Raw genomic sequence first — 72089 nt, 5'->3', positions numbered from 1 at the left:
ACTTCTGCATTCTCCAAAGTTGAAGGTCTCAGATGTTTAGATACTTCTGGTGTATCTGTCTTTGACCCAGTTGTGGATGTATTTTATATATTTCTACATCATGTGATTAGTCATTTTCTGCTGGCAAATCAAACACACCTAAGTTTGAGATCTATGTCTTCTTCTTTTGCCTCCTGACATACTGCTTCCATTTGTTCATTATCAGAAGGTCAGTGGGAGCAAATGGAAAACCAGACCATAAATGTGTCTACTTTTCTCATCAATATCCAAAGTGAAAGGCTATAACTTTGCAGATGCATCAACCCACCACTCTACATCAACATGGTACCAAGATCTTTACTTTAATCTGCAAAAATTCCAAGTTTTAGGTTGAGGGCGACAACTTCGATGAAGGGACTTCAGAATATGAGCTACCCTGTGGCATGACGCTCAGGACATGATCTATTTTCCCATGTTCACCACTAGTAGGAACACCACTGGTGGGCGAGGAGACCCCTGAGAGCTCAATTTTCATAAAGATGTAAAAGTAATAGTAAAAAGGCTTGTCTGGGTAGGTAACTTGTAGGATGGGACAGGAGGGCAACTGTGTGTTCATCTGGCATTGATATATCTTATTGCAGTTTCTTATCAATTCTTATAGTTTTTTCGTTCTTTTTTTCTGTATATATTTGTATGTAATTATACTATCTGAAAATATTAATAATCTTGTATTTTCCTTTCTAAAAATTATACTTCTTCTTTTGGTTTTGTATCTTATGGCTTTAAGGATTAGTGTCCTTAGAACAATTAGATAGCGGTGGTAATAAAAGGATTTGTTTTTCATCTGACTTTAATTGGATACTATTAAGAATTAAGTCAGCTATTGATTTGAGATGAATATTGTTACAGAAAAACACGTTAAATTTCACGAGTTCTAAAAAAATTTTTTTAATAAGAGGATATACTTTTTCTAGATTTTTTCTCATTTTATTGAAATTACCCAATTGCTTTTCCTTTACTGACCTATTAATAGGAAGTAATTTACTAATTGTTTTCTTAATATTCAACTTTGTATAATGCATGTGATTTTAAATACAAAATGGAAAAACCAGACCACCCTCTGAGAAATGTTTAATCACTAAACACGTTGTACACATTTCCATCCTATAAGAGATTCATATTTAATCATGATCCCAATCAGCATGTGTCTCTTCCTACTAAAGGAAACAAATTATAACTTTTCACTGCTGTAGTAAACAGCAAACAGATTGCTGTTTACACAGAAAGAGGAAAAACAGACATAGGACAGAGCAAGAAAATTAGAAAGAAGCCATTCCCTCCTTAATACTAAGTAAATAGCAGCAGGCATTTTACAAAACACATTGAAGGGAACAGACTGCTGTAGAAATCAATGGATAAAGACTTGTTAACTGAAAGCAAACTTTGAGCAATTTTATTAGCAAGCAATTAGAATAATCTGTAAATGGTAGTAAGGATGCCACAACAAAGAAACCACATGGATTGCTGACCCTTCCTTTTGTGCTCATAGTCTTCTTGGTTTGTCTCCATTAATCAGTAATATATTTATTATTGAAAAGGAAAAATGGGACAATAGGACTTACGAAATTCTGTTATGAGAAGTAACTCAATGGCATTAAACAAAAAGTGCCCTTATACTGTGTAGTCAGAGAAAATTTGTCTCCAGCTGAGACTCCAGCAAGTAAATGACTATTGTTGCCAAGAGGAGGTCTATTTAACTCTCTCTGTGTTAAAAGCATAACAGAGAAATTCACAAACAGAAAGAACTCTGATCATAGCCAAAATGCAGCAGACAGACACACTGAGCATGAATGATTGGAGAGTCCTGCACTCTATAGAATATACTGAAGGCCAATTTCATAAGAAGTAAATGATACAGATTTGGGAAGGGGTATGTTTTAGCAAAAATATGGTGGGATATAACACCAGAAAATCCTTGGTTTGAATCTTGGTCAAGATATACTGCATGACCATTAGCAATTTTTTGAGACGATTTTTGTTTTATCTGTAAAACGGACATATTAATAATCACCTTGAGAAGATATCAGAACTGCATGAAATAGATGTGTGTGGCACAGCGTCCACATATGGTAAGGGTTCACTGGGAGATGGTTTGTGACTTTATTATTACTGAAGGAAACCTTGGGTAATATGACAGGGAATTATAATAATATTTAAATAGAAATAGGGACCCTGACATAAAGAAGGGAAATTTTCATGACAGAACACTGTGGGGCAAGAACGATGTAGGACATAGCAAAAAATAAATAAAACTTGAGAAAAGAGGACCCCAGTATGCATACAGGTAGGGTGTGTCTATCTCCTAAGCTCTGTTAACTTAGTCAAAATTGGTTCCTTAGGGAGAATGGAAATGTATATGAGAATCTACTTTTTTAGGTAATATGGTTTTATGTTCAAGTTAAGGTATGATGCATTATTTCATGTTGAACTATGAATCCACCACTCTCAATAAATCCTCTTTTGATCTTTATGAAATTCCATGGAAAGTAGTCACGTAAGAGATAACCTCAAAGAGACTCCAGAAATACTGGAGATCAGCATGGGTGTGATGGATAGTTTTCTGTGTCCATTTAACTGGACCACAGAATGCCCAGATTAAACATGATTGGGGGATATGTCTGTGAGGATATTTCCAAATGAGACTGGCATTTGAATAGGTGGTCAAGGAGATTGCTTTCCTCACTGTGGTGAGCATCATGGAATCCTTTGAGGGTCTGAATAGAACAAAAGGTGGAGGAAAGAGGAATTTGCGTTTTTTTCTTCTATCTCACTGCGTGAAATAGGACATCTCATCTCATGTCTTTTCCTCCTGCCCTTGGACATCAGCACCCTGGGTTCTCAGGCCTTCTTAGTCAGACTGAATGATACCACCAGCTTTGGTGAGTCTCCAGCTTGCAGACAGCAGAGTGTGAGACTTCTCAGCCTCCAGAATTGTATGAGATAGTTCCTCATAATAAATCTCTCTCTCTTTCCTCTCTCTCTCTCTCTCTCTCTCTCTCGTGTGTGTGTGTGTGTGTGTGTGTGTATACAATACTGATTTTGTTTCTCTGACTAAAACAATGGGCAAACTAAGTAAGTCATATCTCTTACAAAATTATGTTTTAACGGTATTTATTTTTGCCTGGACAGCACTAAGCATGGCACACAAAACTGCCCTAGGGGCATTACAGGGCTTAGACACTTGGTAGAGGTCCCACTCCATATCATTTGAAGCATATTAAATTTTAATAGCCAGATGGCTCATTAAAAGATTATTTTTACCATAACATTTTAAAAATCTTTGTACTTTTGGTTTTTGAAACTTGGCCATGAGCCAAATATTTTATTATTGGCTCTGATTTCTCCGTAGTCTTAGCTTCATAATGCACTCTCAGAAATTCTTGCAAAGGAAAATAATCCAAATTAGAAATTTTTTTTCAATGATCATGAAATGGTAATGGACATGAAATTTAACAATTCATGAAGTTGAAACAGTGTTAAAATTTGTAGAGGACACTGATTACTTTTACTTTTTAGGCTTATTTTCTTTTTTTTTTTTTTTTTTTTTTTTTTGAGGCAGAGTCTCGCTCTGTCGCCCAGGCTCCAGTGCAGTGGCGGGATCTCGGCTCACTGCAAGCTCCACCTCCCGGGTTTATGCCATTCTCCTGCCTCAGCCTCCCGAGTAGCTGGGACTACAGGCGCCGCCACCACGCCCGGCTAATTTTTTGTATTTTTAGTAGAGACGGGGTTTCACTGTGTTAGCCAGGATGGTCTCGATCTCCTGACCTCGTGATCCGCCCGTCTCGGCCTCCCAAAGTGCTGGGATTACAGGCTTGAGCCACCGTGCCCGGCCTTAGGCTTATTTTCTTTTTATAATTTGGAACCAATGGTATTTTCTTTCAGTTCTTAAATTACCAATGGCCTTTGAAGAGCTCAAGCCCCAAGCACTAGGCCTATGGTGTAACATGAATTTACAAGCCTTAATGGCATATAGTAGATGGTCAATCAGTGTTTGTGGATTAGATAGGTAATTTGAGAGTATGCATATGCCAGTGGGTATGAGCCAAAGCATTAGCATAGTTTATGGTGCAGCTTTATTTTAATGGTGATGCCACTAAGCCATTTGACACATAGCAGTGGCTGACTTTATCAGTCTCATTGTTGGAAAATTGGAAAAGAAGCATTTCTAGAATTGGAGGATTAAGCTGGTATCCAAAAAGGTACCATCCCATAGTCTAAGTCAACCTATAGTCTAAGGACTATGATCCTCAGCAAGTGCAACCAATCTGAAAGCAGGGAAGCAGAAGTTAGACACCCTCAGGACTTCAGAGAGAGAAGTTAGGACACACAGATGTTGGCAATATTAGAGTCAGGCCTTGTTGCTGAGTCTCATTAAGGGAGGAGATGCTGAAAAGTGGACTTAAAAACTGCAGATTCCTCTGACTCTCACTTCCCTAGGAAAGCTATTTTAACAAACCATGTTCCCCAAACTGTGTGTGAATGTCTATAGTGAGTAGATAATCCCGAGTGCAGGAGGACTTCTTATTCCTTGGATGTTGTAGGAAAAAAAAATAAAGTAAACAATAACTTTAAGTAGTTGAGATGGACAGAGAACAGAACAGTTGGGTGGGATTCTAAGTTGAGGTTTCTTAACTTTGCTTAGTGACCCCCCACCTGCCAACCCCCGTGGCAATCATGTTAGTCCTTAAAGAGCCTTTGCCTGTCCACTCCTGGACCTATAAGTCTCGGTCAGGTTACTATCTGCCTAGGAAACACTGATGAGTCCAAGGCTGCACTCTCATTTCTAGGCAAGCTGGGAATACAGTTCAAGAGCTTTAAAGCTTCAGTCTGGATGGATATCAATTCCCAAAAATGTCTGAGATTTTCACATCACACTATTCTTTCAGGATTGTTCCTTCACTTCTGTTGAGGGTGATTTGGGTCAGAGGCTAGATTTGGGTCAGAGGCTTTGGTAGGTGGTCATTTACGACTGAAAATTGGATTTGCCTTAATGATTCCCCAAAACACTTTAACCACAGTTGGATATCTAACTGTGAATTATGCTTGTATTTCATCAGGTATTAAACTTTTTTATTAAAATGTGTTGGATATAGAATTGTCAGTCATTTGCTGGTTTAAAGTTAAAAGTTGTACAAAGTACATCTTTCTTAGCAATATTGCCTCCAGGAATTTGATAATGACATTCATGTCTGGATATTCTCTTTTACCAAGAGCTTTTGTGAGTTAGAAAAATGGCAAGTATTATGTTAGAGCTGTTCTACTTTTGAAAAAATGACCATGTGCGGGCACAAATCTGACTGACACAAAGTCTCAAAGCCTTAGTGAGGAGGGTTGGAAGCTCACATGTAATGTCTATTATGTGCTAACTTTGAATACAAATATCTCTTTTAATAAGCATTGCTTTCCCAATGGTGTTTATCAGATTCATAACTCTGCCTTTTTTCAAAGCAAAATCTTGTAACATGAATTATATGAGAAGGCCCTGGATGACTTCAGAGCACTTTCTTACCTGCTCAGTCACTCTCAGTGGCACCCTATCTCCCACTGGGTCAAGTTTGAATAATTCTGAGGACTTTCAAAGTCTTTGCTAATTTCTGTACATAACCAGCCAATTTCTCCTTCCTCCCCACAAATTTCCTCTGAACAATGTGGGTCATTCTTCTTACTAACCTGAAATATAATATGCTTATTGCCACCTCCAAGCCTCTTTTGTTCCTTTCTGTTCCCTATGCAAATGTCACCAATTTTTCAAGAATCCTTTTGCAGTTCACGTTTTAGCAGAGTTCTATGACCAGAAGTGCTACAAAAATGTTGTTAAAACATAATCTTACCTACAGCACAGTCATTCAGAAGTATGGACTTAAAATAATGATAATATAAAGAAATCAGTAGACAGGTATGGCAAAAGAAGCTCTGATGTTTTATCTCCTTAAAATAAAGTGAAGTATGTAGCTGATGTTGGATTGCAACTTCAAACTCTAAGTCCCTTGGAACATGAGAAGTGGCATTTTCCATGGCACCTTAGGTCAACAATATGGTTTTCAATCCTCCCTTGAACTACTTGATCATAGGATTGAAATTTTCAATTTTTAATAATTATCAAGTTCTAAAACACAGTCCACAGTATTTGGTAGTGATGTCACCTCCACAATAAAGTACCAGAATCGAAGGATAAACAAAATACCCCAACTTCCTTTAATTTTCATGAAAGGAGATAGCTCTTCTAAAATGCTTTATAATTCAAAATGAAACTCATAGAGACTTACCATAATACTTTAGTTGACATTTTCTGTATAAGCAGGACAAGTAACCATAACTATCAGTCATACAACTCTCTAGCCTTGAGTAATGTTAATTGTTCAGCAGAGGTTTTCGTGCTATGGTTTTATGAAAACAGAGCAGTTGTCAGGATATTTTTCTGAAAACTTTCTTATATTTAGGGTTTTTGTGAGTAAAATTTTTAAAAAGTATTATTTTGAGATTAAAGGTAATGAGGACCAGATGAAATACCACACTCTTGAGGTAAATAGAAAAATACAGTACAATTACACATGTAAAATGGTCAGGTCAGGTTAAAATCATTGCATTTAATCTAAGATTGTTGATCTGATAAGAATTTCCTTTTATATAAATACATCGGTCAGGGTCCTCCAGAGAGACAGGACTGAGAGCATATAGAGAGAAATGTGAAGGAATTTATCAGGAGAATTGGTTCACTGGATTATAGAAGCTGAGAAGTCCCATGATAGACTGACTGTAAGCTGGAGAACCAATGAAGTTGGTAGAGGGCTCAGTCCAAGTCCAAAGACCTAAGAGCGAGAAACAAAGGGTAAGAGGTAGCGGGGAATAAAGAAACTGCTGATGCAGTCCTGGAGTCCAAAACCTGAAGAACCTGGAGTTCTGATGTTCAAGTGCAGGGGAAGAAGGGCACCCAGCTCTGAAAGAGAGACAGCAAGAATTTGCCCTTCCACCACCTTTTTATTCAATCCGCATCCCCAGCCAATTGGAAGGTACTTGCCCACATTGAGGGCAGATCTTCCCCCACTCAGTCCACTGACTCACATGCAAGTCTCCTCCAGAAACACCCTCACAGACACATCTGAGGCAGCCCACTCATTCTAATCAAATGCCAAACCACTTGGGCTTCCCTTTTAGCAAAAGAAAGATGGGGCTCAAAGCCCATCCTTTATTTATTGAGAATAAATAATGTATTACCAGCTATCTGGATATCCCCTAATTCAGTCAAGTTGATACACAAAATCAACCATCACAATAAGCTAAAGCTACTTTTTGGTCAATAAAATCCAATAAGTATGCATTGCATATTTATTATGTCAGGCCCTGTGCTAGAATTTAGTGGCCAAAATCAAACAGGGTTCCTGTTCTTATGGAGATTTTAGGTTTGTAAACGAGACAGACAGTCATTATTCAAAAGATCATACTAAGGACTGAATAACCACAAATTGAGGTAAGTGCTCTAAAGGAAAGGAAGAATGCTGTATGAGAAATATTCCTAAGAAGCTCAGTTCTGAGATTCCAGGTTTACTTCTAGGCACCAGGAAGGCAATAATGAAAAATAGACATGCTTCCACCCTCAAGGCACTGGAATTACAGTTAGGGGGCAGACACTGTGTAAGTAAACAAATAAATCATTCCAAATCATAGCAGTTCCCATGGAGAAAACATAATGCATGGTGATGAAGAACAACATGGAGAGAGGCCGATTTAGATAAAGAGACAAGAAGAACTTTTCTTAGGAGAAACATAGCTGAGATGTTAGAGATGAGAAGGATCCAGCCATTTGATATGATGTTAACGGCCAATAAAGCATGTAGAATGGTCCTGAAACAAACAAAAAGGAGTTCTGTTTGATTAAAGGTCACAGGGTAAGCCACAGTAGCTGGGACAGAGAAGGGAAGAGAAGAGAGACATGAAATAAGATTATAAAAATAGACCATGGTCAAATCATCAGAACTTCGTAAGAAATGTTAAGTTTGGATTGTATCCTAAGTGCAGTGGGAGGGCAAAAAAGGGTACCGAAATGATTTAAAGTTTAATATGTTCCCTTTGGCAACTAAATAGATTGTTAAAGAAGGAAGGTTGGTTGGACACTAGTACTATTCTCCAAGCGAGAAGAGATAGTACCAGAGTGCTGGCAGGGAAGATAGACAGAAGTAGAGATTTGAGGTATATTTCAAAGGGTAGACACAAAGAATCTGTTGATGAACTAGCTGTAGGAACGGAGAAGGATTAGCAAAATTAAACTAATTATGGTTTTCACGTTCCTGGCTTAGCAATTGAGTGGACACTGTTAACATTTATCGAGATGGGGAAGTTTGGAAACAACAAGTTTGAACTGAGATGGGGTGGGTTGAGGTGGCGATCTGAAATTCATTTGCAGTAATGTGGACTTTGAAATGCCTGGGAGACAGTTTATTTGAAATGTCAGGTGGGCAGTTAAATATGGATATGAAGAGACATTTAAAATGGGCATCACTGAGGGGTCCTCAGCCTGTAGGTGTTACATGAAGTGATGGTAATAAGCATTATTACCAAAAGAAAGAATGCAAAGAGATTAAAGAGTGTGTAAGACCAAGCTCTTGGGAAAAACCTAAAACTAGCAAAGGAGACTGAGAGGAAGTGACCAGTGAAATCTGGAACACTGGACATCATAAAATTTCAAACAGAGAGTGTTTCAGAAAATGTGTTTCTTTGCTTTTTTTTTTTTTTTTTTTTTTTTTTGCATTCTAGGCTTCTGTTCATCTATTGACAAATACATAGGAATTTATTTTAAAGGATAAATGACATATCAAAATAACAACATGTCACAGCAATAATAATTCATAATGGATACAGTGTATAATATCTCCCTTCCTCTCAATAATAAGTATATTTTATTAGCGATCGTATTATGAACTTAAAGATATTGGAGCTCATGGGAGCAACTGAAATTTAGTAATTCATTTATTCAATAAATATTGTGAACCCGTGCTATAAGAGGCATTTTCTAGACACCACAGATATAGATGTGAACAAAGGAGATCATGTCCCTGAACTCACGGCACTTACTTTCCAATGGATATTGTACTGCAGTGTTCATAATGTGCCGTACAGGGCTGACACTTACTCAGAGGTGCAGGATTTTGACTGTAGACATTCATTTAAAAAAAGCTTAATTGCTCAGTGTTTTTTTTAAACAGTTCAGTAGTATTAAGTATATTTACATTGTGCAAGCAACTCACTTATTTGAATTCTTACAAATGTGATATATCTAAGCATACTACTAATTTAACGAGTTTGGGGACATATCACATTAAGTAGACTAAGCATACACGGTCACTACACATCTATATAAATGACATATTGAGGGGTCTGTATCTTAAACCTTTAAAAAATCTACCTGTGATCTGAGATGCTTTAATAATATCAATGCTTGCCAAGAAGTTAAAAAGCATGAATATTTGTACTGTTTGTATCTAATAAAGTTTTTTGTTCACTTGGGCATACTCTTAATATTCTATAAATGTAGTCATTACAGTATATAAGTGTCCTGATATTACATACATATTCTCTATTTTGTTTTAACAAATAAAGTAAGGTTTAGTACTGCTTTGACAAAACGCAAGGTCACCAAGTTTGCCCTTTTTCAAATAATACAGAAAAAAGAAATCGCAATGTATTTAACAGCACATACTTTATCTCCTTTTTCTTATCCTTTTTTGCTCTAGGAATTTACTTCTGTCTAAAGTAATCTATAGATGCCACAAAAAAATGTGGCATCTTTATCTGTGAAGGAGTCAGATAACATTAGTGCCCGGTTGATTTATCAATGTGTCTGGCAGTTAAAAGATTTGTGTGTGGGTCGTTCTGATAGAACATATGTAACATTGATTTTTGTTACTAGATTCATGCTAAACAGACTTGACTGTATAATCTTTGTAAGAGCCACTGACCCTCTGAAAACTGCTTTGCATTTGTGCTTGTGTTCTGTATAAAATCCTTAGTTTGGATTCCTTTACCCTTCAAAGTGACCATGATTGTACTTTGCTTATTTTTTCCCCCCTTTTTTGCCTTTTGGAATTTACATCAACTGAAGAACACATTCTTTTTAAAAACTGACCTTCATTGTTGCCAATGGCTGAATCATTCCTAAAGCAACTTCGGTTCCCTGGCATTTCATAAGGTTAAAGAGGAACTTAACGATAACCTTCATGTACAGCAGGTAGAGTCTGCAGTCATTGCTATATGAGTGCAGATGAATAGCTATATTATTTCCACTAAAGAGAAGAGAAAAAAACAAAACTTGACTGAAGCAAGTTTGAGCCAGACTAATGGTTCTCCATGATGTGATGCCCCCTCTATAGGAGGGATTTTGGAAAGGCATGGGGTATTTTGGATTATCATAAGAGAGGGCACCACTTGCTTTGCACAAGGGAGGACTACATGTTCTGCAGTGTGCGGAGGAGGCCTACCGACCAAGAATTGTCCCAAATGACTTTTAAATGTCCTTCTGGTCACTTATGTGAATGGAAAAATATTTATAATACAAGCTTAGAAACTAACCACATTTTACAATAAGCATAGTTTTCCCTAAGATAATTTTTATGGGAATGCCAGTCTTTGGCAAATGTTGGGAAGATTTTACTTTGCTTTATCGGGATTTTAGCAAAGATTTGTTTGCAATTTCGTAAAATCATGTCCCTGACAGTAGTGTCACTTGGTGGGGATTGAGTCACCCTGTACAACCAGTTCAATACACCTACATCAATCTGGATTTGGAACAGTCACATTTCTGGAATTCTATGTATAGGTGCAAGCATCTTATTACTTCCTTTTATTTTCTTGTGTAGTAATGATTGAGTATTTACATATTGAAATGCACATTACTTCATTTAAATTTACTTCATTGATTTTTATTTTATAATGAAATCAGATATTATATTGATTATTAACAGCTTTATTGAGGTATCATTGATACACAAAGAGCTGTACATATTAAGGAGTACAATTTGATGGGTTTGGATATATGAAAAACACCTGTGATACCATCACAACTCTTATATTGATCTTTATACTACAAGTAAGATAGAGTATCTAAAATTTCATCTTAGAGTGAAAAAGAGAGTACTACAAAATATTTGTTATAAAAAGGGTCATTGGCTAAACCCTAGGAAGAACAGTAGTCTTCTGACTTCTTACACTTATGAGAGAAAGGAAATTGTAATAGCTCCTCTCTAGAGGATTTAGATGATGTTAATTTGGACCTCAAGTACAGTGACTTCCTCAGTCAACCATTTTGAAAGCATTGACTAATTATATTGGAATTATATAGACCAGTAATTCACCCTTCAGCATCACTGTCTATTAAAATGCAAAAGTGTGTTTCATCATGGTCCTTAGCCTGAAAGCCCCTACCCAGGTCCCTTAGAAAAGATCATAGCCAGGATCTTCTTTGTGATAGAGTGAGTAAACATATCAGATGCAAAATTCAGGCTCATTTATTCAGTCCCATATTATTCCCTGAATTGTACCTATTCCCTGTGCAGCCCAATGACCCTGTTGCCTCAGACAAGCCAAAAATAAAGCCTTTCTTCATAGATAAATATTATGCCTCCCCAACCCCCACGGAAAACTTGTATCATTGATCTGTGAAGCTTGTAATCTGTTGGCACTTCCACTGCGGTCCAAGCTGGTATTCATGCCCAGGAAAATTCAGCTAGGCCGTGTACTCTTAGCTCTTCCTATACCCTGTCCCCTCCGTCCAGAGGCTTTCAAGACCATAGAAAAATGTGCCCTCTGGTGGCTGAGGATCATCTCATTATTTTTTGACCTAGGCTCAGCTTGTCACTATACACATTGAACTTTTGATAATTTGAAATGTGCATAATAAAAAGTAATTATCTTTATATAAGGCTGTGGTAGCATTCTGGCCAGAGACAAGAAAGTTTTTTTTAAAAATCACCCTAATGCATCAAAGCACTCTAGTGTGTTAGTTTTTTCATAGACTCTTGAGGCAGAATTTTTTGGTTCAAATACAAGCTGTGCCATTTACCAGCTCTGTGACCTTGCTCTATTTATTTAACTTGTCTGTTTTAATTATTCTGTAAAATGGTGATAATAATACTACCTACCAAATAGGATTGTAGTGAGGATTAGATGAGTTAATTAATGCAAAGGGCATAGAACAATACCTTGCACATAGTACACACTCAATAAATACTAGTTATTGTTCCTAGAGTTGTGCTTCTGTGTCCAGGGCTATTCACTTATACTTGAAAATACATATACTTTCCCAGGTGTTCAAGTCAGAAAGTAATCCAAATGCTCATCCTCAGTTTCCTCTCATGCTTCATAGAAAGTAAGTTCTTTCTCCAAATCACAAGTATGTGAAAATTAAATACTTTCTCATGATCTCATATACTTAAAAATGTGTAGTATGCCTTCTTCATTGTAAAATTTGAACCAAGAGGGGATTTGGGCATGGCAAGCAGGAATAGGTCTATTTAGGGGTTTAGTAATTCTGATACAAGTAAAGTCCTGACTTCATCTGCAAACCAAGTAACACTGCATAGAATCTTGTAACCTTGCAGCATTTTTCTTCTTACAATTTTGAATATTTGTTTCTTCTTTTTTAGAGGATAACATTTCAACCTCCTATTCACACTAGTATTCTGATGTGTCTAATACCTCTTCATTACTGTTCACAGCACCAGTGATTACCACCTTGTCCAAACATCAATTAATGTCTGATTATGATTATGATGTTCATGTAGCCAAAACAGAGGAGCCTCTGATTACTCTGTCTCTGTGTCAGATTTCCAGGGTATATCTAAATGAAATATTCAGATCATTCATTTTGATTGAATTACTTAATAATCAGTAAAACTGACTCCTTGAACCAGCCTGAATTTACTAGCACTTTTTGTGTGATTGAAGAGACACAGCCAGAAGGTCATAAAGATGCTACATTTCCCTCCTCTGTATGAATTAAACATAACAGGATCACCCTCTCCCCTTCTATATTTATGTTTAAAATATCTGACATGAACATGTGGAAAATTTAGCCAGATTTAATTATTCCTATCAATAGTTCACATTTGTTTATATTTATTTATTTATTTATTTAATTTTTTTTTACTGCAATCACTGTGTGGTCTTTATTCCTGAATAACATTATAGGCTGGATTCCAGTCAATTGGTTAGAACAGAGGATTTAATGACGAGTAAAGATAAGGACTGCAGGGCCTGAAATCCTGCCCTCAGCAATTTTTCTCTTGTCTCTTAGGATCTATTATAATACAATACCATTTCACAAAGTGTCTTATAATTTGTTAGATAACACTAGAAGTACACATTTAAATGTTCTAAGAGCTAAAAATAAATCTTTCATCCATATAGATATAATTAGAATGCTACATTTTTATGTCTACCCAAGTCCCTAGGATGCAATTGCCACATTTCCCAATAGAAAAGAAAACAAATACTATAAAATCTGGCAGGGTGTCCCCAAAGGACATTCTGCTGCCTCCTTTGAAAGCATAAAATGTTAGAGAAGCTTCTAGCCTTCCATAGCTCAAAGAATTCCTTGCTCACAGACTAACACTATTGCTGCAGCACATCTCATGATTTTCTCTAAAAGGTTCAAAAGTAATGGAGAGGGCTCAGTAAGTTAGCATTATTTTATGATCAATTTTAATTAATCATTTCAGTAAGCCAATCTGCACTACATACATCATGTGGAAGAATTCATCACAGTGTCGCTTGCTTATAATAAAAAATAACCCTCATTTTCTTAAAAGCTTCTTAAGATGGAGGAGGGAAGCTGTAAAAAGAGGCTACATGGAGAAAAAAGGAAAAGGGATAGAACGAAAATAGATGGTAAGACAGAAAACATTGTAATATTTAAATGCTGACAGTGTATCTATCTTTGTTCACTTATCGTGCTTGACAGTGCAAATGAACAACAGAGTGGGGAAAGGCATGGTATGTTAAATTATTATGGATATGTCAGATAAGCAGTTTGTCTGATGTTTCCATCTCTGCTGGAAGGCTGGCTTAAAACTGTGTGACCTATTCTTTAGAGTCAAAGATAAACTCTACCAATTGTGTAATTCCTCCTAGTCTGATAGAGATAAATATGTTCGTATTTTTTCCAACTAATCCTCCTTGTTGGATGATAAAATAAGGCTGCATCCACATGACATACAAAAATTGAAGATATCCAGACAAGTATCCGGCCATCTGCCCATTGGGTCATGTTGTTATCAGGGTTTCTTTTAGATTAAACAGGTGTGTTGTAAGTTAATGCAAAAATGAATCCAAAAACCTGGATCCTCTAAGGTAGTGGTGCCAATCCTTTGCTGCAAAAAAAAAAAAAAAAAAAAAAAAAAGAAAAGAAAAAAAAATTGCAAGGGAAAGTTTTGCAAAGTGCCAATATTCAGATACGATTGTATACATATTAAATCATTCTCTCTGGGTATGACTCTGGGCATCATTTTTAAAAAGTTTCCATAGGGATTCTAAAAGTGCAAGCAGTTTTGATAACCATTTTCTTTAAGCTTTAAAGAATACTCTTGGCTGGGCATAGTGGCTCACGGCTGTCATCCCATCACTTTGGGAGGCCAAGGTGGGCGAATCACAAGATCATGAAATCGAGACTATCCTGGCCAGCATGGTGAAACCCCATCTCTACTAAAAATACAAAAATTAGCTGCGTGTGGTGGCACGTACCTGTAGTCCCAGCTACTTGGGAGGCTGAGGCAGGAGAATGACTTGAACCCGGGAGGCATAGGCTGCAGTGAGCAAAGATCATGCTACTGCACTCCAGCCTGATGACAGAGCAAGACTTCATCTAAAAAAAAATACTCTTAACATGCTCAGGTACTCTTAATCTTAATACTCATTATGGTCAGAGTATTAATCCTAAGATTAAGGTTAATTTTAAGATTAATACTCGATATGGTCAAACTTCAAACAAATCTCATATTTTGTAAACTTTACAGGACATTTTCAGTGTCTCAGAGATTGAGTCAAAAATATATGTATTAAAACAGACCAATAATGGGTTAGGAGATTCAACCAATAACCAAAAACCTCCCACCAACAAGAAAGAAAACCTAGGACTTGCTGACTTCTCTGGTGAATTCTAACAAACGTTTAACAAAAAATTAATGCTGATCCTTCTCAAACTCTTCCAAAAAAATTGAAAAGGAAGGAACACTTCCAAATTTCATTTTTAAGGCCAACATTACTCTGATAACAGAGCCAGACAAGGATATGACAAGGAAATAAAATTACAGGCCAATATTCTAGATAAACAAAGATGCAAAAATGCTCAACAAAATGCTAGCAAACTGAATTCAACAGCATATTTAAACAATCATATTGTATGATCAAGTGAGATTTGTTCCAAAGATGCAAAAATGGCTCAACATATGTAAATCAATAAATGTAACATACTACATGAAAATAATTAAGGATGAAAATCATACAATCATTTCAATAGATGTAAAAATTTTTGACAAAATTCAACTTCCTTTCAACAAATTAGTTATAGAAGGAATATACTTCAACATAATGTAGGATATATATGAAAGTCCATAGCTAACATCATACTTAATGGTGAAAAGCAACAAGTTTTTCCTGTAAGATCAGAAATATGACAAGGATGCCCAATCCCATCACTTCTATTCAATATAATACAGGAAATATTGACCAGAGCAATTAAGCAAGAAAGATAAACAAAAGACATCCAAAGAGAAAAGAAGAAGTAAAATTGTTGCTGTTTGCAGATGACATGATCTTATGTATAAAATATGCTAAGACTTCTTCAAAAAACTGTTAGAACTACTATACCAATTAAGCAAAGCTTCAGGAAAAAAATATCAACATGTAAAGATCGTTGCATTTCTGTACATTAACAACAAACTATCCAAAAAACAAAACTAAGAAAATAATCTCATTTACAATAGCAACCAAAAGCAAACTGCTGTAGAATAAGTTCAACAAAGGAGGTAAATGATCTGTTCAACAAAACTTATGAAACATTGATAATAGAAATTGAAGAAGACAAAAATAAACGAAAAGATGTCCCATGTTCATGGATTAGAAGAATTGATTATGTTAAAATGTTCATACTACCCAAAGCAATGCAATGCATATCACAATTCCAATGACATTTTTCACAGAAATACAAAATGCAATCCTAAAACCAGAAGGAAGCACAAAGGACCTTGAATAACCAAGGAAATATTGAGAAAGAATAAAACTGGAGGCATCCACACTACTTGATTTCAAAATATATGACAAAGCTACAATAATCAAAACAGTAGAATGCTAACATACAAACAGATGTATAAACCAATGGAACATAAACTAAAGCACATATACACAAATTTCACACATATATGGTCAACTAATCTTCAATAAAGATAGCAAGAACACACAATGGGGGGAAAACAGCCTATTCAATAAAATGTATTGGGACAACTAAATATTCACATGCAAAAGAATGGAATTACCTCACACCATATACAAAAATCAACTCAAAATGAATTAAATATTTAAATGTAATACTTGAAACTGTAAACTACTAGAAAAAAACATAGGAAAAAAAAGCTTCTTGAAATTGGTCTGAGCAATGATTTTTTGGATATGACCTTATGTATTATTCTGTTCTTGTACTGCTGTAAAGAACTACCTCACACTGGGTAATTTTTAAAGAAAACAGGTTTAATTGACTCACAGTTTCACAAGGTATACAGGAAGCATGGCTGGGGAGGTGTCAAGAAACTTACAATCATGGCAGCAGGCAAAGGGGAAGCAGCCATGTATTACATGGCTGGAGAAGGAGGAAGAAGGTGAAGGTGAAGGGAGAGGTGCTACACACTTTTAGACAACTAGATCTTGTGAGAACTCACTCACTATGAGGGAAATACATCCCCATGATCCAATCACCTCCCATCAGGTCCCTCCAACAACGGGGATTACAATTTGCCATAAGATTTGGGTGGGAACACAAATCCAAACCATATCACCCTATGGCCTCAAATCACAGGTAACAAAAGGAAAACATAGACTGATAAGATTGCATCAAACTGAGTCTTCTGCACAACAGGGGAAACAACCAAAGAGTGAAAAACAAACTATGGAATGGGGTAAAATATTTGCAAACCATACATCAGATGAGAAGTTAACATAAATATATATGTAAGAAACTCAAACAACTCAATAGCAAGAAAACTAATAACCCAATTTAAAAGAGGCCAAGAAACCTGCATAGACATTTCTCAAAAGACGATATGAAGATGAACAACAAGTACATAAAAAATGCTCAACATCACTAATCATCAGGGAATTAAAACCATGATATATCATCTTATACCTGGTAGAATGACTTCAAAAAGACAAAAAGTAACAAATATTGATGAGGATTTGGAGAAAAGGAAATCTTTATACAATGTCTGTAGAAATGTAAATTTGTATAGCTATTATGGAAAATGTATGGAGGTTCTTCAAAAATTTAAAAATAGAAAGAACAACATGATCCAGCAATTTCACTTCTGGGAATACAGATATACATGTTTTAGTCCATTCTAGCATTGCTGTAAAGCAATTACCTGAGACTAGGTAATTTATAAAGAAAAGAGATTTAATCGACTCACAGTTCCACAGGGTGTACAGAAAGCATGACTGAAGGAGGCCCCAGGAAACGTACAATCATGGTAGCAGGAGAAGAGGAAGGAGGCACAACTTACATGGCTGGAGGAGGAGGAAGAGAGAAGGGGAGGTGCTACACACTTTTAAACAACCAGATCTTGTGAGAACTCACTATCATGAGAACAGCAAGGGGGAAGTTTGCCTCCATGATCCAGTCACCTTCTACCAGTCCCCTTCTCTAGCACTGAGGATTACAATTTAACATGAGATTTGGGCGGGGTCACTAAATCAAACTATGTCAATATTCAAAGGAAATGAAACCAGTATCTCAAAAGATATCTGTATTCCCACTTGTATTGCAACATTATCCACAGTAGCCAAAATAAATAAAGAAAGAAAACATGGTATATATGTACAATGAAATACTACTCAGTCATTAAAAAAAAAAGAATAAAATCCTGTCATTTCCAGCAATCTTGATGAACTGAGAGGACATTATACTAAGTAATATAAGCCAGGCAAAGAAAGACAAATACTGCATTATCTCACTTCTATGTGGAATCTAAATAAGTTGAATTCCTAAAAGTAGGGAATAGAACAGTGGCTTCCAGGGAATGAAGAGAGGGAAATACGTGGAAATGTTGGTCAAGGAGTACAAAGTTTCAGTAATATACAATGAATAAGTTCTGGAGATCTAATGTGTACCATGGTGAATATAGTTAGTGACACAATACTGTGTTATAGACTTGAAATTTGCTAAGAGAATAGATCATAAATGTTTTTCCACACACACACAAAATAAAAACATTAACTATGTGAGGTAATGGGTATGTTAATTAGCTTGATTGTGGTCATCATTTCACAATGTATACATATATCAAAACATTATGTTGTGTACCTTGATTATATACAAGTGGGGTTTTTTTTAGTTTTTATTTGTTATTTTTGTGATGAGGTCTCACTAAGTTGCCCAAGCTTGGTTCCAGCTAATAGGTTCAAGGGATCTGCCTCCCTCAGCCTCTTGAGTAACTGGGACTACAGGAAAGTGCCACTGTGCCCAGTTTTCATTTGTCAATTATATTTCAACAATGGTGGGGGGGGGCGGGGAAGTATGTTAAAAAGTGAGGCATTAAACCAAATAGCAAAAGTAAAAGAATTATAAAAGAAACAACTGTGAAGACAGGACATTGAGTTCAATTCAGCAAATGATTACTTGAGCACCTACTAAATTGCAGCAGATTCTATTTCAGTTGAATGATAAATGGAGGTAAATAAGGTAAATAAATGATCTCACTAGATAGGATTATTTTACCAAGAATAGTGACCAACATTTACATACACCTCCTCAACGTAGGATGAAATGAGCACACTATATGTCATAGGGAATGTAGGCAAGTGTTAAGGAAAATATTTGGGATGTAAGAATCTTCAGTCCTTAAATAGAAACTACTGAAAATTGTGACTCTCCTGGACTGGAATGTTTAAAATCAAGTACAAATGCATCTGTCTGAAACCACAGTGTGTTACAGCTTTACCATGCTATGATTTTGATGTGGTTTCTGCTCCCAAGTTTCTTGAATTTCCCCAAGTCTTCCAATTATCTAGTGCTGCCCCCCTGCATTGTTAAGAAAGAGGAAAAGATTTACTTGGTAAATCTGAATCAGGGCTCTGGGCTATTCTTCCCTCTGCACTTCATGCTATTACCCTCAAGACATTTAGCCCTGAGCTAGAGCTAGAAACTTTGTTGTTATTGTTCTTCATATTTACCTAGAAGCAGAAATATAATGAAATGATATTTTTAAATTTTCTTGAAGAACATAACCTATAGTTCACCTACAGATTAAAGTAGATTTCATATGGTACATTGGTAAAACTTTAATTGCAATTGGAGCAGTTTTTTCAGTCTCTAATCTTTAAGGAGTTCAAAGGACCTTGTAGATAAATTATCCCTTATCCCCACAGAAAAGAGGGTGCTTCTTTCTCATCATGTGCTGCTTTCTCATTATTCACTCATTCAAAAACTGTATATTGTGCTACGAATGTGTGCTAGAAACTTGATTCTTCTTAACCATTGCTGCTATAGTCACTTCTGGATTAAAAGTCCAATAAAATATAAATGAAATACAGTCTTATAGAGGGTGCTAGTGTTTCTCTATTTGCATCTCTCCCTCAACTCCAATTTATTTTTACTCATCTCTAAGCCTGTGAATGTTGAGCCCTTCAGAGTAAATTGATGATGAAAATACCATCATGAAAAAAGTATTCTAGTGAAGATAAACATACTTGAAACATGTAAATAAATAATGTTGGTTGAAAATAAGTCCAATGATTAAACTTAACCAGGGTGAAGGGATAGAGGGTCTGGAGGGGACATTTTATCTGAGGCAAGCAAAGAAGGCCTGTATTAGTGCATTCTCACACTGCTATAAATAACTACCTGAGACTAAGTAATTTAAAAGGAAAAGAGGTTTAATTGGCTCATGGTTCCATAGGCTCTACAGGAAGCATGGCTGGGGAGACCTCAGGAAAGTTACAATGATGGTAGAAGGCAAAAGGGAAACAGACACATCTTTCCTATAAGGCGGAGCAAGCTGGAGAGAGAGAAGGAAGTGCGACACACTTTTATTTTCATTAATTTTTTTTTTAGACAAGGCCTCACTCTGTTGCCCAGGCTGGCGTGCCGTGGTGCCACCTCAGCTCACTGCAACTTCCGCCTGCCAGGCTCAAGTGATCCTCCCACCTCAGTCACCCACAGTGCTAGGATTACAGGTGTGAGCCACCGTGCCCGGCCTACTACACACTTTTAAATGAGATCTCATGAGAACTTACTATCAGGAGAATATCAAGGGATACATCCACCCCCATCACCTCCCACCAGGGACCTCCTCCAACACTGGGGATAAAAATTGGACATGAGATTTGGGTACGGACACAAATAAATCCAAACCATATCAGAGCCTCTACGAGAATGTGACCTTGGGCATTACGCTGCAGAAGTGAGGAGGCAAACAAACACTATTCCTCCAGACATTTCAGAGAAATATTTAGAGGAAACAGCAAGAATGAAGACCTGAGGCAGGGGAGTACTCAGTGTACTGGATAAATAATGAGAAGGGAGAATGCTGCAGAGGTGCAAGCGAAGGGGTTAGGTGTGGTGGATGGTGCAGTAGGAATCTCTTCTTGAAATACTTCCACATGAAGAAATCAGCCTTCTTTCCTTCTATACTCTGTACCCTGACCCTTGCTGCTATAAGCAGGCATTTGAGAAAGATTGAGATTTCCTAATTTTAACCTATCAGAGTCTGAATAGAAGGAGCATTCATGTATTAGTCAGTGGCCTGGCAAGAAACAAGACACACTCCACTAGGATTCTTAGGAGGATTTGAGTAAGGAAGTATCTACAGAGGAGTGGGCAGCCAGCAGCTAGGCTAGCACAGCAGGAAACCACCACCTGAAGGGAAGGGGAGGAAATGATATTATTATACAAGAGTCTCAGGAACTTCAGCCATACAACAGGAGTCAGTTGTTCAACAGGACCTGTAGTTGTGGATTAGGCAGTCCCTACCAGACTGGAGATCCAGAGAGAAAGGAGCAGAGGATGCAATGCCCAGCCTCTCTCTCCCCTGACTCTCCTGTTTCCTGTGAGTTCCTCCTCTTGGCCCAATTCACCTGGAAGCCAGAAGACAAGGAGCCCCGGTAATTTACACTGCAGGGCTCAACATTTGCAGGCACAGAGACGAGCAGAAGTGAATTAGAGTTGAGGGAGAGACACAAATAGAGAAACACACCCTCTGTAAGACTTTATTTCATTTATATTTTATTGGGCTTTTAATCCAGAAGCAATTATAGCAGTAACGGTTAACAAGGATCAAATAAATATGTAAGCACGTTACAACTTGTAAAGAGTCAATATGATATTTTCAATTCATTAAAAATTCAAATGCCTATGAAACTTCAAAGCAATTTATATATTTTTAATCTGCTATTCCAAAGAGGGGGTTTGCATGTTTGTACAGATCATTTATTTTTTTTAATTATACATTTATCTATGTCTGTTATACTGTTTTGAGGGTTGGAAGAAATTGCTATTCTGTTCAAGAGAGTAGTCTCAAACATTACTTGCTGGTCTTTATTCCAGATCTCAAGTACTTTTTGGAGGGCCAAGATGCATGCAACTGTGCCTCATTGTTGTTCAACAAGAAGCCACACACCTGACTAAGTTCCTGTACCTGATAGAGATCTCTGTACATTTCCCACTGGCCTACAAGGTTACTGTGTTGTCTGAGATTGTGCTTGAAGCTTAGAGTCACAATTTCACTTCAAAACTCTTACTGGAAATTGCGGAAAATCAGAGATGATGTCAATTTACACATCTTCACAATACTCACTAGAGACAGTTTTGGTTGATAAGGATGTGAGGTGAATTGTACCATTATACCTCAGGCTGTGACTTTAATCAGACAGCATAGACCTTGCTTTAGCAAGAATGCATCCAGAAGGTTATCTGTCCTGCTTTTAAGAACATTCTTCTAATGTTTTTCTAATATTTTACAATCCTGTACATGGATGCTAATGTAGATGATTTGCTGAACTGTTTCCCAATCAAAGGAGGTTATTTTTGTGCACTGCTTAATAATTGTGCAAGATAAGAAAATAAGGTGAATCGTTTCTTCTTTTCCAGAGTTAAAGAACAGTTGAGATGAGAATGCTTACCTGCTTCCCAGTAACAAGGCCAATATGCTGGCACACATTCCTGGAGTTAAGAATAATTAATACATTTGTAGCTGCATTGCTTTAAGTAATTTGTCTCCCCATTCCAGTGCATGTACACTCAAAGGCAGAGGAAAAAATAGCTAAAGAAGAAAACTGGAATTGAATGATGACTTAGTCCTCATCAGCCTGCTTCAAATACCAAAAATGCCCAACATTAAAAAACCCACAGAACATCTGAAGCAGAAAGAACTTACTGATAAAAATGATCCAGTGGTCTTGAATACTCCAAAACAGAATTTTAGAGCTAGAAGGAAACAATGAGTGTCACTAATCTCCCTCATTTTGTTAGAGAGGACAATGAAGCATAATGCGTATTACAAAACTGACCCCAATTCAAGGAAAAGGGGCTTGACTTTTGCGTGCATAGGTCATTGTATGTAGGCCACCTGGAGGAGGAGGATAAGCATAACTTCCTGGGTGAGACAGCTTTCAGGGCAACTGTGAGCCATTTGCAGCCAACTCTGAAATTGAAGGCTGGTATACCAATCCAGTAATGGGATTCTGGGCAGGGCACCAACAGCATCTTCCACGGAGTCAAAATTTAAACTCATGTCGCCAGACTTCTACAAATCTTCTTTATAGTATGTTATGTTGTCCAAAGGATACTTTCCCCTCTCCCCCTTCTCATTATACCTTACCTCAACCTCTTTTCCTTTCTCCCCTCTCGTTTATTGTAATAGTCAGCCAGGAAAGACAAATTGAACTACATTTATTTCCTCTTGCCCCTTTGTTTCTTCAGCTGCTCGTAATTGTGAGAAGTGGTATTCCGTGTTCCTGACAACATCAGAGCACTGCTTTGGCATGCTGTACTATTTTGTGTCCTTGAAGAAGCATAGATTTTAGGATTATGTCAATAATAATAGATCTAAAATTAACATTTTCGGCCTAGGACCCGATCTCTTACCTATTTCTTAACAGAAGGCAATAAACAAAGTATTTAGACCAAACGAATCCACTTATAAACAGCATAGTGAAAATGTAAAGATAATAGAAATAAAAAGCTGGACCACAGGGGAAGATTCAAGTAATCACACACCTTAAATAACAGAAGTCTGTGAATTCATGCTGGCAGCCTTAAGTAGGTCAACTAATCGGTTGTTTACTGTGCTGTTGGATACAAAGCATGATAAACTAAGCAGGGAGGAAGCTATATGAGTTCCATCTCCATAACAACGAAGATGAGAACAATTACAAGAGACCCTTGCCAGCCACCTCCACAAAATCAGTTTTAACCTCAGAGCAATGAGGAGTGACATAGCAAACTATGTCTGATGTCTGAACAACACAGGGCATTGCGCCAGGTAAAAACTTTCCCTTTTCAGAGGACTGAAGACGTTGATGCACGGACACATTTGCTGAACCAGCTGAAACCTTGAAAGGATTGCGCAAACTAGTGCAAGAATAATGTAAAACAGGAGAATGAGGATTTTAAAAATAATTTAATTTCAGTATATACTATGTTAAAGATGAGACAACAAAATATTATAGTAAATATTAAGAGATTGGTGCGTTGTCAAGACTTACTATATTATCAAAGATACGTCTTATCTTACACATGGTACTGTATGTGATAACTTGATAACTTGATATTAAGGTCTAACTAATGTTTTGAAATTAATTTTTGTTCCTTTTATGTATTTTACTGAATATTAAAAAATCTAAAATGAATTAAACCCTTACCTCTGTTTTCTAAAGTCATGATTAATCTCCTTTAGTGCTTGCAACAGTTTCCTTCAACAAACTTTTCAAAGTAAGGCAGATAATTGTCTTATGTTTATTTTTTAAATGTACAAAAGAAACTTGCTTGAGTGATTTATTTATAGATACTTTTGCCAGTGAATTAGAAATTTTATCTTTTCACATAAAATTGCCCCTTGCATCCAACTAATCTGCTTTTTAGAAACTGACCCTGGACATTTGGACTTGATCTTTGATTTCACATTTCTGGACATTTTCCAGACAACTTGGTAATTCGCTGAGAAATTTTGAGTCTGGATTACTTTTTCCAATATAGAATATATTTAAAAAGATTGCTAGTAGCAAATCCAATGTATCAGTAATTACTTCTCAACCTCTAACAAATTATTGCCAACAAGATTCTAACTTCTGATAGTCACTTTCTCTCCTTCCTTCCAGCCCTAATTCTTTATTCCATGAATTTCTTTAGGAAGGAAAGTTTCATTGTATTGAGCAGCGGGGACTGGACATCGCCAACTGCAGCTAAATTCTACAGACTATCGAGAAAACAGTTTGCAAAGGAGTGAGAAAATGTCAGTCAAAAAAACTTACCTGGCTTGGGTGGACATAGGCAAAGTGGATTTGAAGATCCGTTTTTACAAGTCAAAATTTATACCAGGAAGCTCTAATGAAAATGGTGTCATCCAACAAATGTATATGTAAATTCATTCTAAACACTTAATGAATTCATTCCCAACATCTGGAACATTATTAATTTCCTTTCTTTCATTGCAACATAAATAATTAAATTAAGAAATTATAATTTAGGTCAGCCTTTTGTGAAGAAATTTGATTTAATGTAATCAGTCTTTAGAAGAGGACTGTTCCTAGTCACCTTTGTTGCCCTTTCAAGAACATCAAAGCACTATCTGGAGCGATGAAAAGCATGGCCTGTGATGCTGGGTTGGAAGCCCAGCCCATCCTGCCCCACCTGTCACTATCTATGTGTGAATTTGGTAAATTACTGAAACTCTAAGCATTGGTTTCTCTATCTTTAAAAAGGGGTCACAAGAATAGTAATAACTTCACTGGGCATTAGTGAGGATCTGAAGAATTCGTGTGTGCAATGCCCTCTACTTAGTGCCCGACACAGTAACTGGTCAATAAATGATTGTTTGCCATGTTTGAAAAGTAAGCAGTATAATATTTTTTACTATATAGTACTCTGTTACCAAAATGTAACTATGTAACTAGAGTTAAATATAAATGTTCCTATTGACAAAGAATTTTGATATTTCTAGGATATAAAGCTGATTCTACTTTGTTCTATAAAATCTTTCAATGATTTCGCATAATTTTGGCAAAAGTGTGCAAAACCCTCATCATGATACACAAATTATCTCATCATCTTCCCTGCCCTCACTCCATATTTTCCCAGCTTTGTTCACTAGCTCTCTAGGTTGGAATAGATAAATTAGACATATGACACTACTAACTGCCCCTTGTCCATGGCCATGTTCCTTTGTCTAAGCTGTTGGGAGCCCTCTCTTTGCCTTCCTTTACCTTCTGCCACACTTGTGCTCCTCTTTATTAACCCCAAGCATCTTTTCTTCTAGGTAGTTTGTGTGGATGCTTCCCATTCCCTAAGCAAAAGTAATCATTCTTTCCTTTTTACTCAATTCAGTTAGCATACAAGAAATGAAAACCGTGTTTATACATCTGCCCCCATTAAGCTATGCATTTACTGATGGCAAGCATGGACTTTGTCCTGTTTGTTATTTCCCCAGCATTGAACACTCTACTTGACCCATGTACCTGCTAACTAGTATTTGTTTTAATGAAAAATTCATAACCAAATATATTTATTGACTTTTTTTTTTTACCTGTTCTCACCACTTATATTGCTCCACCTTGATCCAAACCATCATTGCTTCCTAGCTGGTTTCCCTTCATCCATCTGCCTTCCCACAGGCTGTTACTGACATGGTTTGAATCTGTGTCCCCACCCAAATCTCATCTGGAATTGTACTCCCCATCTGTTGAGGGAGGAACCAGGTGGGAGGTGATTGAATCATGGGGTAATTTTCCCCACACTGTTCTCTTGATAGTGAGTGAGTTCTCGCGAGATCTGATGGTTTAAAAGTGTGGCACTTCTCTCTCTCTCTCTTTCTCTCCTGCTGCCACGTGAAGAAGGTCCTTGCTTCACCTTTGCCTTCTGCCATGATTGGAAGTTTCCTGAGGCCTCCCAGCCTTGCAGAACTGTGAGTCAATTAAACCTTTTTTTCTTCATAAATTACCCAGTCTCAGGTAGTTCTTTATAGCAGTGTGAAAATGGACTAATACAGTTACCAAAACACCAGGGATTTGGTCTAGGTCCTGTTGTTCATCACACAGAAAGCCAGTCACTGAGATAACAAGTATTGCCAGGGAAGAAGGCTTTATTCAGGTGCTGCAGGTAAGGAAATAGAAAATCAGTCCCAAATCCATCTCTCCAACTCACTAAAATTAGGGGTTTACGTAGCAGGAAAAAAAAAAAAACATAACCATGTGTGGGAAAACAAGATTTAGGGAGGGGTATGGAAGTAATCATGATGAATGAGGGGTCTGGAGTGTCATTGTCCAGATGCAGTGACCTGGTAAATTTCAGTTTCTTGTTACTATTTGGGAGCCCTGATGGTTGGTTTCCTGAAAAAGGAGCTCAGATGAGACAAATGTTAATTTTCTCAAACTTTAAAACTGGGAGGGTCGATTTCTATGTTAATTCAAAATAAGCCATGAACATCTGTTCCATGGGACATTTGGGCTGGTTTTAAGTCTAGTCCCAGCAAAGCAGCCAGACTAACATACTTTACCCTCCAATGGCTTCTCAATACTTTCAACGTAAAGCTCACAGTCATTACAGTGTCCTCAAGGCATGAGTGATCAGGAGCCCATTGCCTCATGAATCTCATTTCCTCCAGCTCTTGTCCTCTAATACATCACTCCATTTGCACTGACTTTATTTTCATTCTTTGAATACACCAAGCATGCACTTACCTCACAGCCTTTGCACTTACAGTTCTCACTGCCTGGCAATCTATTCACTCACACATCTGCACATCAACCTCTGCCACTTCATTTAGGTCTCTGCTTCAATACAAATTGATTATAGAACCCTCTCTGGTCACTCCATTTAAAATAACTCCACCACCAACAATTTGCTTCAGCTTTATTCTTCGTTAATTTTCTCTCTAGCATTCATCTCTATCTCCTTTATATGCAATCTATTTAATTTTGCATTTACTTATTACTTGTTTTTATGACTTGTATATATGCATTTAATAAATATGTTTTCTGAATTAATATTATAGTTAATGTTATGCTCATTATAGGATAACAGTCTCTTCTTTTTGGCTAATTAACAGTTTTAATTTACCTCCTGTCACCCCTATCCCTACAACTTTTCTCTTCCTTTGTTATCAGGGAAAACTTGACATGGAACAAAATTGATAAATATATGTAAGTTAAAGGGTCATACTTAGGAGGTTATGTTTACAGCATGAAGGCAGGGGTCCTAGGAAACATTATAAAGTAAGAAATCGGTTTTTGAGCCTCAGTTTTTTATTCTTACATACATCACCTTCCCCCTCATACGACATACCTTTTTCATTTCCTGTAATCAGTGCTTTGTAGTCTTTCTCTTCAGTTTGATATTCTTAATGAATCCCATTCTGATCACTGGTCCCTTCTTCTATATTAGACACTCATGGAAATACTTCTTGCTTTCTACCTACTGTGGAAAACTCTCAGAAAGCATCAAACATTCATGCATGCTAAATCTCAAGAGGATTTGAATTTTTTCAGAGATTAAAGTCTTAAAATAGAACATTAAAATACTGCCATAGATTACAAAACACCAACAGGAATGAACAGGAGCTAAATGTTTTCATGTTAGTCTTGTTCACCCTGAAATCGCAGTTCTAGGAGGTCATCTCCGCAGTGCTAGGTACTAAACAAAACCAACAACTAATTAACTTTCTCAAGAGCTGAGACCTAGCTTTTGTTAAATACCTAGAAGAGTGTCAGGCATACAGTATGCATTATGTAAATGCGTATTATTTCTTTTTTTTAGATTAAAGATTTTTATGGCTCTGTGGAATCTAATAAACTTTAGAAGAAAATTTTACAGAATATCTACAGTTAGGATTTTACTAAGCTAAATAGTTTCCTTGCTATTTTTCCCATGATTTTTGTGTCTTTTCCTAGTACAAATTTCCTATTGATTTTCTGCATATGTAGGTCATAATAAAATGACATCCTCTTCTAAGGCAATTTTTTGGGCCATTTTTTATAGAATTTTTGAAAGTACTTTCACATGGTAACCTCAAGTTTCTCTTGGCCCTCATGTAGGGGAGTTGAGTGATTTGTCCAAGGTGACAGAGCTGGTTAGTGATGAATCATACCCAAGACCCATGTGGGAGGGTTCCTGGTGCCATGTCAACCTCATATGGAAAGGTGATGTTACTCATCTACCGTTGGCAGGACTTATATTTTGATTTCCTTTTCCAGAAACAATGATGGATTTGCTTTGATCCACCCACAAATCCCTAGCTTCATTATGCCTGCAGAATAAGGTTTTAAAAAAATACTCAATTAATTATGTAAGATCAGTAATTACATAAGACCTAGAAGTGACCAAGTGTTTTGACCTTCTACAATGAAATGCTCTAACCAACTCATCTGAACAGAAATCTGGCATGCAGTACAGCGATCAACAGAGTACCAGGTAATTAGTTCCAGAAATACCTACCAATTAGAAGGGTCTGAACTTACAGGTCTAACAGATGTTTGTTTTGAGCTTTGGTTTTGCTAATTCTAGTTGTTGTTCCTAAAATTTTTTAAAGTTATAATGTATTTTTATTACACAAAAGTTTCTAGATGAGGGGCAAAGATTTTCTTAAAGCAATTAATAAATGATGAAATTGGCTTATAAATATTTTATAATGACTGAATTCGATTAAATCAAAATTGCATTTATGCATTGTGTGTTTTTAAAACAGTTTTCTTCAAACCCTAACTTAGTGAAGACTGCAGGAAAATAATTAAATGTGAAGGAAATAGGGGAACTGAGGCAGAAAGGCTAATTCAGTGCTAAAAGACTCCTGATTGAATCACTGAACAGGTGAGAGAGAAAATACATTTTCCTTTTGAAATCCCTTCTTTCCACAAGCCATTCATTAACATGGGACACTAATCACATTAGCCATTGTGGATTATGACTGCTATTGGCAGGTTGAATTAAATTCCTATTAAACCTTAATTTAGAGATTTGTATCATACGTTTTCAGATCTCTGGAGTTGCTCCTAGACGTGCTCTTCTGTAATTTGGGTAGGTAGGGATACAAATGGCCCACAAAATGTCTTTATTTTAGGCGGTAGATTGCAGATAAGATATGCTGTGTTCTCAAGAAATACTTTATAATCAAAATATAACTTTCTCATTATTTAAATAAAATTGTATTGAATTCTCAAAATACAAGAATTACTAGAATATTTGGAAGGGAGAATATTAATACTCAAAATAAATTGCTATATGCTTTTCTCTAACTACTCTACCCTGTTCTTTTACATTAAGAAATCAGGAGATGATAAACACTCTATGGATGCAATCATTTCTTGATCATTGACAAAATATAACTTCAAAGTAAATCAATCTGTTCTTTTCTTACTCCCATAGTGCTTAATTTACTTCTCAACTGATATATCATTCATTGGAATTTCTTTAGAAGACGATATTGTGATGCTAACTCAGTACTGAATACTGTGAAACATTGTATTGCAAGGTGTGTTCCACGGAGCAACAGCATCAGAGTCAGCTGGAGTAGCTATTAAGGTATAGGTTTCTGGGTCCCAGCCTAAGCCTTCTGCATCAAATTTTCCAAGGCTAGAACCCAGCAACCTGCATTTTTAATAGCTCCAGGCTGATTCATATGCTAGGGAATTACTAACTTGCTATTTTATCTCTCATTCAGTTCACTGCCTTAGAAATAGTAAAAAAGGAAAATACTAGAGTAAAAGAAACCCCTCAACTATTGGCAAAAGCATTAGATGAGCAATGTTCAGTGTAGCAACAGCCTAAACAATGTAATAATATTACAGGTATAAAGTAAGACAACATTTTCTATAGAATGTTGTTAAAAACATACACTTCCTGGTATAAAATACCTCGCTGAGAAGGGAAAAAATGAAAATGGAAAAAGTAGTAAAGAAATAAAAAAGCAATTGATTATCAATCACACACATACCAAAGATCACTTCCCCTACACATTTTTGTAAGTTTTGCTTTGTACAAATCATGAATGCACATGAATGTCCTTTAATCATTGTGTATTTTAAAAATTTGATTCCTGAAATTTTTAATTGAAAATTCTAGCTGTGAAAATAATTAATATTTAATTGGAAAAATTCCCCATGTTACATCTTGAGTTAAGATAATATGAACACTTGGGCTGAGTTAAATATAAATACTGTACATGAACAAAACAAACAAAGCAAAGTGAGGGAGAAAAAGAGAGAAGCAGATTGAAAGAAACATAGACAAAAGTAGATGAGTAAGCTTCCTTGAAAATCTGTAACTCACATTGACCTGGCATAGGTTTTTAGAGTAATATTTTTCAAAGATAAAACAATCCTTTTGAAATCTTTTCCACAATGGAATGACACAAAAGAAAACTATGTGTGTGCATATGGGAGTGGTGGTCACCAGAAAATATCTAAGAAAATGAAACACTTTACTGGTTCTAAGCTCCTGCTGTAATGAAATCGTGACATTTACGGATTTAACATTCATAGTTTTGACTATTGTAGAGTGACCTGAGTCCCTGGCATGCAGTAATCTGTAATTTTAATGAGGCACGATTTGAATTGCATGTGTTGAAACACTGAGGTGTCAGACACAGTCCTGCAGTCTGTTTGAGTACCTAAGCACTGCCTAGCAATGATTGTTGTTGCACATGTGTAATAATGCTTATGCAATGATACAAACTGCACCACCTTTCCTGACACCTAAAAGTTAGCTTTTAGAGCTGGTGACAGACATAAAGAAAAAGTCAAAAAAGTGAAAGAAACAGATGGCTCTACGAGAAAGCAGAATTTTGAAATTAAAGAATTGCATATCTTTCTTATGCCTGTAATCGCAGCACTTTGGGAGGCTGAGGCAGACAGATCACCAGTTCAGGAGATCGAGACCGTCTTGGCCAACATGGTGAAACCCCATCTCTACTAAAATACAGAAAAAAAAAATTAGCCAGGCGTGGTGGCACGTGCCTGTAATCTCAGCTACTTGGGAGACTGAGGCAGGAGAATCCCTTGAACCCGGGAGGCGGAGGTGGCAGTGAGCTGAGAACGTGCCACTGCTCTCCAGCCTGGGAGACAGAGCAAGACTCTGTCAAAAAAAAAAAAAAAAAAAAAACAGAATTGCATATCTTAGATAAAAAGAAACCCAGTTTGTGATACATAAAGAAGAGTAGAGCCCACCAGCTAAGCATGTGAACTTTGGAGCCACACTTCTTGATCCTAATCGAACTGATTTCTGATAAATTCCCAGAAGTGAGTGCCTTAGTTTGTTTCTCATCAGTAGAATGAGGATAATGATAGTGTATCTCTCAAAGGCTTATTTATGAGGGTTTAAACCAGTAAACATTTATAAAGGACTTATAAATAAGTAAATACTTACAAATAAGTAAATATTTATTTATTTATTTATTTGGACTTTAAATGAGTTAAATTGGACTTATTTGGACTTTAAATGAGTAAATATTTATAAAGGACCAATAAAGTTTGGTGCAAAAGTAATTGTGGTTTTGGACCATGAATTTTAACTCATTATAACTAAACTCAAACACATCTTTATTAATCAAAATAGGAGCCATTACAATCAACACATTTTTGCCAATGAGAAATAAATTTGTTTAGTCCTGTAGCATAGCAATCTGCACTTCGGGATTCAACGAACTCTTGGAAAGCATTTTCTGCATTATGCTGGTTGTCGAAGTGTTTTCCCTGCAAAAAGTTGTCGAGATGCTTGAAGTGAAGAAGTGGTAATCTGTTGGCCAGAGGTCAGGTAAATATGGCGGCAGATGAGGCAAAACTTCCTAGCCCAATTCATTCAACTTTTGAAGTGTTCATTGTGCCATGTGTGGTCAGGCATTGTCCTGGAGAAGAACTGAGCCATTTCTGTTGACCAATGCCAGCTGCAGGCATTGCAATTTTCAGTGCATCACATCGATTTTCTGAGCATACCTCAGATGGTTGCTCTGGAATTCAGAAAGCTGCAGTAGTGCAGTGAATCAGACTGGCAGCAGACCACCAAACAGTGCAAGGCTGTGTGTGTGTGTGAGAGAGAGTGTGTGTGTGTGCACGCGCACACGCGCAAGTTTGGCTTTGGGAAGTGCTTTGGAGCTGCTTCTGGGTCCAATCACTGAACTGATCATGTCTGGTTGTCTTATAAAATCCACTTTTCATCCCACATCACAATCCGATTGAGAAATATTTCACTGTTGTTACATAGAATAAGACAACACTTCAAAACAACAATTTTTAAAAAAATTTCAGTCACTCACGAGGCACCCACTTATTGAGCTTTTTCACCTTTCCGATTTGCTTCAAAAGCCAAATGACCATAAAATGGTAGATGTTGAGTCCTTCGGCAGCTTCTCATGTAGTTGTAAGAGCATCAGCTTTGACAATTGAACCACCGCTGAACTGTACATTCATTAGCAGTTTCTGGACCAAATGTGTTGTTGGTGTTTTGAGTTGTCTCTGCTGCTTTAAGACCCATTTTCAACTCGAATAAAAAATCACTCAAATGGCCAGGTGCAGTGTCTCATGCCTGTAATCCCAGCCCTTTGGGAGGCTGAAGCGGGTGGATCACCTGAGATCAGTTCAAGACCAGCCTAGCCAACATGATGAAGCCCCATCTCTACTAAAAATAACAAAACATTAACTGGGTGTCGTGGCGGGTGCTTGTAATCCCAGCCACCAACTCAGGAGGCTGAAGCAGGAGAATTGCTTGAACCCAGGAGGTGGGGATTGCAGGGAGCCGAAATCATGCCGCTGCCTTCCAGCCTGGGCAACAGAGTGAGACTCTGTCTTGAGAGAAAGAAAGAAAGAGAGAAAGAGAGAAAGAGAGAGAGAGAGAGAGAGAGAGAGAGGGAGGGAAAGAAAGAAAGAGAGAGAAAATCACTTGAATTTGCTTTGTGTCTAACATCATTTCCATAGTCTAAAATAAACATAAAATAAACAGCAAGTAATTAGTCATTAGCAAAAATAAAAAAGGAAAAACATAAAGTGGGAAATGCCCATTAAAATGATGTATAACATAACCACATTTATTTAAGAATATATTACAATATCAAATGGCAAATTCCAAGAAGGCAAAAACCGCAATTACTTTTGCACTAACCTATAGAAGTGCCATGGACATGGTGCCATATTAGTGTTTATTTAAATAAATTCAGATAGAATTAGTATGACTATTTCAGGGAATGTCTTAGAAAGGGCATCTAGAGAAAGACAGATGTTCTCTCTTTCATCAAGTGAGAGAGAAAGACTTAGTAACATTTGTAAAGACAATTTGTGTAGGAGGCATGTGTATCTTGAAGGAAATACGACTTTCAAAAATGCCAGGAGTGAATAGAAAATATCATTTTTGTGATTCTGGAAGTTTTTACAGGAAGAATCCTCTCTGAAGAACAAACATTTACTTTATTTTATATTCAGCTGATAAGGACAATGATTTCAATTGAGAAAAGTTTTATGTGCTAAAAATATGAAAAGAACTTCATGGAATACTCAGTTGATTAAAAAATGCATACATCTGCCTTGAGGATGAATAGAAACTTTATTTTCCTGGAACAACATTATCTAGGAGACACACATATTATCTTCAGCTTCCTCTTTTTGCTTTGTCAAGTGTATTCCTTGGCACTTGACAAATAAATGAGCATAACCATAATAATAACTTGACTCTACACAGTCCATTTTTTCAAGAAGCTGTATGAGCATAAAGCATACATTCTCCCCATCCATTCTGCCAGCAAGTCAATGAGGTGGCCTTTAAATAGGACTCTGGTGCATTCCAATTTGCAGGCAAGCATTACTTGTTGGGAATGTTCTCTAGAGATGAAGACTGCAGGTTCTGTGCTATTTAAAAGAATAAAGCAGATTTCAGAGAATGGTGATATGATCTAGCAAACCCACTATCATTAGACTGAAATAAATGGGAGCAGTTCAATTAAACTCACAGTCTGAAAGGTAATTTAAAGTCCTCTTTCTCCAGATTGGTGTGTATAAGTGCTCAATTTTTATTCCTAACTTTGCTAGGATTGTTAACATCAATACATAATAGAGGTGGCAGCCAAATGCTTCATTTGTTCAGTACAGAGCTCTACACTCAAAAACCACCACACCCACCACTCACCATGTCCAAATGCAATTTCCCTCTTAAGCAATTCACCTTAAGATAATCATTTCCCTGCAGTTGTGTTTAAATCCTAGTTTTAACAGGTCCATGTGGCTTGTTCTAAAAAAATATGTAACTTGAGATATAAATGATACATGGTGACTGATCTCATTGATCTTCATAACCAAGGAATCTCATTGCTCTTTACAAGGAAATATAAATGTCATGTGAGATCAGTCACCCTAGATTCCCCTCAGCAGTCAAGGGATGCATGCTGTTCCTGCTTCTTCTCTTCTCCAGGACTGAAATACTTTTAGGGAGAATATTCTGAGTGACATACAATCAGAAAATGATTCAAGCTGTGATCCCTGGCTAAATTCTTGTTACCATCTGTATGCAGTTTAATAACTAGCAGCAGGACCCAATAGCTGTCCTCTCACCGGACTGTTGGCCGCCTACCTGATTCCACTATTGCCAGTAATATGCTGTTGGAAAGACCAAAGTGGTAGCTGAGGCCACCATCTCCTTCAAAGTTTACGTAAAATTAAAACTGAAATTGAATATTTTCCCTGTATTTCTGAGAATTTCTGGGGCCTAAATCTCTGTGGCCACTTCCAGCTCTGAATTTCTTCAGTTTCCTGTAGGTTCCAAGACTTATGTCTTGTAGCCATTCCTTCTGCTCTGTGAAGGTCCAGATATGGAACTCAGGCCCTTTCTCTGATATATTAGAACCCACTGCACTAAAGTTTTGCCGCACCAGGGGTTTTTATTCAATTTAGAATGTTTACATGTTTGTACAGACACTTAGACACTGCTCAGCCTCCTGTCATTTAGAAAGCTCTCTCCTTTCTCAGATGTCCGTATTTATTATGCACAGCATTTAGCTACCATTCCGACTCAATCCAACATCTGACACTAGATATCTACCAGTCCTTCTATCTTCTGCTCCAAATAACACAGAAGAACTAGCAGATGATTTGAAGTTTTAGAATTTCCTTTTTTTCATACTAGTCTCTGTACATGTTTCCCTGATTACTTCTCCCTCCTATATATATTCATACTGAGCCATTTACAGCAAGCGTCATAAGTAACACCATTTAGGGACATTTGGACTAACAAAGTGGTTTGAATCCTTTGACTTTAGTGTCAAGTCTGCTGTAAAAATATTTTAGGTAGTCCAAACTAATGGAGTCAAACAACTGACTACCTTCCTTCCTTCCTTCCTTCTATTTTTCCTCTTTCTTCCTTCCTCCTTTTTTGGCATAACCACTAAAACCAATTTTCAAATTTTATTCCAATTCATAGGAGAGGAGGAAATCTGGCTCATATAAATATATATCTATAATTTCTAAACTCCCAGATCCCTTCAAGAATATTACTGTAAATGTATTTCTGTAAATGTATGGAGCTCAGATTTAGTTATTGTTTCATGTGTCTTTATGAATTGAACTTCAGTATCTAACTCCAAACAGACAGAATAGAATTGGCATTGTTCACACATATAATAAAGCATTCAAAATTGCACATAAATTAAATGTCTTATACCCTACGTTTGCCCAAGCCATGGCCAACAAAATAGGATCACAGTAACATTGGCAAAAATATAGTATCTCTAGTTCTGCTCCTATTTGCTTCACAAAAACTCCATGTATCTCAAATCCCTCCTAAATAATTCCTAAAGTCATGCCTCACCTTTTTCTCAGCAACTACCTGAACAAGGATCACTTTCATCCTCTCCTGCTCAGGTCTGGGTCCCTGGAGCAATGTCTGCCACTGAGGATCCTGATGCTACAACCAAAGTTACCTCGACTTGTGCCTGGGCTCCCTGCTCTGCTCCATCCTCTTTTGATTCTAAATGGAGATAAGCAAGGCTTCCTGCTCAGGCTGTCCTGAGCTGTACTCTCTTCCCATCTTTAGTAAGCCTTTGTGACATGATCAGCAAGCCAGGTTTATTGCCTGATGCTTTCTCTATTTTGCTGTGATTTTAGTAAAGCAGCTCTTTTTTTATTATTATTCTCACCTGTAATTTCCTCCTTCCAAAATGTACAGTGTATTATACTGGGATAGAGGGATAGGTCCTATTCTCAGCTCCAGCTGGCCAGCTGCTTATTCTGCTCCTTCTTTAGGAAAGTCTTGTGCCCTTCTGAGGTCCCCAGATATCTTCTCCACAGGACTTTGAAGATGTCCAGATTTTGAATTAATGAGCCCACAGAGCAAGCATTGATTACCTTTAGCACCACATGATTAGAAAAAAAGGATAGGAACACTACCATTTGACCCAGAAGTCGCATTACCATGTATATACCCCAGCCAAAAAAAAAATATATATATATATATATCTCTACCAAAACAATGCACTCATATGTTCACCACAGCACTATTCATAATAGTAAAGACAGAATCAACCCCAGATGCCCATCAATGGTGAACTGGATAAAGAAAACATGCTACATTCACATCACTGAATGTTACACAGCCATAAAAAAGAATGAAATCATGTCCTTTGTAGCAACATGGATGCAGCTAGAGGCTAATTTCCTATGTGAATTAATACAGGAACTGAAAACCAAATACCATGTGTTCTCACTTATAAGTGGGAGCTACACATTGAGTACACAGCAACACAAAGATGGGAACAATAGACACTGGGGACTACCAGAGCAGGGAAGGTGCGAGGAGGCGAGGGTTACAGAAGGTGGCTTGGCAATCTTAGGTGGTATGTAACAAATTCTTTTTTAAAATATTTAAACAGTATTTAAGTATTGTTAAATGTGTAAATTTATTAGATGTTTTGCTTCTAGTTTCTTATATTTTGGACTATGCTCACTACCTGGGCGACAGGATCATTCATACACCAAACCTGCATATGTGCCCCCTGAATCTAAAAGTTGAAAAAAAAATAATCATAGGAATATGAAGTTGCCTCGTACCGGTTTTCACAGTTTCATACAACCTCAGCATCATTGTGCAACCATTTAAACCATTGAAGTTCTGAGGGAGGTTACCTTTGTGATGTTATAAGGTGTCTATATTTCTTCTTCATTGTCAATGCGCATTGAAAATGTTTTAAAACAATGAAATGTTAGAATCATAAAAATGTTTACAATTTTATTTCATTTTTTTCTGTTTTCATCTTGGTAACCTGTTCAGTGCAGTGTGGTCTCTGCATATTTACAATATCAATTTACAATATCCTTGATTTTCTCTTTAGTGACCCAAGATACTATAATAGAGCCTATGCCTACACACGCCAGTGATAGATTAAAAGACAAGTGTTATCAGATGTTTGAACAGCTGTTTACCTGTGCCAAATTGAACTGATTAAATGACCATGTTCTTTAAAAGAAAAAAAGCCAAAGTACGAAAGCTAAGAGAGTCATAAAGAAAGAGCCCTTTTCTATTTCCTAATATTGCTTTATATGCATAGGCATTGGTAGGACAAAAGATGTGTCAAAAAGATGATTCCTATGTAGCATTTTAAAATGTAAATCTAGGGATGTTCTGAATATTCTATTTGTATGTTCAGGAGACGAAGAATTATTTTCTCCACATTATATGCTTTTGTCAATGCCATTAAAACTGATCTCTTCTTGTTCACCTAATGTGACTAATAATTTAAGGTAGCTTGATGATAATTACTTCTCCTATGTGTAACTCCTGAATAAAAGATACACAGATTTGCAAAAAGATAGGTAATAGTAAGTTTATGGTGGAGAAGCCTGGCAGACAGTTCCTTAGCCAAGTAATAAGCCATCTGACAGCATATGTTCCCTGATATGGTATGAAGAAAAGGGCACAACACCTGTGTGCCTTTCTTCTTCAAACTATAACTTCAGAACATTCATGAGAAAATATAAGGTAAAAACCAAACTGAGAGACATTCTACAAAATACTTGACCCGGACTCTTCAAAAGTACCAAGTTCATGAAAGGGAAGAGCAGGAAATTGTCTCGGATCTGAAGAGACTAAGGAGGCATAATGACTAAGTGCAGTGTGGTGTCCTAGCTATCTAGGAAAAGAACACAGTGGAAGAACTGTGAAATCTTAATGAAGACTATAGTTTGGTTAACAGTATTGTGGCAATGTTCATTTCTTAGCTTTTATAAGTGTATCAAGGTTATGTAGAAAGTTAACATTAGAGGAAGCTGGGTGAAGTATATAGAGAAATACTCTGTGTATCTTTGCAACTCTTCTATAAAGATAAAATTATTTCAAAATAAAGTGCTTATTTTAAAATGAACTTGTAAGTCTGAGAGATTATTTATAAGTTTGTTAATTCATGGCAATTAAGTAAAATATCAAGAGTGGGATGCAAGAAGTTCAGTTCTGGTATATATCTATATCTGTATCATCTATATCTACCCCTATAAAGTAGATAAAGATATACAATCTATGAAGATATATAAATATCTTTAATGTTTATAAAGATAGAGATAGACGCACACAAATAGTCACACACACACACACACACACACACACTAGCTTTTTTAATAAGCATGAGATGGCAGGGATGGGAAGTGTATTCTGCTTTAGTGTAGGCAATAAGATGCACCTAAACTTTAAAGTTCTGATGAAATCTAAGATTTCTGTGTAATATTTATGATAATGTTTTCTTTCCTAAGCCCATTAGTTCACTTTTCCATAATGCATCAGTTCAGAGTGACATCTATAAAAGTGTTTCTTGCCAGATTTTTCCCTCTAAAATTCTTATTCCTTATCCCATCTGGCTTTGCAAATCCATAAAATATATATGTTGCATCACATTATTTAAAGCAGCTTCCAATGACATTCACCGACTGCAAGCGTGGCTTAACTGTTCCAACATCTGATGCAAATGGCTTCTTTAATTCTCCTTGGATCAAGCCACTCATCTTTGGGTCTGATTGTTGCTTATCATCATCTGTGGAGCAGTCTGCTCTACTTTTCTTCCGTCTGTTCAGGCTTAGGCAAGCTTACTGTTGAGCAATTCCATTTCTTGCTATTGCCAAAACAGGTTTTATTTTATGAAATTTTACACAGCCGAACTTCCCCTGACAGTAGCCACCCCACTAGATCCAAGCCTGTCAAACTCACTGTAGTAGCAATGGAAGACTCTTTAAAGCCAAGACTTTAAGTGTTGATGTCAGGACACAAAGATGCAAACCCTCAGAGTACATGTTTCTGTTTGCTTACCATCCAGGATTAGATGACCAATTCAGAAAAAGTGGAGGTACCACATTATCATCTGTGACATACATTCAGTCAAATGTAAAATCCCATTACAAAGATAATATTTGATCTTAATCACAAATGCCATATATCTAGCCGTGTTTGGGGACTATGAAGTAGTAATGGTTTTCAGGATATACAAATCTCTCAATGAATATCAATTTAAGATGAGCTTGTATCTTTTTTTTCCTTTTGACGGAGGATGAAAGTGACTGCTCACTTTTTGCATTACACTTTGCAGCTTTCAAAGTGATTTGATAATATGTATGCATCCAAAAAATTGGGAATAAAATATTTTAGGAATTTACCAAATGACTAGCAACTTTGAGAGAACACACTGATGTATGGCTGTTCGCTTGTACTGATATTTAAAGGAAGAAAAATGGACAGTCTTGTTCTCTTCTCTGAGACTGGGAAAGAGAAGTTGCATTATTCCTTGTTTTCTCTTAACAAGATTATGTGAGAAGTCCAAGACCAGATAAAAATATGATATTGTCATTTGTGAAATATTCTTTTCCTTTATCTACATCACATCTGAAAATAATGATACTGCAAATGTCATTTGTTTTGTGTTTTGTCTTATATTTTTCCCTTAAACTCTCATGTGATTTTGATCTAATAAAAACATAACTCAGGAAAATAAATCAATGACGATATACATTTCATCAGAATGAACTTGTGATACTTTACATAATTCAATAACTTTCCAGTTGACTGCAGAAAGACATAATATTCCCATGGGCACAGATTCACATTCTTAGAGTAAGTGCTCACATAACTGATAGGCAGCACAAAGAAACACACCAAGAATGTTCTTGGGGAAGAGAATAATCCAGCGGTGTATGGCCTTATGCACTTGCCCTGTTTTACCCAGAGGAAGAGAACAAAATGGGCCTGATGTGCCCGATATATAATTCATTAACAGTGAGCACTTCATTTCTAATCTCTGCCAAAAGAGAAAGAACCAATCTGCCTACCATTCCTTGCTATACCTTATAACAGAACCAGGGCAAAGTACTCATCTGTCCTCTAAAGAAATGATATAAGAGGTAAATAAGAAATAATATAAAGTTATTAGAAGACTGGTAGAAAAATGTATAAATGCATTGTTGACATTAAATAAAAGAAGCTTAATATGTACAGATTGTTATGCAGAAATTACATTGAAGTAACAAAGTGGGTATTTCTGTTACACTATTGGTCAATGTGGCACAGATGGCTAGTGTCCAACAAAACTTTTTACTGTCTTCCATATGGAAAATTCAGTACTATAAGCTGTTGGCTCACCAAAATACTACATTTTCCAGACTGCCCTTACATCCAAGAACCATGTAATTAGTTCTCCCCAGTGGAAGTCACTTCCATGCTGGGATTTAAAAAAAAAAAAAAAATTATCCATCATCTCTGTCTCTTGAACTAAGAGTCCCCGAGTGATGTCAAAGCCACAAAATGGAAGAAACCTAGGTCCCTGATTTACTACGTGGAGGAAACTTCCTACCTCCAGGAACACCAGTGTAGAATTGTTAGGCTTGTCGGGAAGAAGCTTTTATCACATTAAAACGCTAAATTTGCATTTAGGTTGTTACAGCAAAAATCATTACCCTATCTTACACAGTCAGGTATTGATCCATCAACACATTAAGATAAATGGGTATAAAAAAAGCTTCATCAATAATTATATCTTATGAAACCTTCAGTGTAAGGGAGATATAATAAACAGAAAACAAACTCTTTTAATTTAAGAAGCATGTAATTAAATATAGAAGCAAGAAAGGTAAAAATGTCATTAATAAATATGCCATCACATGAGGAAAGTGCTGAAGTAATATGTCATTTAAATGTGGGTTCATAAAAACCTTTGCCTTTTTTGAAGAGAGATGTCTAAATTATGCTTTATATGGTGAGAAGAATTGTAATCTTAGACTTAATACCTAATTGCCTGATGCGGACTTGTACCAGATATGATATGCTATTTTAAAGATCAATGGTAGAAGGAGCTGAAATCTCACTACATAAATCAGCCCTCCTAACTATTCTGAATATTTAATTCGCCACCTGGCCACTGTGATTAATCCCCCAGCCCACAGAGTGTCACTAATTTGGCTACTTGGTAACAATCTGGCTTTCTGTTTCCCAAACGATTATTTTGGTCATTTAACCCACACTAAAAGATAGAACACAGACCTCTTTGTCATTCTCTCAATATCACTATCCTCTTTTCTCACATTTTCTGCAGAGACCATTGTTGGCAAAGTCACCTAAGATCTCCAGGGTCTACAGCAAATCCCTTACTAAGAAATGTAATAGGCCAGGCGCGGTGGGTGGCTCACGCCTGTAATCCCAGCACTTTGGGAAGCCGAGGCAGGCAGATCACGAGATCAGGAGATCGAGACCATCATGGCTAACACGGTAAGCCCTGTTTCTACTAAAAATACAAAAAATTAGCCAGGCGTGGTGGTGCACACCTGTAGTCCCAGGTACTCGGGAGGCTGAGGCAGGAGAATGGCGTGAACCCAGGAGGTAGAGCTTGCAGTGAGTCGAGATCGGGCCACTGCACTCCAGCCTGGGCGATAGAGCGAGACTCTTGTCTCCAAAAAAAAAAAAAAGAAATCTAATAAAGAACAATTGGGCAGAAAAATATGAACTCGATGTGTAAAAGATCATGATTTCCATTTCTTAAACTATGAGGACTAAGCACAAGGTGTAACAATTAATCTTTCTTGTGGGATCTCTCTTTGGTTACTCAGGTTTCTACTTTAATTTTTCTTCTCTTATAAACATCAAGAAACAATTCAGCTCAGATCTCCCTTTACCTAGCAATTTCTAATTCCACAGAGGCTACCTCCTTTCACACAGGCCCCAAATTCTCCCCATAGGCTTTAAAGGGCCTAAAACATGTCCAAGGCTCCTTGGAGTCCGTCTTGCAAAGGAGAGAGGTTGTTTCAGAGTTAAGGGGCAAAGTGGGAAGCAATGCTTTAAATAGTGAAAAGGAGGACCAATCACCCCATTCTCCCTACCATACTCTGCTCTTCCTTTTCCCCATCACATTGATCATATTGGATCACATCACACCATGCTGTCTCTTGTCTCTTCCCCTACTGTAATGTTAACATTATAAGGGGAAACATCTTACTCTGCTCGGTTCACTTACATATCCCAAATCTCAAGTGTAGATTTTCCCTAGCACATAGTAGACACTTAACAAATGTTTTCGGAAAGAATAAATGGATTAATGTCAAAGCAAGCACACGTCACCACAATTTCAAGAAAGGTCAAGTCATAGTCCCATGAGCGGATCTATTCTAGTCTTATCAAGACTAATGTGGTAAGATGTTTATTGTTGTGTCTCTGAGTTCCTCCTCCACCTCTTATTTCAAGCCAAAAGGAAAACTTTGTAATTCTTGCTTTCTGGAATTTGGCTCAGGAGAAGGCAACAAAAGCCTGTAGTCAATAGCTTGGCTTTTTTTTTGAAAATGCATCAGGGCCAATGAAGAGAGTAGGCCAGATGCCCCGGCAGAGAAGGTTAGAGGAAGGACAGCCTCATGGTAGAACAAAGTGAAAGTCCTTAGGTTGAGAAGGGACTAAGGTCTGTGGGTTCCAGGATAAGCAATGACGAAAGAGGTTCACTCAGTGGCTTGGCATCTCTTAAAACACTGAAACATTGGCACAACATAAGAGGGTAGAGGCATACCGGCTGCATTTGATTTTTCCCTTTAGTTGAATAGAGATTTAGAGCTAAGCTTTTTAAGTAAATAATATGAGATTTTTTCCATACCTGAGATTATGAGCTCTAAATTCTACTACACAAATATTATGCTATCTTAGGTCTTGAGAACTTAAGAACTCAAGATTGATCTGATTATTTTCTGGATTTTCAAATGATTTATCAAAGACTAGGAAACATCTAATGACTCTTTGGTCTAAAAAAGCCCCTTGGATTTGTGACTAGCTGAAATCTATGACCTGGAAGATCTAAAACTAGCTCGATCCCTCCAGTGTAATTAACCACAGAAAATATCTCATGTTGGCAACCAGAAGATAACATTAACAATACTATCCGCTTCTCTTTACATTCTCTTCTCATCCTGGTACTCAACTGGCCTGGCCTAAAAGGAGAAAATGAGAAATACAGTAGCAGACACTGAGAGGAATGAATAAGACTCGCAGATAACTTTTTTTTTTTTTTTTTTGAGATAGAGTCTTACTCTGTCACCTAGGCTGGAGTGCAGTGGCAAGATCTCAGCTCACTGCAACCCCCACCTCCCGGGTTCAAGCGATTCTCCTGCCTCAGTCTCCCAACTAGCTGGGATTATAGGCATGTGCCACCATACCTGGCTAATTTTTGTATTTTTAGTAGAGATGGGGTTTCACCAAGTTGGCCAGGCTGGTCTGGAACTCCTGACCTCAGGCGATCTGCACACTTCGGGCTCCCAAAGTGCTGGGATTACGGGATTACGGGCGTGAGCCACCGCGCCCAACCAGATAACTTTTAATTATATAATCAGGTAATTGAATTTAATGCCAAATAAAACTTAAAATGTTTAAAAAGGATACTGATAGGTTTAAGTGGGAAAAAGATCTTTAATATATATTCAGACCATTTTCGGGAAATGAACAGGCAGTTGGACTGGTGAGAAAGACTCTATAAAAGTTCTTAAGACAAATGTTAATGTTTGTAAAATATATTAGCAGAAAGAGTGAGAAAGAGTGAGAGAAAAGGAGAGAGAGAGAAGGGGAGAGGAAGGAAGGAGGGAGGAAGGAAGGAAGGAAGGAAGGAAGGAAGGAAGGAAGGAAGGAAGGAAGGAAGGAAGGAAGGAAGGAAGGAAAAATCTTAAGGGACTAGACTGAGTTTTATATCTGATTTTCCAAGTAGAAGAAAATGTGTGAGTCCACAATTACTGGACCTGAAAAACATTTGAAAGAATGTTCTTTCTGAGACAGGAAGGAAAACCAAATGTGAAGTTTTCAGAAGGGAATAATTTAATTAAATTAGGAATAACATCTGCCCTCATTAGGAAATTTCTAAAGGCAAGGAGTATTAGAGAAGAATTATGGAAGAGAGTTTAGAACAACAGGGACTAATCCCTGTAGTCCATCCCTGTAGATTTCACCACCTATTCATATATATTCCCAGGACAGAAAGAAGGGTGGGGAACCGGGAAGGGGAGGGTATCCCTGATTCCTCTTAAAGACAGAATCTCGGTCAAAGATAACTTTCTTTCCTATTAGAATATCAGCTCATGGGTGAAGCGTTCCTAATTTCTCCATATTTTTCTGTGTATTCCCTCCTTCTACACACTTCAGGGTTCCTTTGTCATCCATAGAACTTTGTGTAGGCCCCTATTCAGCAATAGCAATTGTGGATAGGCCCTCCTCTAGGGTTCCTCTCTCATCCAGCAGTGGAAGCTTGAGGACAGGGGCCATAACTTACTCCGCTCTGTATTCCCAAGAGTCATTTACTCATAAAATACTTATGAAGCATCTATTGTATGCCAGACCCTCTGCTAGGTAGGGACCATAGAATGGCAAACAAGGTCAGCAAGATCTCTGACCTGCTGAAGATTACGTTCTACGAGGAATAAACAAAAAGAAAAAGAGAAAAATAAAGAAAAACATTGAATTATTTTGAATTGCAATCATTTTTATGATTTTTTTTTTTAAAAAAGGCCTGCAGTGGTGGCTTGGTGACTTACGCCTTCAATCCAAATCTTTTAGGAGGCTGAGGCAGGCAGATTGCTGGAGGCCAAGAGATTGGGACCAGTTTGGGCAACATAGCAAGACTCTCTCTCTACAAAAGGTGAAAAAAACAAACAAAAAAAACCACTAGCTGGATATATACCTATACTTGTCGTCTAGGTACTCAGGAAAGTGAGGCAGGAGGATTACATGCATTCAGGAGACTGAGTTGCACTCCAGGCTAGGTGACAGAGCAAGACCCTATCAAAAACAAAAGAAAAAAAGGAGAGAGAGATAGAAATGAGGAAATGAGGAATAACAAAGGAGCAGAGCAGAGGAGCAACTTCTTTAGGTAGTATAATCAAGGCAAGTCTCTCTGAGAGGGAATAATTTAAACTGAGATTTGAAGAAAGGGAAAGAACTGTCTGTGCAAATGGTGTGTACATGTAGGTGGCAGGGGGGCATCTACACAGAAGAAAGAGCATGTGCAAAGGCTCTGAACAAGATAAAACTTGATGTGCCTATGTAATTAAATGCCAGTGAATGTGGACACAGGGAGTGAAGAGAGCGGAGCATGGGATAGGGTGGGGAGGTAGACAGTCTTGGAAGTCATGGTAAGAAATTTGGATTTTATTCCAAGAACGATGGGAGACCATTGCAGTATTATAGGCATAAAAGTTATATTATCCAGTTTGGATTTTGAGAAGAGCACTTTTGTATGAGGAGTAGATTTGTATGGGAGGCAGATTTAGGAGGGTTTTTTACATATCCCAAAGACAAACGTTAAATTCTTGAACCAAGAGGTAAATAACAGAGATGGAGAGAAAAAAGCAAATCCAAGATATATTTTAGCCATTAGCTTCCCAGAGTGTCCTGAAGGCCTGAATATAAGCATTGACAGAAAGAGTAAGGAATCCAAGATGAGTCTCAGGCTGAGAAATTATTTAGAACATAGAGATGGGAAGACATTTTTATGGTAGTAGAAGGAACAGATGGGTACAGGTTGGGGAGGGTAGAGTACAAAGAAGAGTTCCATTATAGTAATTTGACAAACATGTGAGCCATCCAAGCACAGATGTCAAGCAAACAGTTACATAGGCTGATTTGGAGCAGGGAGGAAATTTAGCCTGGGTGGAACATTTGGGGTCACCAACATAAGATGTGATTGAATTTATAGCAATTACCCAAATATAGAATATATGAAAAGAATTCAGTATCTTTCAGCATGCTTACTGCACATTTGCTGAATGAGGACAATAATCTGGACCAATAAGGCAAAATTTCCTGCCTCCATCCCTGGTCTTCTGTAACCACCCTCCATTTGACTTTTTACATGCCAGTTACCTACCTTGATTTCCACATAGTATCTGCTGCTTAACTTCCCAGATACCCCATTAATTCAGTTTAACTCCTTCAGATCATGTCCTAAGGAGACACTGCAGAACAAATAGCCTTACTCCCTAGTGCCAGGATTCCTATGCTTCATATTTTGATCTATCTTGTTGACAGTGGGTTTGTGATTCTTATAAGAACACAAGCAAAAAATATATTTCCAGATGGTTCTCGAAATTAAGGGAGATGGTGAGACCATTGGCAAGTATGTTTAAAGATAAATAAATAAATGAACAAATAGTCTAGAATAGCCAGGCATTTGCATGTGTTTAGATAATCAAAGGAAAAGATCTTTACAGGTCAAAATATAATTGAATATACCTAAAAAATTCTGTAAACTGTCAATTTTTTAACATTAAGGATTTTGAGATCTTAAAAGTTGTGGTCCACTTTCCAATCAAACACACTATGTGTTTAAGGAAACAAAATATAATGCATGTAAATTATTTAATTTAAAAGAACATCTCATTCTTTACTGGCATCATACTTCTTGTTAAAAACTTCACTGTAAGTGATCTGAATTTTTGAACATTAGCTTTCCCTCATTACCATAAAATCATGATCTTTTAAGGACAATTGAGAGTACAATTAACCTTAAGCAAAAGATGTCATCATGTTCTGATTGATTATCTCAGCTTTCAAGAGTCAGTCATCTGGAGCCAGTGTTTCTAATAAAATAAATTTTTCAGAAATGAGATGTGATCTATATTTTCTTGGCTCTCTGAATACAGAACAGACCTTGTGGGATGCATGCCTAATGAGTCATCCTTGTTTTTCATGAAAAACATGGTTTTCCAGTACTGTAGCATTTTGCTCTTTACTGATGCATTTGCATAAAATGAATATATTACAACTTGGATGTTGTAATTTAGTTAGTTTAATTATGAAAGTCACACCCATGCCTTGGTAATTTCATGAATCTGTAGGGTGCCCAAGTTTTTTACGGGTCTTATTCTGATATTATGTCTCTGTAGAGTGAAACTTCCTTAACTGTATTTGATTATGTTAATAGTCTTGGAATGGGCACATGTTTACCATGAATACAAAAACAAATGTACAAGGTCTCACTTTAGCAGCAATTCTGCCATGGATGAATATATAGCACACACAAAAGAATTATATGAACTAATTAAATATACCATCATGTTACCCTTCCCATTGAATATGGTTTAATACTCATACATTGGTTTTTGTTTAAAGCACTTACAATTAGTAGTCGCTAGTTCACAAGTTCAGTATTTTTATACCATGTGTCTCCATAGGTATTTACAGAGTAAAACATACAGTCACTGACCCAGTTGTTAATATTATCAGTATGCTTGAAATATCTCTCCAAGACCCACTTACCTCTGTGTTCACAACCAATCATATATTCGTTCAGTTAACATTCCTTCAGTTATATACTATGTTCTAGGCACTGTCATAAGGACTGAAGGTATAACAAAGAATAAGGCAGTCACAGTTCCTTCTCTCATGCCGCTTATATTCTAGTGGAGCAGACAGAATGCATAGTTTAAGAAATTAAGTAATAACTACTTTTATAAATGTTATGAAGGAAGTAACTGGAATGCTGTGATGGAGCATAATGGTGGCCAATATCACCTTAAATTTTTCCTCAGTTTGCCTGAACTTTACACGGGTTTCTGCCTGATTATAGGTTCCCCCCCCCCACCCGCTTCCCTTTCCTTAGAGCATTTACTTGAGAAAACTTGCCATTGTAATTGCTTTCTCTACTCCTTTGAGACGCAATCTTCCCCCAGCCCTTTGACAGTTTACCACCCAGGAATGTCTTTCTGAAGGACCTGGGGCAAAGCTTTGAAACGTAATCATCAGGGATGGTAGCGCCCCTATCTCCCAGTCTCTATGGGAAGGTAGGAGTCTAACTTAACCAATTAGTAAACACAGATGATCTAATCACATTGAAAACCTCCCCCTCAATATTCTATAGGACTTTTCCACTAGCTCATCTCGGTGCTTAAACACTCTCTGGATTTTTATTTCAGTGGTGTTGAGTTCACTCTGTCTCCTCTATTGCAATAGTTTAATTAAGTCTTCCTTGTTTAGTATCTTTGTCCAGGGCATTTTTTCTTTGACAATTGAAGGAAGAAAATCCGGCCATCTTACCTTAGGTAGGGGTGAAGAAAAGGCAATCATTCCATGAAGAGATGGCATTTAAGTTCCATCCTAAATTATAAGCAGAAGCAATGAGAAGAATAATGAAAAAGTACTTCAAGCAGAGGGAGCAGTCAGCACCATAGCCCTGTGGCTGGAAAGGGCTTGCCATGTTCAAAAGACCAGAGCGACTGACATGGGATCAAAGAGACAGCATGAGACTGGTACACAGGCAGGGCCAGGTCATGCTGTCACTTGTAGGCCAAGGTTGGACGTTTATATTTTATTACAAATGTAATGGAAAACCATCGCAAAGTCTTGAGCAAAAAAAAAAAAAAAAAACAAAAAACAAAAAACAAAACAAAACAAAAAAACTAGGACCTGGTTTGAGAAAGAAAAAAAATAGTCCAGCTGGGGCTGCTCTAAGGACTGGATGGGGTTAAAGTGTGGGTCCCAGACATGAAGTCAGCCTTTCAATCTTCAGTGTGAAAAACAAGTGTTTGTATTTATGTATTTATTTATTTGACTTGAGATCTTGCTTTGTTGCCCAGGCTGAAGTATAATGGCACCATCATAGCTCACTGCAGCCTCAACCTCCTGGGCCCAAGCAATGCTCCCACCTCTGCCTCCTGAGTAGCTGGGACTAAACGTGTGCACCACCAGGTCTGGCTAAGTTTTTAGTATATTTTTAGAGAAAATGTCTTGCTATGTTTTCCAAGGTAGTCTCAAATTCTTGGGATCAAGCTATCCTCCTGCCTCAGCCTCCTGAGTTGCTGGAATTATGGGTATGAGTCACTTTGTCTGGTTAAAACATGTGTTTTTAAAGACTCCAAATCTAGGAAGTACAGATTTGGTAACTGGGTGTATTAGCCGGTTTTCACATTGCTATAAAGAAGTACCTGAGACTGGGTAATTTATAAAGAAAAGAGGTTTAATTAACTCACAAGCTGTATAGGAATCATGGCTAGAGAGGAATTAGGAAAGTTACAGTCATGGCGGAAGGCAAAGGGGAAGCAGCCACGTCTTACATTGCTGGAGAAGGCGGAAGAGAGAGAAGGGGGAAGTGCTACACACTTTTAAACAACTAGATCTTGTGAGAACTCACTCACATAACGAGAACAGAAAGGGGGAAATCGCCCTCTTGATCCAATCACCTCTCACCAGGCCCTTCCTCCAATGATCAAATCCAAACTATATCACTGGGAGCTCTGATAATTGAAAATAAATGCAAGATTAGAATACTTCCCTAAAGAAAATGTATTCAAGTACATTTGGTCTTGTAGATAAAAGGACAGAGAACAGGTATAATAATTAAAAGTTTTTTTCAATGCAAGAAACCAAATGCATTGAGAAACTACTCCAGTTACTTTCAGGAGCGCTAAACATGTATTACCTCAACTGATTTTCAGTGTTGATGGGGCTCTGTCAGAGGATTATGGACTTGGCTGACTCATGTAATTGTGATTTGCCAGAGATTCAGACATACCTCTCTTTCCAATTTCCTCTTAACCTTATCACTAATCTTACTAATTAAATATAAATGAGTAGGCATTGTTAGCACAGCTGGTCTATATAAACTTATTCATGAATTTAGGAACTGTAAACAGCCAATCAGCTAAGACTTAAAACAAAGGCATCAAACCTGTGGTCTATCTTGCCTTATGCTGCCTTTCAAAGTCTCATTCAAAATTATTTGCAAAAAGCAAGATTTTCCTTTATGTCATTGCCTCTAAAATTTAGACCTAAATTTGACCATTTTAATTTATCTAGTTGAGACAATAAGCCATAATTGTATGAAGAAAGAATTTGATGACTATTAAGTGATTAACAAGGAGAGAGTAAATAATACCATATTTCAGATATTGGGAATATAACATCCATCCTCTATAAGTAGAAATTGTGAACCAACATCTACTGAGATTAGCCACTCACAAAGAGGTTTTAATATATTAAAGAAATATTAATTGTCTACTTCAAGGTCAGCAAATCTTTTCTGTAAAGGACCAGATAGTAAATATTTAGACTGCGAAAACCATGTAGTCTCTGCTGCAACTCCTCAACTCTGTCATACATAACTGTGCTAAACACATTCCAATAAAACTTTATTTATGGACACTGAAATTTGAATTTCACATCATTTGTACTTGTTATGTAATATCCTTTTTTTGGATTATTTTCAAACATTTCAAAATATAAAAGCCATTTTTAGTTTGCAGGCAGTACAAAGCAGTCTCTGCCTGGATTTAGCATGGCCCCTGTTTGCTGACATCTGATTTCCTGCATGTCAGACATTGGAGAGACCAGGATAAGAAAGATAGTTTTATAAAGAGATCCACAAAATCCAATTTACATGACTAAGGATTACGTTATGGAAGACTAGTCTAATATAACCTTGAAATTTTTGCATGAAACTTGTCTAACATGTGACATTCTCTTTTCTTTTCTTTCTTTTTTCTTGAGACAGGGTCTCACTCTGCCACCCAGGTTGGTGTGATCATGGCTCACTTCAGCCTCACCCTCCAGGTCTCGAGCAATCCTTCTACCCTAGCCTCACAAATAACTGGAAAGACGGGCACAGCATCACATCTGGCTAATTAATAAATTTTTTTGTAGAGATGGGGTCTCACTATGTTGCCCAGACTGGTTTTGAACTCCTGAACTCAAGCAATCCCCCTGCCATTGGGCTCCCAAAGTGCTGGGATTACAGGCATAAGCCATCATGCCTGGCTAGTCATAACATTCTTGATGATCAAGAAGAAGTTGGAGAAAAATCATTTTCATGGGCCTCTTAAGGAGAAAGCGCCCTTACAAAATAAGTCCTTTTTTAGAAAAGAAAGATATAGAGTGAGCAAAAGCAAGTCTCCAGGCAGTTTTACTTATGAATGAAACATCCCACAATCTATTCAGCTCCTTTGGCTCTGGTGTCATGCTTGTTAGGAAACTTTGATTTCCCATTCAGTTTCCCAGGTACTTTGATATTTCAAAGGTAATGTCCTGAGTAGCAGATATAATTATTCCTACCATAGGAAATGAAGTTCCCTACTATGAATTAATAAACTGGTAAGCTTGGATAGTTTCAATCAATTCCCCAGAGTCTGATAAATAAAAATAACTCTCTGAACAAGGAAAACTGAGAACCAGACCTGGTGTCTTGGTGAGCCCCTCAAGGTAGTGGCTTCCCTTGAGGCTCTGACTACACTGCGGTCACACAGCTCTTCACTGCCAACGCCTCAGTCAAGTAGTATGCTTCTCTCCTGCCAGATTTTCTCTTGAGCACCTTTAGAATGTATATATTTATTTTTTATTTTCTCTGTGAATATTTCAGTATATTCTTGGATTCTCGTTAATGCCACAATTCCGTTATTATACTTAAAGTACATTTATATGAATTCCATAATATCAACAAATTAATGTTAATGTTAAATTTTCACTGTCTCACAAGCATTTTAAATTTAGAGTTGTGTTTACCTTTCTTTTTATGATTTTTAATCATTCTGTATTTGCATGCATTTACTGGGAAGCAAATGATTACTTCCTATGGTAGAAAATACAGCTTTTAAAAATTCAACCTGAAGCTTTCTTTTCAAACCTTAGCAAGAGCCTCTCTCTATAGTAAACAGAGCACTGGATTGAGAATCAAAAGATCAATTAAGTTTGGGATTTTTCTCTGCAACCTAATTTATAAGATAGGGACTCCATAGAACTTGTCTGGGACACATTCCTTCACCTGATGAAATAAGAAGGTTGAATAAGTAGATGCTCTCCAAAATCCTTTTCCACACCACAATTTCTGGGTTCTATAATACTACAAAGGTACTTTGTCTGTACCCTTTGTAATTGTTTAGATAGGTGATATCTTCCCTAAGTCCAGAACTTAAGTCTATTGAAAAAATGCAAAATTGTGTGATCAATCTTTAAATGGAAACAGTCACATTGATTTGATAATTTAGGTAATTCACATAGACTGCATACCTTTTCCAATTTACCAGATAATTATTCCTCTTACTCCTCTGTTTAGACAACATACAAAGATCTATTCTAACCAAAACGTCCAGTGTTCATGCTTAAAATATTTGTATCTCTTTCTTAAAAATAAAGAATCTTTCAGCTTGAGGATTTTTTTTTAAAAAATAGTGTTAGACAATATCTGTGTTGAAGGCCTTCCCTTTCTTTGAACATTACTAGGTTAAATAAGTAGCAACTAATTGTATAAAATAGCAATGATATACGAACATCAAATTGATGTTTCTCTCTGGTGGTTTAATATTATTCTCTATCACCTTCTTCTTAGAAGGTAAAGAAATTTCTCTTTTAAATGTAAAGGTCACTGGTAGCCCAGAGGCTTCAAGAAATCAATGTTCCAGTGATAATTAAAGGTTACAATTTAGAAGAAGACTTACAACATAATAAGTTAAAATCCAATAATGAAGGTACGAGAAGTGGTCTAGATAATCAAAGCTAACATTAATAAATGTAACTAATAAAAATAGTTTCTAAACAACTTCTAAAGCATAAAAATTTTATTGTGATTTAACATTAGATATAAATGTCTAATGCTAGTCTGTAAGTCTCTTCCAATCACTAACTGAATTACACATTTATTTAAAAGTTATCCCAACCAATTGTCCATGTGTATTTCTGTGCTGATATAGAATTTTTAAAAAACAGACATCTGCTTTTTTTCTCATAAAGTTGTATGCATTTTTTTCTTCCTTTAACATAGTCCTTAAATTTAGAAGATAAACACAATAAAAACTTGACTAAAAATTAATTTGGCCAATTTGGTACAATACAAGCAAGAATAAAGAAACAGTCTAAATATATATACATATTTGCAGGGTGGAATTCATTCCCCTCCTGTATTAAGTGGGCCAAATGGCAGTAGAGAAACCATACTCTCCATTAATCTAGAGAGAGACATCATCCTCCATGATCTGCTGCAACTACATCTGAGCAAATATATATGACACAAAAATGTGCAACCAGAGACAATTTAGGATTAGATGGACAGGGCCAAATAGTGTTCATTAACAAATAAATAGTAACCCTATAATTCCAGAGTCATAGTGGTGGCAGGGCAAGAATTAAGAGTAAAGTTATTCCATCCAACAGCACCACCCACAAGCAGATGAAATATTAGCAGAATGATGAAGTTCAAAAATACCCCTGGATTTTCCTTTTCTCAATAGATGTAAAGCACATCATTTGCCTATGTCCATATTTTCTATCATATGATTCCAATTCTCATCACCCCCAGTAAATTATAGGTGAGCACACAGGGGTGGAAACCTAATCCAAAATAAGCCACTCAATAGGCTGGTAGTGACTTATATCTTAAGATCCATTTAGGGTGGTATGAACAAGTGAGTGAAAAATTAGTGGGGTTTTTTTGTTTTGTTTTGTTTTGTTTGTTTTTTTCTTTTTTTTTTTTAGAAATCCAGAACTGAAAACCAGGATAGTGAGGAAGTTAGCAATAAGAGCACAAGTCCAAAGATTGCATCCCATGACGTCCAGTTGTAGATTCTATACCGAATGAGCTGTGGCAATCCAAAGCCAAAAGCCATAAGGAAGACAGAATTTTCTGAGGCTCATGTGGAATCTAGTCCCTGGAGCTGTTTTTGTACTTGGTGCTTTTACTTAATCAGCTAGAGTGAGCCTCTGTTCCTAGTAACTACATAAAACTGACAGCTACCCAGCAAAGCTGCCCCCTCTCAAGATCATCTCCTCTCAGGTTACCTCTAGTTTGAAAAAATCTAATGGTTATTCTATTTCTGTTCACTTGACTTATCAGCATTTGATAGGGTTGAGCATTTCTTCCTCCTAAAAACATTTATTTCACTTGTCTTCCAAAACCACCATCTCTTGGTTGACCTCCTCCCTCACAGGCATTTCCTTCTCAGTCTCCACTGCCAGTCTCTCTGGCTTCTAAACAAAGATGTCCAAGGTTAGATTCTTGGTACTTGCATTAGTCCCTTCTCATACTGCCACAAAGAAATACCTAGGACTGGGTAATTAATCAAGAAAGAAGCTTCATTGGCTTACAGTTCTGCAGGCTATACAGGAAGCATGGTGGTGGCATCTACCTGGCTTCTGGGGAGGCCTCAGAAAATTTACAATTATAGCAGAAGGCAAAAAGGGGAGCAGACACATCACACGGCCAGAGGAGGAACAAGAGAGCCAGAGGGGAGGTGTTACATACTTTTACATAATCAGATCTCATGAGAACTCATTCAATATTGTGAGGACAATACCAAGCAGGGATGATGTTAAACATTCCTGAGAAATCCACCCCTGTGATCTAATCACCCCCAACCAGGCCCCACCTCCAACATTAAGAATTACAATTTAACATGAGATTTGGGCAGGGACACAGATCTAAACCACATCAGTCCTTTCTTGCATCTACACTTGCTCACTTGGTGATCTCATCTAATTTCATGACTTTAAATATTTTCTATAGGCTCATAACTCCCAAACATATACCTCCTGCTAGAAATTTTCCCTGAATCCCATGCTTTTATTCCAACTGCCTACTTGGTACCTGTACATATCTAAAAAGCATCTTATACTATTCAAAGCTAAACTCCCAAGTATCCATCCAAGATATGCTGCACTGGCGCTCATCCCCATTATGTAAATAACAATTTTATGCTTCTAGTTGTACACACCAGAAATCATGGCATAATTCCTGACTCCTCTTTTTATATGGTATCTCATATTCAATCCATCAGCAAATTTTGGCCTTATCTTCAAAATATATCTGGAATTGGACTACGTCTCACCATGTCCAAATTCTCACTTTGATCCGTGTCATCATCTTTTCAGTACTTTAGCTTCTGAACTGGTCATCTTCCACCATTGCCCCTTACAATATATCCCCAGCACAGCAGCCAGAGTAATCTTTTTAAGAAAGTTTGGTCATGTCATTTCTTTACTCAAAACCCTCCAGTGGCCTCCTACATTACTCTAGGTAAAAGCCAAAACTACTTGGCCAAGTAGATCCAAAGACCTGGATTGGTCTTTGACTCCATCTCTCTACTTTGCCACTGTGAAATAAAGAGAGTTAATAGAGCAGGACTGAGGCTGTTTTCCTTAGAGACATCTGCTTGCAAGGTTGACCCTCAACTGGCATCTGGGAACTTAGATTTGGGGAAGATTCTCACAACCCTAACTGATAAAAATATCTCACTGTGCATAAATTGGTTGAGCAAACAATATGATTTATGCTAACCATCTACTTTCTTTATGGAAGTCAGGAATGCTAGGCAAAGGTTGCTTATATGACAAACCTCCCAAAAATCCCTGGGAACTGAGTTTCTGATGAGCTTCCCTGGAAGATGGCATTTTACACATTACAATTAATTCCTGGGGTAATTAAGCATGTCCTGTGTGATTCCACCTGGAAAGGATTCTGAAAACTTGGGTTGGGTGTTCTTCAGATTACACCCCATACCCTTTTCCCTTTGCAGTTTTTGCTCTGCATGGTTTCACTGAAATAAATTGTAGCCATGAGTAAAACTATATGTTTAGTCCTATGAGTCCTGCTAAAAAATCATCTAACCTGGGAAGAGGTGTTTTTGGGGGTCCCTGATTGAGCAATCGTTGAACTCTTACTGAACACCTACTATGTGCCAAACATTGTACTTCAATTTTATTTAGCTGAGTTAGACAATGTATGACTTTGTTTAGCCCCTCTTCTTTAGGATATGCGGTGTTTCCCCGCTAAACTGATCCAGCCTGCATTCTGCTCCAGGACTCTTTCCTTAGAGGCATCCCCTTACCAGGAAACACTTCTAGGCACAGTCACATGGTAGAACTGGTGAAGAAAGAAACCCTGTGGAAGAGAAGAATCCACAGGAGCCCAGAGCACCCAGGCTCCGAGTCCCCTCCATTGTAATTTCTTTGCAGCTTTCCAAAGTTAACAAATGGGAGACTCTTGACATAGACTGTAACTCTTTTCCTGAGACATAAAGAGATGTCTTTTCAAGGCTCCCATACAGGTTTTTAGAATCTGCTATTAATACTCTTTTTTGAATTAGAAATATTCAATTGTAATATAATGAAGAGAGCTTGCATATGTAAGCTATCCTGCCAGAAGCACAATAGTAAATGTAAAAGGCACATAGTACAAATAACCTCATGCTGCAAGTAACAACTTACGATGTAAATAACCACCTAAAGCTTCATTTCTGCTTTGTTTACTTCAGAAAACTATACTGCCTTTGTCTACCACATGCATTCCTAAGCAAGTCTAATTACCGTTCTTCAGGAAAAAATGTTTTTAAGAGACAAGCCAAAAAAAAAAAAAAAAAAAACAAGGAGGTGGACTCACTGCCATATGCAAACGAACTAAAGTGATTAGGATCCTTGGGACTAAAAAACAAATATACTAAGTGCTGTGAATAATTCATTTACCAAATTCCTAAGCAGTTAGCAATGATCATATGAATTAAAACGAAGAACTAAGTTTTGGATGTAAAATAGCCTGCTCTAAGTTCTACAGTATATAGTCAACTTTAGAAAATGATCACAATAAGCAATATAGATTGGGATTTTTCTGTTTCTTAAAAAATCTGTATTCAGTTTCTGTTGCTGTGTAACAAATCACAACAAACTTGGTGGCTTAAAGCAATACGCATTTATTGTTCTCATTTCTGTGAGTCAGAAGTCCAAGAGCAGCTTTGCTGGACTCGCCACTTAGAAGTTCACACTCAAGGCATCAGCCAGACTGTGATTTTATCTGGAGGCTCTGGAGAATAATCCTCTTCCTAGCTCACTCAGAATGTTGGCAAAATCCAGTTCCTAGTGGTTGCAGGACTGAGCTCCCCACCGTCTTGCTGACTGTAGTCTAGCAGTTGCTCTAGGGTCCTGGGTCATTCCCCACCATGTAGGCCCCTCCAGTCTCAGAGCCAACCACAGAGAATCTCCCTTGCATCAAATCATTCTCATGCGTCCAATTTCTTTCCAGAAAGAGCCCACTCCCTTTTAAGGGCTGGCGTTATTATGACCACTAATTAAAATCTCCCTCTCTTAAGAACATCTTAATATTTTGAGACTTAATTACATCTGAAAAATCACTTCACGTGAGCACCTAGGTTCATTTCATTGCATAACTGGAAGAAGATGCACATACCGCAGGTGGAGACCATCCTAGGGGTTATTTTAGAATTCCATCCACCACAAAATCCTCATACACATCTCAGAAAGTTGGGGTTTTGTCAATGTTTCTAATCTTTGAGATTAATATCTAGTAAGAATAACCTTTTTACTAATCATAACATGGCCCTTTGTGTCTGTGTTAAAAACAAAACTGGGGCTGGAGAGGGCACAGTGGGAATGATTGTTTATGTTCTCAAATTTCCTCCTAACTCTAATAACTTTTCTTCACATTTTTCTTAATGGCTTGATCAGCTTTACCAATAATTGATGTCTCTTCCTTTCTGTATTATTTTCTCCCCTGGTTTAATTAGTAATCAAACTTAATTGACCAAAATTCATATGGATAGCTCCCTAACACAAATAAGCATTGGGAAGAGACATTTTCAAACAAAATAAAGTGTAGGATATCCTCGTGAAGTTAGAGCTGTGGTAGGCAGTGAGAAAGATGCATTCAGAAATTAGAGTGACAAGTAGACTGCTCTCAGGGAGGACAACTCAACTATTTCTCTTAGTTTCAGAGAGGAGCTTTAGGTACCAGGTTTTGACAAAATTATAGAGTAATATTAGAGAAATGCCCAAGTACCGATTTTCTCCAATCTAATTATTTTGACAAGCACTTAAAACAAAACAGTAATTTTAATTTTTCAACTAGGTCATGACATGTATATTTTCTAGCTATGTCAGATAGATTTGTGCCTTCACTGTAAAGCAACAGCAAGGACACATCAAGAGTTCAGGTCTTTAGTGTCTTCAATTTCATCACCTTTAAATCTTCAGTAAAGACTAAAACATTCAGCACAGTTTGACTCACCAGGAAGCCTATTCTTTTTACCTAACTTTAAATTGGTCAGTCAAAAATTAAGTTGAGTGGTTTGCCCATGGTATAATATTTGATGTCTACCCCACCATAACAAATGTATAAAACTATGACCTATCTATGTACCTGTGGACTTGAATGCAAGTGAAGTCTAACAAATTATTTTCTATGTTAATTAAAAAATATATGCCACATAGATAAATTCTCACATGCCATAGCAAGACCTAAAGCAGAGTTTGCTGCCAAATTTTAAACTCTTGAAGGTAGTCTCCTTTGATAGAATCTAGGACACAGAGTACCATTTTGTTCTGTGTCTTCCCTTTTAATTCAATGTCCACAGCAAAAACTTCAAAAAGGACACTTTCTCCTAGAATAGGTCATGTTCTGCAAAGGAAAGCAGAGCAAAAATCAAGTTTCAGTAATTTTCATGCAGAAGTACAGATATGCAAAAGCAGTAGTAGAGTCGGCCCGATTATTTTAAAGATTAGCAGAAGAAACTCAATGCTGACAAACTAGCTTTCTACAGCTTTCATTAAGGAACATGGACTGCAGGGCCAGATATTCAAACCACTGACAGGGATCAGTTTATTTAAATTTAATCTGTAAAATGGAAATAATATCTCTTATGTATTAATGTTGTAAAACTAAATAAAATATGAAAAATTCTTCACTGCAGTTTGTGGTACAGTGTAACTGCTAAATAAATATTACCATCCTTATGTCATCAGTAAAGAAAATGTCCTTAACAAATTGACACACAAGTTGCAACATTTTGTGGGGCAGCTAAATTTAACTATATTGCTATGTAGTGACCTGTAGTTTGTAAGCAGGTCAGCTGCCATTGTTCCTGAGCTTGTGTTTTCACTTCTAACTATACATGAACCTGCTGACAATTTATGTGCTGATCATTTACTATGAGCTGTAATGTCAAGTCAATAATTCAATAGGGGAAAAGTGGATCTGCAAAGGTTAATGTTGAAGTAGCTGTTTTAGTTTACCCATTTAATATGCTGGGCAGTGTGGAATGATCATCTCTATTAAGAAGTTTTGGTACTTTATCCTTAATTCTGTCCCAGTTTAGAACTTCAACCTCTGGTTCCCTTTATTCATTTCCTAGTGCTGCTATAATAAATTACTACAAACCAGGAGGCTAAAACAACACAACTTTATTATCTTGCAGTTCTTAATGTCAGCAGTCTGGCATGGCTCTCCGCAAGCTAAAATCAAGATGTTTGTAAGGCTGTCTTTTTCTGTTTTTGTTATTCTAATATTAGAATTATTTTCTTTCTATAAGCAAATATCAGCAAACAGGGGCTGGAGAAGAAGTAGAAATGCTTCCCAAACTTTAGAAAAAGACATACGTGTAGACTAAGCATTTATTAAGATGGTTGTTCATCTCTCCACAGGCAAGGGCTCACCATCATATCATTTCAGTGGAAGAAATTAGTAACTGTCTTTGTGCCTGAGAGTAACATACTTGAACTAGAATCATGATCTCTTAAGACTGCTATTTTTTTCTTCATTTACAAAAAGAGGTTTCTGTACCTTTCACCTTAGACTCTTTCTTCTCAGCTATAGCTGAAGTGTGGCTTCATGTGTGGACACTGCATGTTAAAGACATAAACAAAACCAAGCTTTTGCAGCAAAGTGTTAGTAGGGACAGGAAGAGACTCAGAACAAAATTGTATCTGGAGAAGTTGGAGAAATTTTGAATATTTAACCAAGAAAAAAAGTACTTAATGAGTCTGGAAAGCAAGAGAATGAAAATAACAACTTTTAATTGTTTCAGTATAAATATTATAGGTGCTTACTATGAGCTTGGGATGCTGCCTTGGCTGTGAGAATACTGTAGTACTTAAGACTCACAATCCTCTCTCTTGTAGAAATGGAGACATAATTAGATAATTTTAAAACAACATAGTAAGACCTGATTTCAAGTTATGTTTATGATAGTTGCTTTTGAAGTTTACATTCAGCCTGTCACGAAGGTGTAAGATTCACTGGCTTAGTGCCATTATAATTTTATGATCTCTAACCTCAAAAGGATCTTTCCACCAGTTCTCTAAAACCCTTTTTTTTTTCTCTTTGGAAATGAATCACCTTTGATCCTTCCATCTCAGCATAATCTTTACCATCAACATGTGAACACGTTCAAGTCCCACCCTTCTTAAAACAAAATCCTTTCTGAATTCATGTTCCTCTAACTTATTGTCATTCTCACTCCCTTCTACTTTATACACCAAATGCTCCAAAGCATATTCTACACTCCATGTGTCTATTTTTCACCTCTGATTCTCTCCTCAACCCATCACATTCCGGCTCCCAACCTCAGCAGTTTCTACAAGAAATTGAGCCATTACCAGACTCATTAATAATTATCTCATTGCAAAATGCCATGATTAAGTTTTAATTTTTACTGTAGTTGACCTCTTTGCAGTAGTTGACACAATTATCTACTCCTTCCTTTATAAAAACAAAACAAAACCAAAAAACTATTTTCCCCTTTATTGCATGACATCACCCTACATGGAGCTTCCCCTACCTCATTAGCAGGATCTTTTCTTAGTATTCCTTTCCATCTCTTAAATTGGGTGTCCTGGCCCTCCACTTTTCTCACTCTATAAAGTATCCCAGAAAATGCCCATATATTCTTATATCTTTCATTATTATCTACATGCGGAAATTGACAAACCCAAAGCTAATGCCAAGAAAAATGATATGCGCTCCAGACTCGTATATCCATCCCATTACCTTTGATATCCCATAGAGAGCTTGAAATGAGTATGTTCGAAACTGGACACATTATCTTCTTCCCACTTAATACCATATCTGCTCCTGTTCTCCCTAACTCAGTGGGCAGGATGACCATACACCCAGTCACTCAAACCAGAAACTAGAGTATCATCTCTGAGGGCCCACTCCGTGGCTTGCTTGTGGCTATGCAAGGCCAGTCTCTCCAGCTGTGCAGTACACAATCTGCCTTCCATTCCCAAACCCCATATATCCTCAGACTGTCCTATTGATTGTCCTCCCAAGTATCTTCCACTTTTCTTGCATCCCATTACCACTGCTCTGGTATTATTTTCCATCATTTTTTGGCTGTACCACAATTAAATAATTGGTTATTCTCCTTCCTTTTTTGCACTCAACTAAATTTTCCACTGAAATAAGTTTGTTTCTAAAATGTAAATATGGGCCGGGCGCGGTGGCTCAAGCCTGTAATCCCAGCACTTTGGGAGACTGAGACAGGCGGATTACGAGGTCAGGAGATTGAGACCATCCTGGCTAACACGGTGAAACCCCGTCTCTACTAAAAAATACAAAAAAAAACTAGCCGGGTGAGGTGGCGGGCGCCTGTAGTCCCACCTACTCGGGAGGCTGAGGCAGGAGAATGGCGTAAACCCGGGAGGCGGAGCTTGCAGTGAGCTGAGATCCGGCCACTGCACTCCAGCCCGGGCGACAGAGTGAGACTCCGTCTCAAAAAAAAAAAAAAAAAAAGTAAATATGATTATGTCCTCTTCTTAGTGATATTCTCCTTTAAGTTGATCCTTATTTTCATAAAAATATAGTCTGAAATCCATCAAGACCTACCTCTCTTTGCTTCTCTGGTCCCCAACTCACATATTCAGCTATGATGAACTATTATTAGTGCACCATACTTTCTTTTCTCTGGACCTTTGCATATTTTCTTCCATTTCATCTGTCTGCGATACTTTCATTTGCTTAGCTATTACTGCCTTCAAAGAGCTGAAAGGACACTCCCTATGATTAACCTTGTATTATTACTATTAGACTCTGTGAGGGCAGGAAATTTGTCTGTCCATTGCAATATTGTGTCTCTAGTGTTTAGCATAGCCCCTGGAATTTAATATATGTTTTGTGTGTGTGTGTGTGTGTGTGTGTGTTTATATATATATATATACTGATTTTAAATAAATTTTTTAAATTAAAAAAGATGAACCCAATAAGTGAAACAAAGTACATGTTTATATTATGACAGACATTCACTGGTTTAATATAAGAGAATTGGATTCTCTTGAACAACTCAATTGTCCAATACTGGCATAAATAAATAAATGGATAAGAGATAATGTATTTAATACTTTAACTGTTGCTGCACACTTGAGGATCACCTGGGGGAAATAGGGGCCTGGAGAAACCTCTTTCTTCTATGAATCAACCTTTCTAAGTTCAAAGGTTTACTAGCTGAATGAATGTATTTTAAAACTTTATAGTCTCTTTAATTATAAATTATAAATATGTAATTATAAATTTCCAGAGAGTAACTGAAAATCAAATGGGCCCTGTGTAGTAATTAAATTTATGACATGGTTAGTAAGCATTTTAATGCAGAAAATATGTTTAATGCATTTTAAAACTGGCCCCTAGAAGCCACAAATAAGAGAACATATAAAATTTGTCTTTCTGTGTCTGGCTTATTTCACTTAACATAATGACCTCCAATTCAGTCCATGAAACATAGACAACTATAAATGAAATTGTTTAAGTTCTAAATTCTCACTGTTGAGAATAAGTCTTTTAAAATAGTTTTTACAAGGTAGAGATAAAAGTTAAGGTAGTCTCTGTCCCCTCGTAATAATAAAAATTGCTCTATTGCTTCCTAATATTTGTATTAGTAACTGAGATATTTTCATAAAGATGACAATTAGATAGGAGTCAGACCTGGAGGTAACATGTGAACATGCTCTGCATTATCCTAAAAAAAAAGGTTTATGCTTGTTTAGCAGCAACTACTGTAATTTATAATATATGGTTTCAAAAGAGCCTTTGCAATTTTTCCTCTGTATGATCTCTGTTGAGTAATTATTTACGTGCATTAAAATGGTCAGAGGATAACACAAGCTAACAACTAACTTGCACTGATAAAAAAAGAAGTGGAGAGCTAACAAAAATAAGATTTTCAGGTAGAAAATATCATCTTTTTTTTCCTTTTTCAACAAAACATGGTACAGATCACCCCACTGTCACTGTACAAAAAATTAATGTATTGACTTAATTCTTTTCAAGCAAAGGATGTTCTGTGCATAAACAAGTGACTTGAACATTTTTATTTTTAAGAGTCAAAATGACATGCCTTTAGCAACTTTACAGATTTAGATATATATAATCATTTGCAAAGATAGAGATAATTTTTCACTAGTTCAAATTTTTTGTTCAATGAAAATGAGTGAACTTTGCTTTCAGAGAAACAATATCTTTGGGGGAATCAGGTGGGGGCTTAAACAATAGTCCACCTTCTCACTGGCTTTGCAGGCAGAGATCTTCAGTCTGATTCTGGCAGAGGGTAGGCCTAGAGGTCCCAGCAAAGGGTGAAAGGATGCTGATGTTTACTTCCTGTAGATGTTGATACCTAGAGAAGCAAGAGAAAACTTGAATATTGATCCTGAAGGTCCTTTAGAAGGCAAATTCAGGAATCAAACAAAAGTAAATGAATCAGAGAACCAGCCAAAGATTTGGAGATTCCTTAGAGGGATCATAGAAAGACTTCTGAATTGTAACTATTGCCTACATAGATAGCATACTGTAGAAGGCTGTGGAAGGATGAAGATGCAAAGAATGAAGAGAAGTAATGCCGAAACTTCAAGACCAACTAGAAGTAAGTATACAAAGATGAATTAAAGATGCCTGGCTTAAACAATGGTGCAGGTGATGAAGTCACAGCAGGATACAGAAAAATGAAGAGAAACAAATAAGGCAAGAAAAGGAAGTTTGGTTAAATAAAGCTTATGTTTCCTCTAAGACAGGCAGGTAAATTCCTAAGGGATGATAAAATTTTAGGGTCAGTAGGGGCAATAACAGATACTAAAATTGTTAAGAAAGGTAAGGTAGGCATAGGATACTAGAGTCTCATTAGAGAAACCATATGAAAAAGTTTGTCCAATGCAGCAAAGGACGATTGGCAGGTTTCAGATTATAAGAGGTCAACTAAATTGACATAGGCTGATCTCTGGTGACTTGTGAGAGCAGTGACAGGACAGTGATGAGTGGCAGTCAATCATACTGTGGTGAAGAGCAAAGAAGGAGCTGAAAAGTAGAGGCAAAGGGTGCACATTGTCCATTAAGATGATTGACAGGAAAGAAGTGCCTTGGTAGCTTGAGATATTGACAAAATTAAGAACATATCTCTGAAAATTGACAAAATTTCTTGAGCAGGTTTTATCTTAAAGTTTGAGAAAAAGAATAGGTAGAAAAGAATTAAGGTACAAGAATATGATTGACAAGTCTCAGAGAAGTATAGAGATTGGTAACAAGAAGCTAGCAAATGAGGTCAAGATAGAATAAGAATAGGAGAAGCTCCTGCCCTGAGACCAAAATAAATGTTATGGAAATATACATAAATGTAGGATCAGCCTCTAGTTCTTTACAATGATTTGTCAGTGATAAAGAATATCTACAATGTTTAATTGATTTAACCCTTTTATTTTTTCCTTTATTAACTAACAGTTAAGATATACTATGTTTTATTTCAGTTTAAACAATGAACATATTAATAGATGTATGATTTTATAATGGTTGCCATAGGTTAATTTCCCAAAATAAACAACCATTCTGGAACCTTTGAAGTTATTTTAATCTCAATAGTTCAAGGCTTTTAGAATAATTTACCAACTATACCTTAAATACAGTTTTTTTTCTGTTAATGCAATAGAATTTTAAAATAAAGAGAAGAATAGCTTCACTTCCATAAAGATTGCAAAACTAATTTCCTCATTACTTATTGCCATTGAAAACTCTCATTCTCTTATTCCTTAAGTTAACAATTTTTTTCCAATAAAAATACAGATAATGAGCAAGACTTTATTACAAAGTACAAATATCAGGAAAACAACCTAATGCTGAACTCTACTCAGTGCTGCGTGAATTTATTCAGGCCTGGCTAATTAACGGATGGATTTTTCTATATTCAATGTTTGTTATACTATTCTGCGTGCTAAAATGCATCAATATTATACCTGCTATTCCAACTAGAAATATAACCAAAAAGTAAAAATTCACTTAATTTATAGTTAACTAAAATTCCACACAAACACTAGCTTTCTCATTTTTAAGAGTAAATGAACATTTTAAAGTCTGTATGGATTAAAATTAGCATATTTCCCATGTGTGTTTTACACACGTTCGTTTCATGAGAAAGCTCTTAGATGAAATACTATATAAATCAGATTCTAGAAAATATTTTTAAATTGCCAGGCACTTTACTCATTAACTCACTTAATCTTCATAAAAAACCACCTGAGGGACAGCCTATTACTATCTCCATTTTACAGATGAAAAAGTGAGAAAATAAGTTAACTTCACCAAAGTCACACACAGCTGGGTGGAAGAGGAAAGATCTGAAGCCAGGCTATCTGGCTCCCAAGTCCAGCATCAGAACCACCGCGTTATTCTGTCTTCACTGGTTTTGACTAAGGGTGGAGGTTTCTGGCTTAAGTTATTCTCAAATACCATCAAAACAATGTATTAAAATTGAATATTTAAATAATAAAACAATCTTGTCTACATAATTTCAAACAACCTGTTTGAGTCGAATTACCATATACTCTGAAATTGTGTAGACAAGACTTTTTCTAGACTACAACTACTCAAGGAAAGCTTCCCATTTCAGTAATTTTGTGTCCCTGTGAGAATTGCATTCACTCCTTCAAAACCTAAGGCGTATCATTTAATAGGTGAACACACACTTCCCTGACTTTTTAATGATCACCATTCTAACTGGCATGAAATGGTATCTCATTGTGGTTTTGATCTGCATTTTCTAATGACCACTGATTGTGAGCTTTTTTTCATATGTTCGTTGGCTGCATAAATGTCTTCTTTTGAGAAGTGTCTGTTCATATCCTTTGCCCACTTTTTGATAGGGTTGTTTTTTTCTTGTAAATTTGTTTAGGTTCTTTGTAGATTCTGGATATTAGCCCTCTGTCAGATGAACAGGTTGCCAATTTATTCTCCCATTGTGCAGGTTGCCTGTTCTCTCTGATGATAGTTTCTTTTGCTGTGCAGAAGCCCCTAAGTTTAATTAGATCCCATTGGTCAATTTTGGCTTTTGTTGCCATTGCTTTTGATGCTTTAGTCATGAAGTCTTTGCCCATGCTTATGTCCTGAATGGCATTGTGTAGGTTTTCTTCTAGGGTTTTTATGGTTTTAGGTCTTGCATTTAAGTCTTTAAGCCATTTTGAGTAACTTTTTGTATAAGGTGGAAGGATGGGATCCAGTTTCAGTTTTATGCATATGGCTAGCCAATTTCCCAACACCATTTATTAAATAGGGAATCCTGTCCCCATTGCTTGTTTTTGTCAGGTTTTTCAAAAATGGCAATCATTAAAAAGTCAGGAAGCAACAGACGCTGGAGAGGATGTGGAGAAATAGGAATGCATTTACACTATTGGTGGGAGTGTAAATTAGTTCAACCATTTTGTAAGACAGTGTAGTAATTCCTCAAGGATCTAGAACCAGCAATACCATCTGACCCAGCAATCCCATTACTGGATATATACCCAAAGGATTATAAATCATTCTACTATAAAGACACAGGAACACATATGTTTGTTGCGGCACTGTTCACAAGAGCAAAGGCTTGGAGCCAACCCAAATACCAGTCAATGATAGACTGGATAAAGAAAATGTGGCACATATACACCATGGAATACTATGCAGCCACAAAAAAAGCATGAGTTCATGTCCTTTGCAGGGACATGGATGAAGCTGGAAACCGTCATTCTCAGCAACCTAACACAAGAGCAGAAAACCAAACACTGTATGTTCCCTCTCATAAGTGGGAGTTGAACAATGTGAACACATGGACACAGGGAGGGGAATATCACACACTGGGGCCTGTCACGGGGGAGGGTGACTAAGGGAGGGACAGCATTAGGAGAAATACCTAATGTAGATGACAGGTTGATGGTACAGCAAACCACCATGGCACATGTATACCTATGTAACAAACCTGCACATTCTGCACATGTACCCCAGAACTTAAAGTATAATTTTAAAAAATTACCTTCCCTGTCCTCAGGAGTATTTGAACAGAAAATCTAAAACCTGGTTCATTGTGTATCCACACCATTGTAACTCCTTTCTAGGGAGAAGCTTTCGAAACTCTCAAACACTATCAACTTTCAATGGCAGAATTTTTTTTTTAAATGTACTCAAAGAAAGATCCCAGCTCACTGTTGCCCTGGTAACCATGGACCCCAATGTAACATATTCTTGAGGAGAAAGCGCAGTACTCTGTGGCATTTTCTTTAGCTGGGATAGTGTTGCACTCTCCGAGCAAGTTGATTCCCCTTTACATGTGGTCTTAAGAACATGAACAACCAAACTGTCTTAAGAATTTCCCACCAAACAGCTGTATCTCAGGTCTCTATTAGTCCTGCACATGTGTTCTATTATTCAATTTTCCAAGGGTCCTGAACAAGGTCATTGTTATTTAATCTTTTCTCCAGTTGTTTAAGGAACATGAAAAGAGCTGCCATGTGTCTCTAGCTCTGAACCATTTGATTGAATTTCCCAGACCTTTTTCTCTTCTCTTCACCATTTATGGTCTCATATTGACAGCACTACCATCACTTCAACTAATACTATTTAATACAACAGAAATGTTATTAGGTTGGTGCAAAACAATTGCAGTTTTGCCATCAAAAGTAACGGCAAAAACCACAATTACTTTTACACTAGCCTAATGTTTAAATCTATGAATTTGCCTGTAGTAACTCTCTCTGTTGTGGGAGATAATTTAACTCATATTAATGGCATAAAATCTCTATATAGTCCTTTCTCTTTATAGAGACAAATCGGAAAGAAAGAAAATATGGGACTCCAGGCTAAAAAGCTGATGTTGAGCAAAGCATTTCACCAAATCTGAATATAGAAAAAGAGGTCAAAAATGAGCTTGAAGACTGGGGGTTAAGGGTTCTGTGTTATTCTGATAAGAATAAATGAGGCTAGATAATAAGTTGGCAAAAAAAAAAAAATGACTGCTTTTTTTAAAAATAGAAATGTCTGGTACTCAGTTACAAGTTCCAAGCCCTGTGGTTTAAAACCCTTTCCACCTCTTCAAAATGTCAGTGTTCACTCTCTACATCTGAAAACCTCATCTAAAGAAAATATGTCAATGTATGTGTGTAATGTAAGGAAAGGGCTGAATATCTTTCTGGGCATGTCATACAGCAAAAAAAGGAAAGCATATGTGAGATTTCAAATAATCCAGAACAGAGTAATCCATTAAGAAAAAGATCTTACAGCCAGAGATATCTAAGAAAAAGATGAACAGTCCCTTTGAGATTCAGGCACATTAAATTTGGATTTCCAAGACCAGATCCTCTTGGAAGTTAACTAAGTGACCTCACAAAATTCTGTGTTTATAGCATTACTCTCACCTGCTACAAATTCGAACTATAAAAATACTGTGTGACCAACAGCAGTATGACAAACAGGTATATTATATTTGTATTAATCAATTCTGATTGTCTATATTCTTAAAAGAATATAAAGCCACATTATATAAGAATAAAAATATAAAGTTATATTACATTCATTTTAAAATCCATTTTAAAATGGATTTTATTTCTCTAGCCTTTAATATTACTTCTTTCTTTCATATAGAGTTTTGGAAATCAGAAACAAATAATTAATCCTAAGTTGTATAATTTAGCTATTTTTAGACAAATTAAACACATTCCTTCTGAAGCCTCAGCTTAATTCACATATATTTATGAACCATGTATTGAAAAGTAAAGCTTGGAGTGACCTAAGCACTAGTAGTCCCATCCCCTAGTTTTATTTTTTTAATTTTATTGTAGAAATACTCATTAACTACAAACTCTATGTCAGGAAGATTATCCATCACTGTAAAATAGATCCAGAATTGGTTATCACTGCATGTAACCAAGACAGAACTTACCTCCCTCTCCCAATCTTGACCCTACCTGACTCCATCAAGGTGGACCTCACACCTCCTGTACATTTATCTCACGTTATCTTAGGTTTCTACAAAAATCTCTCTAAAAAAGTGTAGTGTAAATGTCTTAAACTACCTTTCCCACCCCCTTTGCTTAATAACTATGATAAAGATTTAATACTTTTGTGTTTAATCTTTATGAAAATGTACCCTTCTTATGGCCTTGATTTCATTTGGTTCCCAAAATCATTGAATTATTTTAGTACATACTTTCAGATATCATTTCAAAACTGAACAGTGACAATAGAATAATGACATGTTTCTATGAGAGAGCCATTTAAAACTGTGGACTATTTTACTTCTAGGTAAAGGAAAAAGTAAAACTCTTTAATCGTGTTCGGCCGAAGGTCGTTATTACAGATGCTGCAATGAGTTGCCATAGTGGCAGAGACATCGTCAGGGTTTCTGAAAATACCAATTACCAGATATAGTTGGGTCATTTAAAAATGTTGTTGGAAACATTTTCAGAGGGCTGAATGTTTTTTCTGGTTCATATAATTACCCAAGGCGAGTGCTTCCTTTAGTGGTCAGTCAGGTGAGCACAATCCTGCCCACACGAACAGGGTGGTTCGTGTGTATAGAACTCCATTAAGACAGGAAAAATGTCAATATTTTACAAAACCGAAATTACACTCATTTCTTTCCCTCCGGAAGTAGTCAGCCTGTGCAAGTGCCTTTTGCTTCTAGTCACTGTGTAAAAAAAGTGACAAACTATTCCTTTATGATATGCAAGGCCTGGCATATGCTAACATAATTATGTCTTTTTTCCCTAATCTTATTCATCAAGATTGATTTAAATAAAATTGCTTTTGCCTCAAGTTGTTACTACAATGGTCTCAGAAAAAGGAAAGAAGAAAGGTTTTTACATTTTGACTACTGTTTTTGACATATCAGTGGTGATTATTTGAAATAAAAGTTTCCCTCTTAAATTTAGTGTTATGCATGGACACATAGTGGTGAATAACACACACTGGGGACTACTGAAGGGTGGAGGGTGGGAGGAGGGAGAGAATCAGGAAAAAATAATTAATGGGCACTAAGCTTAATACCTGGGTGATAAAATAATCTGTACAACAAACCCTCATGACATGCTTACCTATATAACAAACCTGCACACGTACCCCAGAACTTAAAAGTTAAAAAACATAAAAATACTAAAAAATAAAAAATTAGTTATCTTTTGTAAACATACATTTTTATTACCATTGTGGTAGACAGAGTAATGGCCTCCAAAGATGACCGCATCATAATCCCAAGAATAGGTGAATATCTTACCTTACATGGTAAAAGTGACTTTGCAGATGTAATTAAGAACCTTGACATGGAGGGATTATCTTGGACTAGTCCAATACAATCACAAGGACTTTCATAAGAGGAAGGCAGAGGATCAGAACCAGAGAAGGAGATGAGACAATAGGAAGTAGAGGTTGAGGTAATACAAGTACATGAGCCAAGGAATGAGGGTGGCATTTACAAGAAAAGGCAAGGACACAGATATTCCTTTAAAGTCCCAGATGGAACAAAGCCCCACCAACCTATTTTAGATTTCTGACTTCCAGACCTATAAGAGAACAACTTTGTTCATTTAAGCCATTAAGTATGTAGTAATTTGTTAAGAGCAGTCATAGAAAACTAATAGAACCATACTCAATATTTTTTTAAATACAAGGATGAATTCTGCTGTCACATTTCTAGGAAAATATTATAGATTAATATTTATGACAGAATAACTATTGACATCATAATAGATAAATTACTTTTACCTAGCCTAATTTAATAAATCATCTGATCATCTGTATCAGTCACAGAAATACAAGTCCAATCGGTACCATTTCTCTTCATTTTAAAGAAGAAATAATAGTAAACTAACGATTTTGGATGCCCTATTCCTTTCTCCAGGTCTAGTAGGAAGAAAAGGTTTTGATTTGAAAGGAGGGAAAAATTTATGATTCATTGGGGAAAAAATTAAAGCATTTGTATATGACCACTTATTTCTTTAGAATGAGTGTAATAGCCTCTCATGAGTACAGTAAATGCATAAATATGTCTTTACAAAAGGAACCAAGATTGGTAGCCCTTTGAAAAAGTTTGCATTTATTGCAGTGACAGTAAAATGTTGCATAGGCTTGCAAGAGCTGTGATAATATTGCTTTACA

At 36.8% G+C, this 72089-nt stretch overlaps 2 long non-coding RNA genes across 5 annotated transcripts; both read left to right on the top strand.

Moving 5' to 3' along the window:
- Positions 1–21222: 21222 nt before the first annotated feature.
- On the top strand, positions 21223–24474 carry LOC135969914 (uncharacterized). The gene is made up of 3 exons (XR_010585272.2): positions 21223–21490; positions 21836–21965; positions 22379–24474. It is a non-coding gene; the product is annotated as an uncharacterized lncRNA (long non-coding RNA).
- A 1152-nt stretch (positions 24475–25626) lies between these two features.
- On the top strand, positions 25627–53221 carry LOC123572306 (uncharacterized). Of its 4 annotated transcripts, none has more exons than XR_010585271.1 (4): positions 25629–26408; positions 42033–42205; positions 49528–49639; positions 51441–53221. It is a non-coding gene; the product is annotated as an uncharacterized lncRNA (long non-coding RNA). The 4 variants fall into 4 exon arrangements; XR_012433228.1 differs by lacking the exon at positions 25629–26408 and adding an exon at positions 37197–37304; XR_012433230.1 differs by lacking the exon at positions 42033–42205 and having other exon boundaries at positions 25627–26408.
- The last annotated feature ends 18868 nt before the right edge of the window (positions 53222–72089 follow it).

The sequence above is a fragment of the Macaca fascicularis genome, chromosome 3 (assembly GCF_037993035.2).
Source record: "Macaca fascicularis isolate 582-1 chromosome 3, T2T-MFA8v1.1".
Lineage (NCBI taxonomy): Eukaryota > Metazoa > Chordata > Mammalia > Primates > Cercopithecidae > Macaca > Macaca fascicularis.
The sequence above is the reverse complement of the archived record's forward strand: the minus strand, read 5'-3'. Positions and strand labels throughout refer to the sequence as shown.